The sequence below is a fragment of the Antechinus flavipes genome, chromosome 3 (genome assembly GCF_016432865.1).
Source record: "Antechinus flavipes isolate AdamAnt ecotype Samford, QLD, Australia chromosome 3, AdamAnt_v2, whole genome shotgun sequence".
NCBI lineage: Eukaryota > Metazoa > Chordata > Mammalia > Dasyuromorphia > Dasyuridae > Antechinus > Antechinus flavipes.
In genome coordinates this window covers 288,008,367-288,080,455 of record NC_067400.1, presented here as the reverse complement: position 1 = coordinate 288,080,455, position 72,089 = coordinate 288,008,367, and the positions used below count along the sequence as shown (strand labels likewise).

Below are 72,089 nucleotides of genomic sequence, written 5' to 3'. Positions count from 1 at the left end.
CCAAGAAGACAATTCCCTGGTTCTAGTGTTTCCACCTCTGACACTGGTCTGCCTAGCCATCAAGTCCCAAGCACAGTATTAAGGCTAAAATATCTTCTATGGACAGATATGCTTTGGATGCCATAGCTGTGCCATCACTGGATCCCAAACACCCAGTCAAAGTAAAATCCATTCCAGGGCCCAAAAGAATTGACCAATAAATGGAAAACTGGATCAAAACCATCTCTGTACCTCTCACAGGCACTGACCATATAGTGGAGGATCCCTGGTTACAAGGGCAAGTGCTTAGGGCTGAATATTAGGAAAACAATCCACTGTGGCTCAACCACCCAGCTAACCTCAAAATAGGTCCATAGCACTGCTTGGAAACTGTACTGCCTAGATCTTAATTACTAGCCCACACTTTATTAGATATAAATCACAAGATTGAACTTCCAGCAGCTTCATTAACCTAGGTTACTAAAAACATTAGGTTTGAACAATGAAGTGAAATTCCTTTGTGAATGTGACCATTATTCTACGACTTTATTGGGTACCCATTATTAAGCACTGGATGCTCTATAGAGTCTTCTGGGCTTCCTTTTCTCTAGTTCTCAAACTTAAGGACTCCAAATTTGAGGACTTAATTCTGATAGATCTAGACCATTAGATAACAAGACTATTCAGGGGATCTGGAATTCAGGCCACATATGTCCTTTACTAATAGGATATGGTTTCACCAGGCCTCCATCCCTAGGCCAAACTTCCATTGACCATAATTCTACTTGATCCTGATCAGTGCCTTGCTATATATATATATTTACACTACTTAGTTCTGCATTAGGCCCTAATGTCTAGACAACAATACTTCTCCATTCCCCATTCCCCATTTTCCATAATTCAGACCACTGGGCAAGAATCTAAGGGTGGAAAAAATCCATAGAACATACCTTCAAGTAGTCTGGGTGATGAGGCAATGGTTCCGTCAAATTAATATAACAGAACCATATCTCTACTAGATGCAAAGGTGGAGGCTCCTATGAGCTCTGTCCACCAAACTGAGTCTGCACTTATCTCTGACCACTGAAATGATTCTCAATCTTGATTCCAACACAGACCCCATACTAGGCAGAACAGAATAGTTCTTTGGTGTTTAAAAGACTTTGAATCATGCACCACTGGGTAATAACTATTTTTAATGATATACTTTTATTACCAATGAAAAAATAAAAAAAGCTTTATTTATAAATCCCAGGCAGAGGAGGATTTGTCATTCTTATCAATCTAGTCAATAAATGCCAGTTAGTTTTATGATCTGTTTATTTTATGCCTCCTCAGTCTGAAATGACTGTCTTATGTTTAGAGACGAAAATATCCTTCTGAAGTGCAATTATTGACTATATCTTCCATCTCTACATAAGGAGGATAATATTTGTTTAACTGTCCCACCCAAAAGAGATTGCATTTTTAATCTTTTCATTTGAGTTCTTTCTCAGTCCCCTGAAGGCACAGACTGGTCATGTTTACTTCTTGATGGCAAAGATTTTATTCAAGCCCGGAAGTTTTTTAAAAATAAGAACCTCAAAGGAAAACAGACTTTTGAGAGAACAGTGCAGTAACAATAGGCATTTTACAAAACTAGCTAGTACAGAAAGGAAATCATTGAAAGGAAGAAGCATAATTAGAACAAGAATACCATTAAAAATACCAAAAAAAAAAATAATAAAAAAAAAGAGACCAATAAAGATTGATTAAATCTGACAAAGGATGAAAAATGAAAAAGATCCATTATCACAAATAAGCATTTCAAAAGCAAATGAAACAGAAGCCAAAACTGTAAAGAACAAGAACCCCTCCTCTCTACTGAAATAACAAAGTATCCCTAAAAGCCTCCAGAAATGATAAAAAGATCAATACTATTATTAAGCAAAAAAGTCAAAAGATAAGTTAAAAGTTTTGTAAAGAAAGTAAAGACTTTCAGACTTTCAAATGATAGGCAAAGATACTTTGTATCAAAATGGTACCTTTTGGTAAAAAAAATAGGATAACAAAATTAAGATGCAAAAATGCCAAGATAGAAATTAATTGTACAAAATTAAAACATAATTGTAAGATTTTTGTATATTGCTAAGGTAGAATTCTATACATGATTCTAGTATTCAAAGAGATAATCTGATTTTTATATGTTTTCTAGAAAAAAAGTTATGGGGAAAAAACCTTGAATACCATACTAGAATATAAAACCACAGAATGTCAAGAAAAATTCCCAAATTCATTGACCAAGAAACATCATTGTTAAATTTTGGAAATACTACAACAAACAAATTTTAGGTAGCTGGGGGGAAAAATCATATTCCGTGGAAAATCAGTCAGGTGATAGGGAAAGACAGAGACATGATAGACATGAGAATAAAACTTTCATTCTTTAAAAGGTCAATCCAAATGACTTCCCCCACCCCCATACAATCATGAAGGATCATAATAAGCAAGAAACTGTAAATAATAGTTTAGATTACTGAAGCTGGATTTGGAGTGAGAAAGATCTGGGCTTCAAGCTCTATTTCAATACTTAATAGTTGTGTGATCTTGGACAAGTCACTTAATCTATCTCTTTAGTTTTTTCCTTATTTATAAAATGGAGATTTTATAATCTGTACCTCAGATTGGAAAGCCCATTGGGAAGCCTGTATAAAGAAACTTAAAGTGGTGATATAAATGTCAATTTTTGCTGTTAACGTTCTGTACCACAACTTTTTGCATATCATAAATCTATCTGGTATTTTGGTAAATCCTGTAAGCCCTTACTCAGAATGTTTATAAATATATAAAATGCATAGAATTACAAAGGAAACCAATTATATTGAAGTACATTGATCAAATTCTATAAAAAGGAAAAACAAATTCATAAATGATCACTCTAAAGATGCCAGAAAAAAAAAGGCATTTTAGAATAGGAAAATGAGTAATTAAATGAGTTGGGATGCATGTAGCACATTATGGCAGATTACTACAAATTAATTTCAGGTAAATTAAAAGAATGGATGAGTAGAGCACAAAGTAAATTCATTTGGTACTATATTATTTGTAGAATTGTGAAGGGGAATGAATGAATGAAGTATTTATAAAGTGCTTTCTTTGTATAAAATACTGAAAATATAGATATAAAAGCAATATCTTGCTCCCTGCTCTCAGGTAGGGATTTTCAATTTCAGGTCATGTGAAAAGGGCACATTGGTCCTTTTAGAGAAGAAGCAAGATAGATATTAAACCATTTAGTTCATTTATATTAATAGAATCATATCTATTTTTGATAGTGAACTTTTTGATAAGTCAAGAACTTTTATAGTAAGAACTTTCTTTTCTGGGTCTTCAGTAGCTATGGCCACCAATAAAATTAGAATTGGAATACAGATGCAATTGCCAAACTGTGTTTCCACATGGCTTATTCCCCTGAATAATGAGATCAGTGTTGGAAGAAGGGAATTTGTTTGGGGTCACTGAGAAGGAGAACAAAGAAAAGAATGGAAGGAGCAGAAAGAGGAAAATGGAGAGGAGAAGATAGAAGAGAAGAACTGAGGAAAGGAGAAAAGAGCAAAGAATGAGAGAACATGAAAATACAATGACGAAAGTAAAATTGGGTAGATTAGCACAGTGTAAGGGTATAGGAGGTTTGTGATTAGGAAGAGATTAGAATCAGGTTAATGAAAGAAAAACAAATAGCAAGAGAATAAGTGTTGATTTAAAGAAGGGAAGAACAACAAAAGAGTTGAATTGAAGAAAATAATTGTCTTCATATATATAATAGTCATAACAAAGCAAATAGATTAAAAATTTCAATTAAAAGGATAATTTATTATTTATAATGAAACATATAAAGTTCAGACACAGAGTTGAAATGAGGCAATATTAAAATGTATTGCATTTTTGTGACAAAAAAAAAAAAAAACTAAAGGTGTTACAACTTTGGCCTCCTTAGATAAAATTCTCAATAAAAATTGAGAATTTTATGAGGGAAACTACATCATCCTTGAAGATATCATGAACAATGAAAAAATAACTATGTATATAAATACATATATACACAAACACATATGTAGTGATTTGCATGGTTTCTTTGTTATTAAAGTCAAATAGTAAAAAGCCATTTATAGAAATAGAAGATTTTTACTATTTTTCTCTTAGAGCTAGATAAGTCTAAAAAAAGCATGTATATGAAGGAAAATATAGTAAAAACAGAATGCTAAGAAAATTATATTTGAATGACCTGTGCCAATTTAAGAATTAGAATATTAAAAAGCCTGTTCATATTTCTCAGTATTCCATGGTACCTTGCAAAAATTTGTCTTATTAGAATGTATGCCTGACTTCTTGAGGGTAGGGATCATTCCATTCCATGTATTTGAATTGTCAGTGTTTGTTGATTGATGTGTTAAGGCATAAAGAAATCAATACAAAAGAAAAAATATATAAACATTTTTTCAGATTATAAACTAATTAATAAATAATAAAATGATAATTTATAAAATAAATGTAAACAAAAGTTACAGACTTAAAGATTTAATGATATTTTTGAATGATAAATGGATCAAATAATCATGGAAATTAAAAACATTAGTTCAAGAAAATAATGAGACATAAAATTTTAGACTTGTTAGTAATTTATCTCTGAAAAGATATATTAAAAATATACAGATTCAATACAATAAATATACAATTGGAAATCTTAGAAAACAAACTAATTAGAAATACTAAAACATAAAAATGAAGAAATCTGAAAATTAGAAGAGAAACAGAGAAAAATGAAGATGGAAAGCCTATGGATCTGATAAAGCAAAGAAAGAACTGGCTTTTTGAAAAGCCTAACAAAACTGACAATCCTTAGCTAATCAAAAGAAAGAAAGAAAAATCATATTATTTAAAAAATAATGTTATTTTAAAACAGTAAATAAAAATTAAATCAGAATTTTAATACAGAATTACATACTAGAAAAACTGGTAATTCTAAGAAAAACATGAAATACTAAAAAAAAAAAAAATTAAGAGTTCCTAAACTTCTCAGTCTCAGAAAAATTGAATAAGTCACATATGAGTTGCTGAGAGGGTAGAGTGCACCCACAGGGATGGCCTACCATTTACAGATATATTTATAAGTGAATTCTATTGAACATTTAAAGAACAAATTATTTCTTATAAAGATTATCCTCAAAAATAGATAATGTAATCAACAGATTTCTGTTCCAACTGAATGGGAACTGGAGTCTGGGATGCACCTGACTAGAATTTTGGACTTTAACATTTATGTTACCATTTTGATTAAACATTTAGATAAAGCATTGAGTATAAATAAAATAATAGTAGAGATAATTTAGTGTGAGAAGCACTGCTCTAAAAGAGTGTGTTCAGAATAATAGTTAAGTGAATGTGAGCTATGAGCTGAATGATTTGATAAGTAGATATACAGACATATTCCTAGACAATCGTGGAACTCTACATCAGACATGCAGAGACAGAACTAAGGATCATAGGATCATAGAATCATATATTTTAAAACTGAATTGTAGAGTACTAATGAGAGGTAATGGCAACCATGAGATGCTGATGGAGAGAATGTGTCTAATGCTGGCAGATCTGAGTCCCAGGATTTCGGGAAAGTATTTGAGCACAAACATGAAGAAGGGGAAATGTCAGTTACTTATACCTAGCACTGACTGGAAGAGGGACCTTTAATCCTTACTATCTATAGGCTCCATCATTATATCTGCTTTGGACCAACAAACTGCTTACATCTGGGATGAACAAGTCTTCTCAATCTCATTCTTACTAGTGAAAAGTAAACATTTTTTTATTCTTTCAAGCAGTTTTTGTATGCAAAGGTAGGCCAAAGCATGAAGGAAGACTCTTTTTAGGGTTACCTTTTCTCCATTAAAAATGACCTATATACACAAAAGTTTCCTTCCCTATTTTCTGACCAAATATTAATCAAAAGCATAGTTTTCTTATATTCCAGGGGTTCTTAATTAGGGGTCTATGAATGACAGAGGATTCTTGAACTTGCATGGGAAAAAAAGGCAATCTCACTGAAATTTAGTATTCCTTTCAATTGTTTAAAAACATTGTACTGAAAAGATTTCTATAAGCTTACTGGAATAAAAGGGGTCCATGATGAAAACAAAGATCTTTTGAAAAGATGAAAGTCCAAGGTTAAGAATTTTGCTTTTAGGCTGATATGATAGACTCTTACCTCACCTTCTCCCACCTTCCTTCAGGGGTATCATTTTAGCCTAATTTGGAACTATAGATTAACCTTTTGATTCACAAAATAACAGGATCAGACCCTTACTTGGAACTGTCCAATTTTAGTTGATGGAGCAGAAACTATTAAAAAGATTATTGATTACAGCTGGTACTTTTAAGCAAAAAAAAAAAAGAGTTATGGGTAGCATAATGTCATCTGCTATTTCATTGTAATGGAATGGAACAAGATCTCCTTAATTCTTAATAAACCAGCAGTTAGGAAAGGAGCTCCACAAATTGACAAACAAAAAAGGACCTACTGCTTATCTCAGTATGATGCTATTTTCCTGTCCACAAATCTGTAGTATACTTTTGATGACCTGGCATCTAGTAGCATTCTCTAATTTTAGACTAATTCCATCTTACCTATTCAGTGCCTCATTCCATTCTCTTCTATGTCTTGTAGATAGGTTTCTGTATATAATGAGATCTGTGATACCAGTACTGAGAGGACAGCAAATACTACCATGTGAAGGTCTTAGCAAGTAAAATGGTTTGTCTTTAATGGTTTATTGATAACCCTTACAGATTTAAGGAGTCCAATATACTTTATTTCCTCTACAACAACCCTCCCAACTGGTGTTAATATGAAACTACATCATAAGGTAGAGAGTTTTGCAAGGTTTTTCTATGTCCAACAGATTCTATCAATTTGGAAAGACTTCAAATATTGATCCAACATAGTGTTTTATGACAAAACTAGCTCAATTGTTTTTAGATAGCCTCCTTTTCTGATCATGGCAACCAGATGACTAATTTTTAAAAATCATAAAAGAAATTAATGGCATCAAGGCTTCCCAGATTTGTTATCTATGGTATTTGGGGAAATACTCACTGATGAAATCCTTGAATTATTGAAATATTGATTGAAATACTGATTTTTCTTTGAGGCTGTGCTTTAGGTTGTTCCTTCCTGAATAAAGAGATTTTTGAATATCATGGATGTCCTTTTATAAAGAGGAAGGATTCACTAAATTACCATAAAAAGCATGTGGCAAAGGCAGAAATGATACTTTTCTTTCTATGAAGAACCATTCAGTCTGGGTACAATCTGACCAGAAACTAGAATAAAGGATGAATGAGAGGGAGAACATTAGAGTTTTTCCACCCTCTCTATACCTGAGAAGAGTAAATAAAATCAGATATAAATTTGAAAGACATAGAAGGTATCAATTAATTCTAACAGAAAAGATGGTAATTTATTTTTTTCTTTGCTTGCACTGAAATTTCTTCAGGAGAGAACTGAAATGTGTCCTGTAACTCCTTTGTTCTTCTTCTCTGGTGGTCTTGCTCTTCATAGGTGTTAACTCCCAGGATGACTCTTTATTTGTAGATTTTTTCTATCTACCTTGACTGTTGGTCTTTGGCAAGTATGAAGTCAAGCCAGGTGAGTTTTGGAAGCACAGGGTCTCTAAGCATGGTTGAAGGGCTGGTGTAGGATTTGAAGTTTTAGACTTGGTAGAATTAAGAGTATTCAAGGCTGGAACTAGAACATTCCTTTAAGTGGAACACTTTAAGGAATATTTTCACCTCCGTCTTCTCCAAACCAGAGATGTTGGTTTGGCCACCATTTGTGCCTGGAATGAGTTTTTCATTCTCTGAACATGGCAGCAACCATTTAGAATCCATAAGGCACAGACTAATTAGATGGGATACTGATGTATATTGATGATGCATATTGATCAGGCTGATACATGGCACTGGAAAATCTCTTCATCCTGTACAGGAGAACTTAATTATAAATGTCACTTTTTAATTTCTCCTTGGGGTTGGAATTGATGATGCCATCAACAATTTGTATAGGGAGAGTCCACTCACGGATGATACATGGTTTGATGTCATTTAAACACCAGGGAGCATCTTTATTCTGAACAGTCTGGATCTGGTGTTGGAACCCAGATTGAGTCTCATCTCAGTGGGCAGAGCTTAGTGTGGCCTTTGTCTGGTGGTATTGACCTATTGGAACCTCAGTCTGTTGTCTTGGGCCTAGGAGAGGTATGGTCCTGTAGTATTGGTTTGTTGGATGTGTTGCCTTATCATTCAGATCTCTTGGGAGTGTGTTCTGCTATTCTTTTCCAAATAACAATTTTGCCTGATGGGATAGGCTAGATGGAGTTGTATATTAGATATTGGGAATTGGTGGTCTTCAGCTCATAATGAAAGCACTATGCTCCAGAGATTGGAACCAGGTAGAGTTGCAGCCAGTGGAGGTATGGCCAAGGGATAAGATCTTGGTGTTCTTATCATGGATTTTGGTGAATAAAGGTTAGAGGTACAGCTTGAATTTCAGAGCCCTGTATATACCTTTGCTCCTAGCTATGGGCTCCTTAGCTTGAAAATGCGTGTGATATAGTGAAGATGTAACCTAGAAGCCAATGCCATAGTCAGGGAGTATCTGTGCTTGGTGATGACCAAGTGGAGTCAAAGTTGGGTATTCAGAGCTAAAGACAATCTCCACCATGTTTTTTGGACCAGATGCTTTTTTGACCCACATTTCAGCTGGCCAGATATTCTGGTCTCAGTGCAGTTGTGGTATGGGCTGATGGTCAGCACCCTGTATGACCTCAGAGTAGAGATGGGGGCTTAGGGTAAGTTTTGCTTGTTGATTGGGGCCTACAGGATATTTGGCCCCCCGGGCCTGACTAGGTATAGATTTATCCTGTCCCTCAGATCCTTGAGCTGATAAGGCCTGTCTCATCAAAATGTCTCTGCATGATCACTAGTCAACTGGAATGGGGGCCTGATGATTTAGGCTCCCTGCTTGGTATCGAGTGTACTTGAGGGCTGGTGGTTCAAATGTATCATTGGTCTTGTCATTTGAGGCTACAAGAGGCTTATCTATAGGATCTTTGCATAGAAAGAATGGCCATGATCAAGTGATTCATGAGTGGTACAAAATCAATTGTTCTTGTCTATGATTCAGACATGATGCAGACAGTGTAGTTCTTCCTCCCCTGAGGTTTGGGACCTTCTAATGAAATAGCTTCCTGATGTGGGACCATGGACCACATGCAGTTTTGATCTTAGTGTTTTCACTGGGATCTGATTCAGGTGACTAAGAACTGATGGCCAGGATATCCTAATTGGGAAGGTTTTTCCCTGACACACATCTCCTTCAGTTTCAGTTGTGGTCCTCTACTTGTCCAGTTCTGATTTTTTTCATAGCTGTGCCTTGGACCAAGAGTCAGACACCTGTGATTTTGCAATTGCAGCTTGATTTCAGAGATTTGTGCATCATAGCTAGGAAGATGAAGTCCTGTCTCAGGGCCTGGACCTTGACAGAACTTTTTTCTGCTAAGTGGGCCTTATTGACTCAATAGTAGCATTGGTCTTGTCCAAGGAACTTGTCCAAGAGGTTCATGAATGGTGCAAGATCAGATGTTTTTGCCTATGATCCAGAGTCTGTAGACACATGTTTGGGACCTTCTAATGAAATAGCTTCCTGTTGTAGGATCATGGAAAGCATACAGTTTTGATCTTAGATTTTTCACTAGGATCTGATTCCAGGTAACTGTTAAGAACTGATGTCCAAGGTATGGTGGTGGGAAGGTCATTCCCTCACACATTTCTTTCATTTTGGGGTTGTGGTCCTGTACTTGTCCAGTTCTGATTTTTTTTTCATAGCTGTGGCCTTGGACTAAGAGTCATACACTTGTGGTTTTGCAATTGCAGCTTTTTTTCAGAGATTTGTGCATCATAGCTGGGAAGGTGAAGTCCCATCTCAGAACCGGGACCTTGCCAGAATTTTTTTCTGCCAAGTGAGCTTTATTGACTCAAGTTGTAGCATTGGTCTTGTCCAAGGAGCTTTTGAAGGTGTTGCTCTGGTGACCTGCAGATTGTTGAGCCTGAGTGCTGAGGTTCAATATGAACCATATCCATATGTTGTTTTTCATGGGAGGATTTTTTTTTTTTTGTATCCTTGTCATTCACAAAGAACATAGCCCATAATTTCTATTTTGTACACTCTTGGTTTGGGTAATGTTTTTTTGCTTGGATGCTTTCAGTAGATGGCGAGCACCCTCAGGGACAAAGTGGAATTGGTTGTAATAAGGTACTGATACCCTGATCTAGGGATTTCTAAGGTGATCTTAAGATGATTCTAAGCTATTCCTCTAGATCACCTTTATATGCAGGGACTGTCTACCTATACCTAGTTGATTAAGGCCAATATATATGTATATGAAATTTTCAAAATCATTTCTCCTTAACTATGTTCCAGATCTTGCCCTAGCCAGACGTTTGGGGCTTTCTAATGATATAACTGTCTAGTAGGGCAACATGGAAGGCATATAGACTGGATCTTGCCACTCTTATTGTGCCTTGATGGATAAACTGTTATGGACCAGTGGAAGGGATTTTATTACTGAAGAAATTTTGCTCTGAAGCATAAATCAAGATATCTCTTAGGCTTTTGGATCTTGACCTTGTCCTGGTTTAGTTCTGAACTTTTCTTGGCTGTGACTCTGAACCGTGTCAGACACATGTGGTGGAGTAGTTGAGGTTCTGTTCCAGTGGTTTGTGCAACAGGACCAGGGTAATGAATTCTTGGCCCAGATCCTGGGTCTTGCTAGTACTATGTCTCCTGACTGGGGCTGATTGGCACAATGTAGCCTTGGCCTAAGCCAACTTATAAATACATTTTTGGAAGTATTGATCTGGTGGTCTTTATATCATGGAACCTCAGCACTGAGGAGTGAGATGAGTCTGAGCCAACTGCTTATTTTTCATGTGTCAAATCAACTCTGTTTTGGATACCTGGAACTAGATGTCCTATCGGAATCTCAAACTTAACATGTCCAAAATAGAACACATTATTTTTCTCCTCAAACTCCACATTCTTTCAAACTTCTCCATTACTTTTAATGGCACTTAGTCATCCAGAATGGCAAACTTCATGTCACTCTCAGGCATCTTGCATATCTCAGATAGTAGTTCTTGCATATCTAATATATTAATACTGTTTGCTTTCAGACTGTCTTCCATCTATTTGCTATATTTTGTATGTGCCTAGTTATTTACATGTTATTTCCTTCATTAGAATGTGAGATTCTTGAGGTCAGGAATCTGTTTTTGTATTTCTTTGTATCTCCAAGCACTGTGTTTGATATAGAGTAAAACAGTTAATAAATGCTGATTGACTGCTTTTAGACTTCCTGAGGAGTATATTCAGGTATTAACTTATAGTATCTTCATAGTAACCATGTGATTTAGCTTCTGTCGTCAAGTATTCTGTAGCCATCTTCATTCTCAGTGGTTGAAGTGACATCTTTCCAGGGTGAGGAAAAGATTTAGGATTAGGTTTTAATGATGTGAACATCATGCTTTATCCCCAAGAACAATTGATAAACACTTTGGATCACCTGCCACTCAGCAGAAAAGTTATTGTCTAGAGGTTCAGTGTGAGGCATGTATTTCTAGACATGGTCAATATATTGATTTGTTTGGCTTGTCTATTCTTATTCATTATAAAGAAGGGTTTCTATTAATGGGGATTAGGGAGATAGAATGAATTAAAGGGAAGTAATAAATGGAAAAAATGAACAGAACCTAAAAATACACAAGACAAAGCAAAAAGAAATTTAGAATGGAACATAGAAACCAATTAAACAAATTTTTTTAAACTAACATGTTAGATTAAATATACATTTCATTTAAGATAGACTATATATAATGTAACTTAACCATTTCACATACCATGCTCTTTTTTGCTTTTTTTGAAAGTTTCTATTTGTTGATGGTTAATTTTACAGTTAAAAATAAAGCAAAGCCTAGTATAAGAATACTTTTGTTTTAGTTTTCATAAGATCATAGTTTTAGAGCTAGAGACCATCTTGTCCAACCCTTTTATTTTACAGATAAGGAACTGAGGCATAGAGAACTTAAGCTTGTGGTCACACAGCTTGTATCTGGGATGGGTTTTGAACTGAGGTCTTGTTGAATCTCAATTCTGATGCCTTATCCACAGTAGTAGTCAGAGTGAAAGCTCTTTGTGGATTTAAAATTGTCCATTGTTCATTCAGAACATTAGTTTCCCTCTGACCAAATAAATTCTACTCATTCTTTTGACTGCTTGTGCCGTGTATCTAATTGGAACGGTACAAAAGCCAATGATCAATATGAAACACTAAAGATCAGTTTTGTCTTAGTCCTGAAGTGCCTCCCTAAAAAAATAGGAAGGAGTGGGGCAGTAATTATTAAGAAGCAAACAAAAGCTTCCATATTTATATAGCTCTCTAGTTTTCAAAGTTTCAAATATAAAATATTTTATGATCTTGGCCAGATTAGTGGGGCTGATGACTTTTGACTGCTCTCCCCAGTATAATGGGGTAAATTTTCTCTGATGGTTCCTTTCTTGGGCACCAGGCTAAAGTACTTATAAATTGTAGTCTGGGAAAAGGGAGAACCACACTATTCCCTAGACTTCAGCATGAGCAGCTTCAGTTTGTTACTATGTAGAGATGGTCTTGAAGTCCATAAGATACATAATTACCGATTCAGCCTCACTCCCTATTCATTGTCTCCAGTTAAGAGAAGCATGAGCCCTCAGACACGGCTCTGCCAATCTTGACACAGTCTTAATCTATAATTATAAAACTGGAGAGGACTTAAAGAATCTGATCCAATCCTCCGGTTTTACAGATAAGCACCTGAGGCTCAGAGAAGTGAAGCAATTTGTAATGACACAAAGCCGCATTTGAGCCCTGATTTTTTTTTTTATTATAGCTTTTTTATTTACAAGATATATGCATGGGTAATTTTTCAGCATTGACCCTTGCAAAACCTTCTGTTCCACCTTTTCCCCTCATTCTCCCCATCCCTTCCCCCAGATTGACCAATGCATGTTAAATATGTTAAAGTATAAGTTAAATACAACATATGTATACATGTCCAAACTGTTATTTTGCTGTACAAAAAGAATTGGACTTTGAAATAGTGTACAATTAGCCTGTGAAGGAAATAAAAAATGCAGGTGGGCAAAAATATAAGGATTGGGAATTCTATGTAATGGTTCTCAGTCATCTCCCAGAGTTCTTTCACTGGGTGTAGCTGGTTCAGTTCATTACTGCTCTATTGGAATTGGTTTGGTTCATCTCATTTTTGAAGAGGGCCACATCCATCAGAATTGATCATCATACAGTATCATTGTTGAAGTATATAATGATCTCCTGGTCCTGCTCATTTCACTCAGCATCAGTTCATGTAAGTCTCTCCAGGCCTCTCTGAAATCATCCTGCTGGTCATTTCTTACAGAACAATAATATTCCATAATATTCATATACCACAATTTATTCAGCCATTCTCCAATTGATGGGCATCCATTCAGTTTCCAGTTTCTGGCCACTACAAAGAGAGCCCCGATTTCTTGATTCCCAATTCCATGTTCTATCACTCTCTATACAAGCCCCTCTCCATAAGTATTGGATAGAATCATATTCCTTAGGCCATTTCTGCTCTCTCTCTGCCAGTTACACTCTAGTTTTCACAAACCTTGTTAATTCACAGGAGAAGGTGCCAGCTTGTATTTATATTCCTAATCTTGTTTATTGTGTCTGACCACCAGATGATGATTTTCATTTGTCCTTTCTATATTTTGGCCTTGAAGTAGTATACTTATACTCTTTCATTCATGTTGGGCTGCACTACGTTTCTTTCTTCTGTTACATAATCCACACTTATATATATACATAATTATACATAATAGATTTGTTGGGAATGGAACCTTGAGTCAGCTGCTTTGTATGTTTGGAAAGAAGACAGGGCCCAAGTAACGTGGTAGCACTTACCATTGATGCTTTCTTCCAAAAATGCAACTGTATTTTCTAATTTTTATTATTAGTCGTTCTTTGATTTTTTTATTTTTTATTTTGAGTCTGTTTACTAAATATGAACTTATAACACACTCTCCCCTCACTCTCTCCCCAACCCCAAGAAGTAACATGATTTGTATGGCAAGTCCCTTTACAAAGTTACTGATGTACATAATGGCTTCTGATAACTGTAGTTTCTATTGTATAAAAAATAAAATTAATGCAATATTTATATACCCTTATATTTCATTTCCATTCCTGTGTGTCATTTAAAGACCTTAACAGCGTTGCTCCAACCACCTTTCTAGTCATATTACACATTACTTTCTTTCTCTAATCTGTGCTCCATCCAAATTGGTTTAACTGCTGCAACCCTTAATCAATTTTTCCTATTATTCTACTATCCCCATGCCTTTGCATAGACTGTCCCCATGGAGTCATCCCACCCTCCTCTTTCTTCTAATCTGCATAGACACCTTTCTTACCTTTGCTTCTAGAAGTCACTAGCTTCCTTTAAGGGTTAGCTCAAGTACTGCCTAGTACTTCAGGTACCTCAAGTATATAAAATCCATTCTGACCCCCTCAATTGTTACTTCTCCTCCTCAGTGATTTTATAATAACATTTATGCATATTTTGTATTTACTTCTATGAATATATTTTCCCCAATATACTGAATTAAGCTCCTTGAAGGCAAAAAAAAAAAAATTCCCTTTTTGTCCCTTTGACCCTAGAATTTTGTACAGGATCTCAGCGGTGTGCTTAGTGCTTTTTTGGAAGTGGATCGTTATTAATTTTTTTTTTTAAGTTCCATTTTAAAAAAGATTAACATCTAACATGGGATATCATGGACTCCCTTAGGAAAAGAATAAGCTAAGCAGTAGTTTTAGGAGGAAGGAATCTTGGAAAGGAGAGAACTGAAGTTATTTCTCTCAGAAGGAGAAAACTTAGATAAATCTCTTTCCAATGAAGTGCCATTTTACTCAAACTCAAAGGACTCCCATTAAAGGCATTGACAAAGGGAAAAATCATGCCCACAGGGAAGCTGTAAGAAAGGAACTGGAACTCTTCTCCCTTGGAAGTAAGGCCCATCCAAGAGGGAGCAATTATCTTTCCAAACAACTTATACGAATAGTCACCATTAAACTAGACAACTTCATCTCTCCCAATAATTAAGCCTGTTATCTTTGTATCAATCACTTTTCATTTCTGGAAACATTTTTTGTTGAAGGAAAAATCTTAATGGCACTAGGGTTAGAGGGACCTGCAGTCCCAGATGCTAATATAATACAAACAGAAGCTACTGCAGCAATCTTCAGGTGCAAATTGAGAGCTACCATTTGGCAGCTCAAATTCTGATTATCCAATTGTGAAGAGCAAAGTCTGATCTTTTCCTGTCAGATTTATAAATTGTAAGGTTGTTATATAGGTGAGATCAATTGCTTAACCAAAATTCACTTTTATTTTGGGAGCCTTTTGCTCTTGGGATATTTTCAAGGCTTCTACCCTACAGTTTTAATAAAAATAAAGATAACATTTTGCATAGTGCTTTTATTTAATTTTAATACTTCATTTTTCCAAATACATGCAAAAATCATTCCCAACATTCACCATTGCAAAAGATGAATTTACCAGATTTTTCTCCTTCTTCTCCTTCCTCCCTCTGTCCAAGTCAGCAAGCAATCTGATATAGGTTAAACATGTGCAATTCTTTTAAACCTATTTCCATATTTGTCTTGCTACACACACACACAAATCAGATCCAAAGAGGAAGTAACATGAAAAAAGAAAAAAACACAACAAAAAAGATGAAAATATTATGCTTTGATCTATGTTCATTCTTCATAGTCCTTTCTCTGGATGAGGATGGTATTTTCCATCCCAAGTTTATTGGAAATGTCTTGAATCACCACATTGTTGAGAAGAGCCAAGTCCATCACAGTTGATCATCACATAATTTTAATTTTGTGTACAACGTTCTCTTAATTCTGCTGACTTCACTTAATATTCATGTAGGTCTTTCCAGGCTTTTCTGAAATCAGCCTGCTCATTTTTTCTTATAGAACAGTAATATTCCATTACTTTCATATACCATAACTAATTCAGCCGTTTTCCAACTAAGGGGCATCCACTCAATTTCCAGGACCTTGCCACGACAGAGCTTGCATAGTGCTTTAAGGTTTACAAAGAATTCTGATTTGAGTCCCAGAATAATGTTATGAGGTAAGAATTATTATTTTCATTTTACAGATAAGAGACTGAGAGAGGTTAAATGGCTTGCTCGGGATTATACAGCAGGTAAGTATCTGAGGCAGGATGAAAACAAAGGTTTTTCTGACTCTAGGTATGGTGCTATATGTACACATACTGCCCCAGTGAGTGCCCTATTGAATATCTCTTGGCAAATTTGTCTCTGAAAACATGTATAGGGTCTGAAGGTACAAGGAAAGTAGTGATTGGTCTATCAGAGACTATGGAGACCAAGATATAGGTAGTAATCTCTTTGATCTGGGTTAAGGACTATCTAAAGGACCAAGAACCATGCTACTATTTTGTGAAATTATCTCTATATCCAATTAAGATGATATGACCTCAAACCTGCTCTGAGATTTGTGGAGCCAGGGTTGAGAGAGCAGAAGATGCCACCATTTTGTAATCATAGCAAGGAAGAAATTTTAATGGGAATGTATATTTTAGTTGTAATATCTTAGCTAAAATGAACCTCATAGCCAGAAGCTTTTAACTGTATTTCCTATCCTTGAGCAAAGTTGCTAGTAAAATAATTATAGCATAGCAATGAATGAGGGTTGTCAGAGGCTTTAAAGAAGATCTGACTGATAGAAGTTGGAAAGGCTTCAATATAACGTACCTTCTTAAGTACTTTGTACTAGAACTAATTTATTCGATGTCAGCTAAATGACAATTTTGGGTTTTGTCTTTATGGAAGGCAATAAAAACCATTAAGGTTGGTGACTCTTTGGTGGAAGAAATACACAGGGGAAATCATGGCTGTTTTTGAAATACCAAATGGAGACTGAAATACTAAATGTGAGACTACAAATGTGACTCCTTCTAAAGGAAGATGAGTGTCCTTGGGTCAAAATAAAAATAATCTATACAAGCAATATGGATGCCTTTTATTGAGTCTTATGGAGAAAGGAAGTAGAAAAAGAATTGATATAAAATATCTAGGTGGTAGAGAATGAAGCCTTTCTGCTTAAAGGAAATCACTGAATCTTAGTATAAGACAAGGAGTATATAGCGTGATGAATGAAGAATCAGTAAGACTTGAGTTTCAATCCAGCCTCAAACATTTTTCTTTGTGATTCTATCTGACCATTTAATCATTTTTAGCCTCAGTTTCCTTGTCTGTAAAATAGGGATAATAATATTGCCTATCTCACAGAGAAAGACCAAATGAATTAATGACTGTAAAACACTTCCCAAGCCTTGAAACATTATTCACTATTTTTAGAATCTGACTAGATTTCCTCAAGAATTAGAAAAGAATCAGTGAGTCCCTGCGATATCTATGGAACAAAACAAATGAGACTAAGTAAAACATAAGCTTCAGAGTGCATAAGGGGTCAGCTACCTTCTAAGTGAAAATATATTCCTTTCATTCTTTCCTTTGGTTCCTCTGGAATTTCTCTAGGAAAGTCTCTAGTCCTGAAAATGGCTATAGATGTTTTCTTCTTGATGTTTGCTGCTTGTGATGTCCAAGGTCAAACCAGGCAATCCTTGCAAGAAGAGGGGGTACAGAGTTTGAGTAAGAACATGATGTAGAGGAAATGAACTTAATAGAATGGATATGAATATGAGAAATGAAATGTCGTGCAAGAAATAGCAGGAATCAGGTATGATTGTATCACAGCATATATAAAGAGGAGTAAAAAAGTAAGCTGGATATATAAGAAGAGATCCTATTGGGATCTCTATGTCCCATAGAAAGATCCCACTCCTTGTAAACCACATGATCTTTGGTGAAAGAAACCTGGCCCTGGGGCACAGGTGACCCTTCACTCAATTTTTACAACACTGTCTCCATTTTATGAGACAGCTTTCACAGTTCACTCCCTTCCTCCCTTCCCTAGTTTGCCTCCTTCCTTTTTCTTCCTCTGTCCACATAGAATATCTTGCCCTTACCTCAAGATGTTATTAAAAACTTTGTTTTTCCTTTTGAATCTCTGAACCGTCCTAAGATATCTTGGAGTTTACTTGCAAGATTTCTTTCTTAAGGATACCTTAAACCAAAACCACCCTGACCCTCATAGATTGATCAACTATGGCCAAGCCAAGCCCCAAGCCAAGACCCACTGGGTCCCGATTGACTCAAAGTGAATGTCTGATTTGGCCAGAAATGCTGAGGGTCTTCCCTTCCCAGGTTCATTTATTTAGAATTTTTCTTTTTGACTAGGTGAAAGAGGCCATTTTTTGCTTCAGTTTCTGTCTAGCTTTAATCACTAAATGGATGTGGCCTCAGTTAAACTGAGACCTGTTGAAAACCTTAGTTTTAAAATGCCAAGGTCTTCCACTGCATCCAGAGTCATCTTCAATCATCCTGATTTATATTAACCACTGACTCCGGAGGGGAAAGTGAGGCAGGTGACCTTGCACAGCCCTGCCTCCCTCACTTAAATCCAATTTACTTAGCACCACCTCCCTGATTCACGGTCTTCCTTGAGAACCAAGGACAAGCAACAAAATATTACTTCATTTTCCTGGATTCCTATCCCAGAAGTGAATTCCTTCGGGGTGGGTGGGGCAACTTTAACTACAGGTTAATAAAGGGCAACTGGTGTTTGTGATGTCATGAAAGACTTAGTTCCCCTATCTTTAGTATCCCCTTAACATCCCCTATCCCCTTAGTTGGGATGTATAACCAAAAGCTTCAGTCCTGCTCTGTGTGTCTTCTCTGGAGAGACCTATTCTCAACTTGATTTTAATTTTAGCCACTTTATTTTTATTGCTAATTCAATTCCCTATTCTTCCTCTACTGGGGAATCTTGCTGCTAAAGAAACTACAAACTGGAATTAGATTAACACATGGTTCCTGTACTTGGAAGCATTTGAAATATCCTCTTTGCTAATTTTCTTGAAGTTCTTATTAGTAAGAGGCCCTGAGATAATAGCTCTGAGCAGAGGGAAAGGACATCAAAGTCAGGGTTATCTGAGGTTCCCAGGGACAAAATGACAGATTCCCTTCGTAAAAGGCTAAGCAGGGAGAAGTGTCTGTAGACTCAATAGTGAATAGGATTTACAATCTTGGACTAGACCAGATCTATTAGAGTAAATTTTTTTTTCTCGAGTTTTGCAATAATTTGTGATGTATGGATGTTAACTATTCTCTAAAATTTCGATAGAAATCTTCTATGAATCCAATAGGATCTGTTTTTATTTTCTTCAGAAGTTATTTTACACCTTGTTCTATATTTCCTTTTCTGTGAGTGGGTTAATTAAGATCTCTATCTGGTCTTTTAATAATTTTTGTATTTTATATTTTTGAAGGTAGTTTTCCATGTTAGTATTCTCAGTTTGCATATGAGTAACATGTTATTATTTTTCCTTTTTTGTTGTGATTTCAATTTGCTCATTTGCTATTTAATTTGTTTTCTGCTTTTTATTTTTTTAATCAGATTAACTAAACTTTTTTACTAGTCTTTTAAAAGAACTTTTACTTATCATTTCTATGTTTTTTTCTCATTTTATCTATTATCTGCTTTTTAAAATCTTTTATACTTATTGTAGTTTGCTTATTTATTGACTTACTGGTTTTTAAAATATCTATTCAGTTCATTTTTTTCTTTTTCCATTTTGTTAATACATTAAAGGTTAGAATATGATTCTTTTCTACCAAGGACTGCTTTAGCTGAATCTCATAAACCTTGGTATGGTAAATGGTTTCATCATTGTCATTTCCTGTTACATAATTATTTTTATTATTTGTTCTTTAACCTAGCTGTGATTTAAAATTTAAGTCTTAAAATATTTATTTTTTAAGTACTATCTCTGTGCCTTACAACATAGCCAATTTTTGCAAAAGTTCTATATGGTGCAGAGAAGTGTTGATTTCATTTGTTTTCCTGTGTAAAATATGCCATGTTTTTTAACTCTAGTTTCTCCAGAAATTTGCATAGTTCCAAATTTCCATTTTCTTTCTATTTTTGTCAAAAAAAATAGGATATTAAAGTCTCATCACTATTGTTATATCTTCTTTAGACTCACATACTATTTTCTTTGCGATTTTTTATATGCTAAGGCATTTAAAATGTATAAGTATATTCCTGATAATTGATTTGTTATATATGGTTCCTTTCAGCACAATATAGTTCCCATGCTTATCTCTTTTTTGTAATGTCCAGGCTAGCTTTCTGTAGGATCTCTGGATGGGCCTTGGTATTTAGGTGGAGAGGTGATGAAGGCAGGAGAGTCACCATGAGGTTGGTCAAAGATGGAGTTCTGAGTCTTCTCTGTGTCTGTGTCTGAGACTCTTCTGTATCTCTCACCCCTTAAATACTTCAGTACAATTACATCACTATAGCACACTGAGCATGTGCCAGCTGTTAGAGCTGTTACATCACCATATTACACTAAGTATGTGCTTAACTAGAGTAGAGAATCATTATCTCATCAATCACACTGAGAAGGTGCTTAACTGTAAGTATACCTCTTTAGAGTTCTGGCCCTCTATACTTTTTTATTTTTTTAAATATTTGTTTTTGTTTTTTTCTGATAACATCATGATAACTCCCACTTTTTTTGGGATTTATTCACTGCATGTTAATTTCTTCCCCTCAGTTTTATTTTGTGCAAGTCTTTGTTTTTTAAATGTGTTCATTGTAAAGCAACAGATTGTAGGGTTTTTTTTTCTCGTGCAATGTTACTTGTCTGTTTTGTTGGATTGTTAATACATTTACATTTAATGTTTTAAGAGTTAAGTTTATATTTTCCTCCATTTGTTTCTAAAATTGAGGGTTTTTTAAAAAAAAAATATGATTTTCCCTCCTTCTTGGAAACACATTATAAAGTTAATTTTTTTTTAAGATGGTGGTCTTCCCAATGGCTCTATTACCTTGATCCCTGATTCTTTCTTCTAATTTGTTAGCCCTCATTTTAGGGTTCTATTAATTCTCCTGTCTTTTGTCTGGTTATTATTATTATAATCTTTTTTTTCCTTCTCAGTCAAGTAGATCCCTCATTTTTTTCCCTTTCACTCTCTTGTTCATTAACTTTTAAAATTTCTTTGTGTGTGTGTGGATATGTGTGTGCTCATTTTGAACAAGGATTTCTTTCACTCTGCATCATCCTTTTTTTCCTTGCTATATATTCTAGATTTTCATTCTCTGATTTATGGTTCCTCTAATCTGGTTGCTTCTTTTCTCTGTATTCTTTGTACAAACAAAGCCAATTATTGTACATGTTTAAGAGAATACCTTCCTAAAGTAAAGCATTTTCCTACCACTGTTGCTCATCCTCTCCTGTTGACTTTTTAAAAAACGTTTTGCCTAGAAATCTCCTGCCCTGGGTCTATGTTCTTTTACTTCTGCAGGTGCTAGCTGTCCCCACGGGTTCCAACTGCACCCCCTCTATAGGACAAGTAGTCTTTTCAGGCACCAAACACCTAGGCCTCATCCAGTATAAAGTTTTTATTTCCCTTCATCTAAAGGAACATTCATTTATGACTCCATTCCCAAGTTCAAAACAAGGGGCTAATTCTTTCCTTCCCATCGTCATTCATTCATCCTCCTCTCTCTAACTTGCTCCTTTATATAGACTCTTCTTCTTCTGGGACCACAAAAGTCATCTTGTCTTCATTGGGAAATTTTGATTTGAGTCTGAGACATCACTCAATTCACCTCTATCCACCTTCATGTAACCTCCCACGTTTTAATGTAGGTTCACAAATGAAGCATTCACCTGTAGGCAAGAAGACACCAGGTTGGGTACAGTAATGTGCCCCATCTTTTCCCTGATACCTCCCCAAGATTTCTGCTTTCATCCCTGTCTCCTTATGTATATTTAGAAAGGCATTTCTTACAGATCTTTCTGTTGTTACTTTGTTGCTGTCTGCATTTATTCATTTTTGCATTTGTCATTTGGAGTGTTAGAGATGTATACAATCTCTTCAGCTCTGGTTTTCTTTTTAAAAAATAATTTTTTTTTCATTAAATATTTACCAATTACATGTAAAGGAATTTTTAATAATCATTTACAAAATTTTAAGTTCCAGATTCTCTCCTTTAACATCCTTTCTCCCAGGGACCTGTATGTGCCAAAATGTTTGTGGCAGCCCTATTTGTAGTGGCTAGAAACTGGAAATTGAATGGATGCCCATCAATTGGAGAATGGCTGGGTAAATTGTGGTATATGAATGTTATGGAATATTATTGTTCTGTAAGAAATGACCAGCAGGATGAATACAGAGAGGACTGGAGAGACTTGCATGAACTGATGCTAAGTGAAATGAGCAGAACCAGGAGATCACTTTACACTTCGACAACGATATTGTATGAGGATGTATTCTGATGGAAGTGGATTTCTTTGACAAAGACTCAGTTTCAATTGATAAATGATGGACAGAAGCAGCTACACCCAAAGAACACTGGGAAACGAATGTGAACTATTTGCATTTTTGTTTTTCTTTCTGAGTTGTTTTTCCTTTCTGAATCCAATTCTCCCTGTGCAACAAGAGAACTGCTTGGTTCTGCAAACATATTGTATCTAGGATATACTGCAACATATCTAACATATGTTGCCATCTAGGGGAGGGGGTGGAGGGAGGGAGGGGAAAAATCGGAACAGAAGCGAGTGCAAGGGATAATGTTGTAAAAAAATTACCCTGGCATGGATTCTGTCAATATAAAGTTATTATAAAATAAAAGAAAATATTAAAAAATGTATAAAATTAAAAAAAAAAACATTCTTTCTCCCTTCTTGAAGGCAAACATTTTGATTTCAATTATATATGTGAGGTCATGCTTAACATATTTTCATATTAACTATGTGGCAAAAGAAAATACAAACAAAATAAAAGTAAGAATAAAGAGTATTTTTCAGTCTGCATTCAGAATTCTTCCTTTCTTTCTTTAGAGGTAAATAACCTTTTTCATGATGGGTTCTTTGGAATTGTCTTGGATCATTGCCTTTAATCATAATAAGTTTTTCAGTTTATTATTCTTACTATGCTGCTGTTACAATATTCTCCTGATTCTGCTTACTTCAGTTTTCACCAATTCATATAAGTCTTCCGATATTTCTGAAATCATAACCTCCTTCATTTCTCATATCACATCAGTACTTTATCATAATCATATGTCACAACTCATTCAGCCATTCCCTTGTTGAGACATTCCCTCAGTTTCCAATTCTTTGCCACCATCAAAAGAGCTATTATAAATATTTTTGTACAATTATATAATTTTCTCTTTTTTTGATATTTTTGCAATACATCTCTTATTTTTTTTCATTTGTTTTAAAAACTTGAATTTCAGATTCTCTTCCTTCCTCCTCACCTTCACCCCTATTGAGAAGGCACATGTGAAGTTGTATAAAATATTTCCATAAAAGTCATGTTGTGAAAGAAAACCTAGATTCCCCCTCCCTCCCAAAAAAACTCTCAAGAAAAAAAAAGTAACCAAAAATATGCTTCAATCTGTATTCAGACATGATCAGTTCTTTCTTTGGTATGAATAGCTTTTTTCATCATAAGTCCTTCCAAGTAGTTGTGGATCATTGTATTGCTGAGAATAACAAAGTCATTCACAGGCTGATTATCCTATAATATTGCCCTCATTTTGTACACAGAACATTTTACTTTGTTATAATTCATAGAGGACTTTCCAAGTTTCTCTGAGAGCATCCTGCTCATTCAAATGGGTGAATTCTTAACCCAAAAGCCTGCAACTTTGATTACTATGGTCATTTACCAGTCATGGTGCATTGTGTACCTAATGTATTACACTGATATTTTTATTTCTTCAATATCTTTTTTTGTATCTTGTTATAAATAGCTATTTTAGTACAATATTAAAAATAGTGATGAAAATGGACATGTTTGCTTCATTCCTAATCTTACTGGGAAGACTTCAAGTTTATCCCCATTACAGATAGCTCTTGGTTTTAGATAGCTATTATTATTTTAAGGAAGAGTACATTTATTTACATGTTTTTGGTATTTTTAATAGGAATGAAGAGTTTACTTTCTCAAAGGCCTTTTTTCTACATCTTTTGAAATAATCATATGATTTCTATTGGTTTTGTTCCTTATAATGTCAATTGTGCATGCTGATAGTTTTCTTAATATTGAACCACCTGTGCATATATGTATAAATCCCACCTGGTTATATTTAACCAGGGAAGACAATTCTTGTGATATATTCCTACAATCTCTAGTATTCTATTTAAAATTTTTGTATCAATATTTATTAGGGAAATGGGTCTATAGCTTTCTCTGTTTTAGCAAAGCTTGGGTATCAGCACTATATTTGTGTAATACAAGTAATTTGGTAGGACTCCTTTACCTATTTTTTCAATTAGTTTATATGATATTGAAATCTATTCTTCCTTAAGTATTTAGTAGAATTCATTTGTGAGTCCATCCAGTCCTGGGGATTTTTCCTTATGAAGTTCAATAATAACTTCCTCAATATTTTTTCCTAAGATAAAACTATTTAAGTATTCTATTTCTTCTATTAATCCAGGAAATTTGCATATTTTAAAATATTCACCCATTTCACTTAGATTGTCATATAGGCATACAATTTGGCAAAATAGTTCCTAATAGTTGATTACTTTAATTTTATCTTCATTTATATATTTATGTATTTCACTTTTGAAATTTTTTTAAAATTCAAAATAATTAGTAGTTTGTCTGTTTTATTAAGTTCTTCAAAAAACCACCTCCTAGTTTTAGTAATTAGTTCAGTGTTGTTTTTTTTTTTTTAACATTGTTTTCTTAATTTCGCCTTTCATTTTCAAGATTTCAATTTTGGTGTTAATTTTTGGGGTAGGGAGTTTTAACCTGTTTTTTAGGGTTTTTTAGTTGCATGCTTTTCATGTGAGATATTTTACCCCATTCTACATCTGCTTTTCCCTTTCTTCTACTGCATTCTTCTTTCTTAACACTTTATTTTTTTAGATAACATCTCATCCTATTCAACAAACTCACAACTCACATCTGTGCTCTTAAAAGTTACATTTATTTTTTTCCCATGTAAAAATATTAACAGTTTGACATAATAGAATCACTTATGATTTCTCTTTTCTGTTTACCTTTTTTTTTTTTTTTTTGGCTTTTTTTTGAGTCTTGTATTTGAAAATCAAATTTTCTATTCAGCATTGATCTTTTTATTAGGAATTGAAAGTTCTTAATTTTATTCAACATCCATTTTTTCCCTTGAAAGGATTATACTAAGTTACGTTGATTAGGTGATTCTTGGTTGTGATCCTAGCTCCTTTGCTCTGTGGAATATCCTCTTCCAATTTCTCGATTCCTTTAATGTAAAAGTTGCTGAATCTTGTGTTATACTGACTGTTGCTCCACCATATTTGAATTGTTTCTTTTTGTCTGCTTACAATGTTCTCTTCTTCACCAGGGAGTTCTGGAATTTGATTATAATATTCCTAGGAGTTTTCATTTTGGGATCTCTTCAGGTAAATTATTTCAATTTTTATTTTACTTACTAGTTTCTAAAATGTTAAGGCAGTTTTCCATAATAATTCTGGAAAAGGGGGGTATTTTTGGGGGGGAGGGGCATTCAGATAGTCCAATAATTCTTAATTTTTACTTAATCTATTTCTCAAGTCAGTTTTTTCCCAGTGAAATATTTCACATTTTTAAAAAATTTATTTCCTTCTTTTGATTTTGTTTTGTTATTTCTTGATGTCTCATGGAGATATTAACTTCCATTTGCCTAATTCTTATTTTTAAAAGAACAATTTTCTTCATTGAGATTTTATACTCCTTCCTTTTCCATGTGACCAATTCTACTTTTTAAGGAATTCTTTTCTTCACAGAATTTTTGTCTTTTTATTTTTGGCCAATTCTACTTTTTTAGGAATTCTCGTCAGTGTATTTTTGTGCCTCTTTTTTTTTTTTAACCATTTAGTCTATTCTATTTTTAAAGGTGTTATTTTCTTCAGTATTTTGTGTGTGTTTGTATGTGTGTATGTGCAAGTTTATGTACCTCCTTTACCAATCTGTTGATTTTTTCAAGACTTTATTGTAACATTGTCATTTCTTTTCCTAATTTTTCCATTACCTCTTATTATTATTAGATTTTAAAATTTTCTTTTGAGCTCTTCCAGGTTCTGAGCCCAATTCGTATTTTTCTTTGAGGACTTCCATGTTTCTTCTGATTTGTTTTGATCTTCCCTGTCACCATAGTAACTTTATAGGCTCAGGTTCCTTTTTTATCATTTGCTCATTTTTCCAGACTATTTCTTGACTTTAAACTTTATGTTAAAATTGAGCTCTGCTCCAAAAGTAGAGAGACACTATCTTAAGCTTTACATTTACTTGTACACCTATTTTCATAACTTATTCTGGATGTTCATAAGTTTTCAGTTCTTCCAGGGTGAGATGATCTAAGGAGATGTATATTTACTTCTCTTTTGGTCCATGCTCTGGTCTTTGAGCAACCACAAGTACTCTTTTCCTCCTTGGAACTATGAACAGAGTCTCTGCACCCCTGGTCATAAGTGTTGGTGCTTCTCTTAATTCTGGAGCTGTGACTTGGAAATGTTTCTGGGAAGAGTCCTTCACCCACTGTGAGCAAAGGGACACCTGTAATTTCTTTCTGGCCACTTGTTCAGCTCCCTTATCATCCGTGTGCTATGAGCTTGGAAAGATGCAACTGCCAGTTCAGTTGCTCCCCAGGCCTCTGCTGAATTGCTCCTCAGGTATTGCCTGTGTTGCACTGAGTTCTACCCTCAACCTGATGTGACAGACCTTTTCTACCAACCTCTTAAGATTATCTTGGGCTGGAAAATTATTTGTCTTTTTGTGGGTTCTGTCACCTAAGAATTTATTTTGAAGAATCATTTCAAAGTTTTTTGAAGGAGAATCTTGGAGAGGTCAGGAGAGTGTCTAGGGGATTTTTCCTTGCCACCTAGGCCTAATTTTTTTTGACTCTTTAAAAAAAATGTCTCTTGAGATTCTTGATCTTTTGTTCCTTCAGATATATCTACTCTTTCCCCACCCCATTCCCAGATTCTATAAAGTATTCTTTTGGTAGTTTGATTGTTGTAACACTGAATAAATTGTTTTTTATAGTATCTTTTTAAAATTATTTTGTCATGATATGAGGATTTAATGTTTCTGCATTTAGATCTATTTCTATAGAGTTTTATAGTTACCATCATATAGAATTCTTTGCATGTTAAGGTATATTGGCTTTCAAATATTTTATATATTCTGTGATCATTTGAGTGGGATTTTTCTTTTTTTCTTCTAATTCTGTGTTTTGTTGGCAATATACAGAAATGATTTCTGTGAATTTATCTTATATCCTGAAATGTTTCTAAACTGATTTACATACTCTTTAATATATCATTGTAGTCTATTAATATTTTATTTAATTTTCATTAGGGATATTTCTTTCTTCCTGGTTTTGATATTTCATTCCTTAGGAGTTTAGGTGGTTTGTTCCACTTTTACATACTATTTATATTGAAAAGATTTGAAAAGTTGATATTGAAAAGATTTCAAAAGTTTATATACTATTGAAGTTAGTTGTTCTTTGACATATTTGTCAGATTTCACCTTTAAATCCAAACATTTATGGAGTGTTTTATGGCAGATATAATATGTAAATGATTGGATTTGGATTCAGTAAGACCTTGTGTTGAAATCCTATCTCAGATACTTATCAGTTACTTTGGCCCCCAGTAAGTCAGTTAACCTCTTTCTGCTTCAGTTTTGACATTTGTAAAATGAAGATATCACTAACCCTCACAGAGGATCAAAAGAGATAACATATTTAAAGTGTTTAGCTGAAAGTGCTATATATAATTGCTGGGTATTCATCATTATTATTACTGTTAAATAATAAAAACAGCTTGTTCAAATTTTTATGATGTTATTTAAGCAATCTATTTCTTCTGTTAATCTGAGTATTTTATTGTCTTTATGAGTATTTTTAAAATTTCATCTACTTTATCAGTTTTAAAAATTGCTCTAGCTCTGCTTTTTTAACACATGTAAGGCTCTGAATCCTATCATTGATGTGGCCCTGTCTCCTAAAGAAGATTAGAATTTGAACTTTGAGGTAGTAACTATGTATTGGACCTACAAGTTTCATGTTGGTAATATAGGTTTAAACAGGTAGTGATGGTGGTGGTGTGGTATATAGCATAACAGTATTAATTGATGACTCAATTCATAAATCTCATTAAATTTTGAACATTTCTCTTCAACTTAGAGATTAGTTAAAATGGGCCCTTAATAGGTGATAAGAAAGTTGTGCAAGTTTGGAGGTAACAAAAAGGAAGATTTAGGATAAAGAGAGAGTTATTGTGTATATAATAGCATCCTAAAACCTTTTTAGGAAGATAACTGCAAACAAAAATTTTTTAGGTTCTTACCATCTTCTAGATGCAATATTAGTAGAATCAACTTGCAGAAAAATATTTATACTTTAAGAAAAATTTTCAGAGTCTGTTCAGTTTTTCTTTTTTTGTGTTACTCATCTTGAGTTTTCCCTGAATCCAAGTTGTACATTCCTCACTTGCCTTTTCCCTCTGGCAGTGCTGGCCATTGTAAATAAAATAGACCTGATGAGGGTTTTGTGGAAGAATGTAGCCTAGAAAGCAACAAGCATAAAATTTTCCTGATAAAACTGTTACATGTATTTAATGATGAGACCACTTGGTTCATTACTGTTCTAGTTAAAATTTTGAACTAAATTAGAAACAAAATAGGACTCCCTTTAAAGATTTACATACTATTTCCCATCTCCTCTCCACTTCTCTCTTTTCTCCCCATCCATAGAAACCATGGTTCCTATGGTTTCTCCATATAAACCATAGAGACAGTCCAGCTTGGATGGCAACATATAGATGAAAGTGTTGATGGTCTCAAAGGTGATGTTTCATGTTTGTAATTTTGGCATTTAGCTTCAGAGGAGCTTCTAGAAGCAGCACAGGATACTGGAGAAAGGGACTACATGAAAGTTATAGAAAGTAAGGTTCAAGATCTCTCTGCCACAGATTGTGGATAATATTATATTCACTGAGATGTGTCAGTCGAAATACCTCTCTTGCTCTTGTCCTTAACTCCTACATAACTGTCTTTCTGGATCCTCCCTAATCATCATATCTGGTGCCTAGGATGAACTAATGTGGCAGAGAGGACCATTTTTTATTTTTTATATTTTTTTCTCTAGTCAGCCAGGAGACACAATTATCTCAAAACAATGATATTTAATGAAAATGAAAAAGAAAATAGAACAGAGGTATGCTTTTCCACAAACGTACACACTTATTCCTGTCTATATTTCCCTATATGTACAGACATATATTTATGTGTCTATGTGTATGCATATATGTATATATATATATATATATATATATATATATATATATATATGTACAGTCCTGGTACAGTACTTGAGCATACATAACTAGCTTTGCTTTCATTCTCTGGATACAATCCCTTTAAAAGAGAGTGACTTTTTTTTTTTTTAATTTTTTTATTTAATAATTACATTATATTGACACTCGTTTCTGTTCCGATTTTTTCCCCCTCCCTCCCTCCACCCCCTCCCCTAGATGGCAAGCAGTCCTTTATATGTTGGATATGTTGCAGTATATCCTAGATACAATATATGTTTGCAGAACCGAACAGTTCTCTTGTTGCGTAGGGAGAATTGGATTCAGAAGGTATAAATAATCCGGGAAGAAAAACAAAAATGCAGATAGTTTACATTCGTTTCCCAGTGTTCTTTCTTTGGGTGTAGCTGCTTTTGTCCGTCATTTATCAATTGAAACTCAGGTCTCTTTGTCAAAGAAATCCACTTCCATCAAAATATGTCCTCATACAATATCGTTGTCGAAGTGTATAATGATCTCCTGGTTCTGCTCATTTCACTTAGCATCAGTTCATGTAAGTCTCGCCAGTCCTCTCTGTATTCATCCTGCTGGTCATTTCTTACAGAACAATAATATTCCATAACATTCATATACCACAATTTACCCATACAGAACAATAATATTCCATAACATTCATATACCACAATTTACCCAGCCATTCTCCAATTGATGGGCATCCATTCATTTTCCAGTTTTTAGCCACTACAAACAGGGCTGCTACAAACATTTTGGCACATACAGGTCCCTTTCCCTTCTTTAGTATTTCTTTGGGATATAAGCCCAATACAAACACTGCTGGATCAAAGGGTATGCACAATTTGATAATTTTTTGGGCATAATTCCAGATTGCTCTCCAGAATGGTTGGATTCGTTCACAACTCCACCAACAATGCATTAGTGTCCCAGTTTTCCCGCATCCCCTCCAACATTCATCATTATTTTTTCCTGTCATCTTAGCCAATCTGACAGGTGTGTAGTGGTATCTCAGAGTTGTCTTAATTTGCATTTCTCTGATCAATAATGATTTGGAACAGAGAGTGACTTTTTGAATAATTTTTTTTTTATATATAAATTTTTTGTCACTTGGTGTTCTGCTCATTTCACTCAGCATCAATTCATGGAAGTCTCTCCAGGCCTCTCTGAAATCATCCTGCTGGTCATTTCTTACAGAACAATATTCCATAGCATGCATAAACCACAATTTATTCAGCCATTCACAACTATATATAAAATCCTTCTAGGTTACTTACACAACACTCACACAACAGTCCTTGAGATTGGTGCCGTAATAAAAATAGTTATTTTTTAAGTTTTGTAGAGTTGAGGAAATTGAGATTGAAAGAAATTAAATAATCCATTGCAGCCTGGAAGTATCTGGCCTAGATGCAAACTCATGTATTGTCTTCCTGACTCTTGAATTCAATGCTTTTATCCACTAGGCCACATAAGCACTAAACCTTGTATCTCACTTTTCTCATTTATAAAATGAGGGGGTTATTGTACTCCATGACCTCCAAGGTCTTTTTAGTTCTAAATTGATGATACCCCTAGAATTTAAAATAAATCAATTTTATTTTGAGCAGAGTATTTAGTAGGTGAGGGATTATTTTTGGAGAAAGGTAAATATTATACAAAACTGAAGCAAATATCAGGGAACTCAAACTAAAAAAGATAGGGAGTAATGGTGCTCATTTCTTCAGATTCATAAATGTAGGAAATTTATTCATATTATAATGATAGGCAGAATTTAGATAGTGCCTACTATGTATTAGGCACTGTGTTGAGTGCTTATAAATACCATGTCATTTGATCTTAACAACCCTGAGGAATAGGTACTATTTTTATTCCAATTTTATAGGTCAGGAAACTGACCTATATATATCTGTCTGCTAGAGCTTGTGATAATAATCAGCAAAGCAAGGCCAGGAGCCTACAAACAAGATTTTCTTGAAGGCCTCTACCTAGTTCTATAATTTGATCCAAGAGTAATCCTTTGAATTCTCTTCTCCTAAAATCCCTGGGAAAATATAAAGCAGGTGCTTGTTTTCATGGTTCTTCCTTTGGAGAAGGTTTCTCATCATGTTGGATTTCTTAGTCTGGGGAATTCAATATTAGTTTTTAAACTGCAGATGGTTGATGAAATACCATGGGTCAACTCTAAACCTCCTAAGTTTCTTGGTTCCAGAAGCCCATAAATTAGGATGGATGTAATATGTCCTGCCACCTATGTGGTTGTTGCCTTCCTCTGGTTCTTGTGTGATGGATTTTAGACATGAATGAAAATGGGTTTATTTAATCTTTTACCCATGTCATAAAGAGGTGGCTAAGTGGCAGAGTGGATGGAGTGCTGGGCTCTGGGCTCAGGAAAACTTATCTCCTTGAGTTCAAGTCTGGTCTCAAGACACTAGCTGTATGTCTGGGCAAGTTATTTAATCTAAGTTTCTTCAACTGTAAAATGAGCTTTTTTGCCAATAAAGCTCCAAATGGAGTCATAAGGAATTGAACTTGTGTGAACAACTATGTAAGAAAAAAAAGAAGACAGAGTGAATTGGGCTATTGGATGGCTGAGGGGAGGGGAAGAAAGGGGAATTATCCAAATCCATATGGCCTCCAGATCTATTTTTAACAGAAAGTCAAATCTGATTATTCATTCCTTTATTTAAAACATAGTAATTTTGTTATTGGCATAGTCAAAACATTATACTCTCGTTGTGGAAAGAAAAGTCATTAAGACATAATTTCTGTCTTCACAGAATTTATTATCTAGTATGTACTCTTCAAAAGAGCTGCCTCCTTTCCTAGTTACTTTCTAAGTGTTATATGGTGGAGAAAGTGCTGAGTTCAGATAATACAATAGATACTAGCTCTGTGGTCCTGAGCAAGCCATTTTCCTTTTTCAAAACTCAATTGCTTTATCTATAAAATGAAAGTAACAATTGCACTTACCTAATTTGAAAACATATGCAAAACAGTACTTTGAAAAGTGCTATCTAAATTCTAGCTATTATTATATTGAGGATATGCTAAAACTTCTTGTGATTTTCAACTTGAACCTTCTTCTTAAATTTGAACACTTCTTCAACACATAAAGATGGGCTTCATCTAAAAATATTACCTGTCACGTTTCCAGGTTGTTGACTTCTTCTAAGGACTTGGGCCCTGAAGAGACCTTGAAGCTTCTGATCACCTGATTTAATCAGCAGACTTTTACCCATCCACAGATGATCTGTTTGAATGTATTTCCCAGTGATTAGTATATTCCCACTCCTCTTACTGTCTCCATCTCTGTGCTATAGAACTCTGCTGCCAAAAAATCCATATCTGCCACTACTTCAGGTATGCTCCTTCATTCCTATCTACTTCAACCATATGTCATCTATATCCTATTTTAGGTCTATCTGTCCCTTCCATTGTGTCTTCTAGAACCTCTCACTTCCAAATTAACACTTTTCTTTTGACATTGAAGCTTTTTTGTTAATCCTTTCATCTTCTGGCACTTAATGAGATCTCATTGCCTCAAGATAATACTAACCTAGCCATATATTTAGTACTGATTGTACCTTCTCTCATACCCCTTGGAATATTCCTGATTCCCTATTGCTGCTTTAAGATTCTCCTTATCCCACTATTTACTCAGCAATCTTTTGCCTATTCAAATTTATTATCCAAATCTAGGTCTTGGTGGCTATTATCTGTCATCCTTCAGAGACATTAATTTCTCTTCTTAATGAGTCAGACTCTCCCTTTTCATATTATATATACCCTAGAGTTCTTCAAGAAATATATTAGATATTTCAAATACTCAACTCTTCAGTTTTTAATCTACCCATCTGACATGATTTATTTCTCTACTACAATGGTTATACTTCTAATTCAAGAATTCCAAAATTCCTTTTTATATTATCATAATTTTATGCCTTATGCTATTTCTCATAGCTACTGTGACCTCCAAACCTTACATTCTTCATAATTTTCCCAGACCCATGCTGAAGCTATATATTCCTCCTTTTCCAATCTCAACCAATTCAACATTTCTCTAGTCTATTTTCCCCTCAAATCCCCATTATGTTCTCTTGTCTTGTTGTTACACCACACACTGCACCAAACCACAACTCCCAATAACTCCCATCATCCACCTTCTCAGTCCTCCTCATGGATCTGGAGGAAATCACAATACAATGTTGACTTGGGATCACAATAAATTTATCTAATCTCAACTAAGCCTTAACAAGACAATCCTTCTATTTCTCTCATTTTCTATTGCACTTACCACAGCAACTCTTCCAGAACTGTTTTCTTCAGACCTACTACAGCATCTCACCCACTCAGTTGTCTCTTCAAACTTCCTTGAAAAATTTTTGGTAATTTCCTTTTCTATTCTTCCCCCCCAGTGATAGTATCCCCCACCAGGTCCACTTCTCTAGTTTCTGATGAAAAGATGGCCCTTCCAACCAAAGCCAAGCATTGTGTGCATGCTCAATCCCATTCACTGTGCACTTCCCACCCTTATCATCTTCCATCTTTCCCTCTCAGATATGACCAGAATCTCCCCTATACAATTCAAGAACCCTTTTTGGATCCCTCTTAGCTCCCCACTAACTTCTGTGACACAGCTTCCTGTCCCTCCCCTTCTAAATTAAACTGTTTTGAAAAGTCATCTATCTCCTGCTCATCTTTTTTCTCCTCTTAATCTCTTTTAAATCCTCACTAATCTAGCTTCTGACGCCATCATTCAAATGAAACCACTCTTTCCAGTTGTCATTGATCTCTTAATTGCCAAATCTAATGAACTTTTTCCCTACTCTCATATTTTTAGTCCTCTGAAATGTGACTCTGTTAATCAGTTTCTTATCCTATATACTTTCTCTGGGTATTTGTTGTTGTTCTTTCCTGTTCTTGCTTGGATGACTACTCATTTTTATTTGGATTTTTATCTGGGATCTTCCTCCTCACTGTATATCCCTCAAGGCTCTCTTCTGGACCATCTTCTCTCTTTTGTCTGTACTCTCTCATTTGAGGACCTCAATTTCCTTGTGTTTAACTATCATCTCTATGTAGACAATTTCAGATCTGTAGATCCACTCTGAGTCTTTCTTCTAAATTTTACTAGTGTATCATCAACCGCCAACTCAGCATGTAGAAAAGGTGATCCATCTTTTCCCCAAATCCCAGCCTTCTTCCAAACTCTTTCCCATCACTTTTTTAAAAAAAAAATTATAACTTTTTATTGATAGAACATATACATGGGTAATTTTTTACAACATTATCTCTTGCACTCACTTCTGTTCCAACTTTTCTCTTCCCTCCCTCCAACCCCCTTCCCTAGATGGCAGGCGACAGTCTTATACATGTAAATATGTTATAGTATATCTTAGATACAATGTATGTGTGCAGAACCGAACAGTTCTCTTGTTGCACAAGAAAGATTGTATTCAGAAGGTAAAAATAACCTGGGAAGAAAAACAAAATTGCAAACAGTTCACATTCGTTTCCCAGTGTTCCTTCTCTGGGTGTAGCTGATTCTGTCCATCTTTGATCAATTGGAATGGAGTTAGATCTTCTCATTGACGAAGATAGTCACTTCCATCAAAATATATCCTCATACAGTATTGTTGTTGAAGTAAAAATGATCTCTTGGTCCTGCTCATTTCATTCAGCATCAATTCGTGTAAGTCTCTCCAGGCCTCTCTGAAATCATCCTGCTGGTCATTTCTTACAGAACAATAATAATATTCCATAACATTCATATACCACAGTTTATCCAACCATTCTCCAATTGATGGGCATCCATTCATTTTCCAGTTTCCGGCCACTACAAAAAGGGCTGCCACAAACATTTTGTCATATACAGGTCCCTTTCCCTTCTTTAGTATCTCTTTGGGTATAAGTCCAGTAGTAGCACTGCTGGATCAAAGGGTGCATGCACAGTTTGATAACTTTTGGGGTATAATTCCAGATTGCTCTCCAGAATGGTTGGATTTGTTCACAACTGCACCAATATTGCATCATTATCCCAGATTTCCCGCATCCCCTCCAACATTCATTATTATTTTTTCCTGTTGTCTTAGCCAATCTGACAGATGTGTAGTGGTATCTCAGAATTGTCTTAATTTGCATTTCTCTGATTAATAATGACTTGGAGCATCTTTTCATATAGCTAGAAATAGTTTCACTTTCATCATCTGAAAATTGTCTATTCATATCCTTTGACCATTTATCAATTGGAGAATGGCTTTATCAGAACTTTTAACTATAAAAATGTTTTCCCAGTTTATTGCTTGCCTTCTAATCTTGTCTGCATTACTTTTGTTTGTATAAAAGCTTTTTAATTTGATATAATCAAAATTTTCTATTTTGTGATCAATAATGATCTCTAGTTCTTCTTTGGTCATAAATTCTTTCCTCTTCCACAGGTCTGAGAGGTAAACTATTCTATGCTCTTCCAATTTATTTATTTGTTTAAAAAAATTTTAATAGCTTTTTATTTACAAGTTATATGCATGGGTAATTTTACAGCATTGACAATTGCCAAACCTTTTGTTCCAATTTTTTCCCTCCTTCCCCCCATCTCTTCCTCTGGATGACAAGATGACCAATACATGTTAAATATATTAAAGTATAAATTAAATACAAAATAAGTATACATGACCAAACTGTTATTTTGCTGTACAAAAAGAATCAACTCTGAAATATTGTACAATTAGCCTGTAAAGGAAATCCAAAATGCAGGCAGGCAAAAATATAGGGATTGGGAATTCTATGTAACGGTTCTTAGTCATCTCCCAGAGTTCTTTTGCTGGGTGTAGCTGGTTCAGTTCATTACTGCTCCATTGGAACTGATTTGGTTCATCTCATTGCTGAAGATGGCCAGGTCCATCAGAATTGATCATCATATAGTATTGTTGTTGAAGTAAATAATGATCTCTTGGTCCTGCTCATTTCATTCAGCATCAGTTCATGTAAGTCTCTCCAGGCCTCTCTGAAATCATCTGCTGGTCATTTCTTACAGAACAATAATATTACATAATATCATATACCACAATTTACTCAACCATTCTCCAATTGATGGGCATCCTCTCAGTTTCCAGTTTCTAGCCACTACAAAGAGGGCTGCCACAAACATTCTTGCACATACAGGTCCCTTTCCCTTCTTTAAAATCTCTTTGGGGTATAAGCTCAGTAGTGATGCTGCTGGATCAAAGGGTATGCACAGTTTGATAACTTTTTGAGCATAGTTCCAAATCATTCTCCAGAATGGCTGGATGTATTCACAATTCCACTAACATATCAGTGTCCCAGTTTTCCCACATCCCCTCCAACATTCTGCATTATCTTTCCCTGTTATTCTAGCCAATCTAACAGGTGTGTAGTGGTATCTCAGAGTTGTTTAATTTGTATTTCTCTGATTAATAATGACTTGGAGCATCTTTTCATGTGGCTAGTAATAGTTTCAATTTCATCATTTGAAAATTGTCTGTTCATATCCTTTGACCATTTATCAATTGGAGATGGCTTGATTTCTTATAAATTAGTCATTATCTATTTGGGAAATGAGGCCTTTATCAGAATCTTTGATTGTAAAAATGTTTTCCCAGTTCATTGCTTCCCTTCTAGTCTTGTCTGCATTTATTTTGTTTGTACAAAAGCTTTTTAATTTGATGTAATCAACATTTTCTATTTTGTGATTAATAATGATCTCTAATTCTTCTTTGATCACAAATTCCTTCTTCTTCCACAGGTCTGAGAGGTAAACTATTCTATGCTCTTCCAATTTATTTATAATCTCATTCTTTATGCCTAAATCATGAGCCCATTTTGATCTTATCTTGGTGTACAGTGTTAAGTGTGCGTCAATGCCTAGTTTCTGCCATACTAATTTCCTATTTTCCCAGTACTTTCTGTCAAATAGTGAATTCTTATCCCAAAAGTTGGGACCTTTGGGTTTGTCAAACACTAGATTGCTATAGTTTTTGACTACTTTGTCCTGTGAACCTAACCTATTCTACTGATCAACTAATCTATTTCTTAGCCAATATCAAATGTTCCTATCCCTTCTAATGGCACCATAATCCTTCTTCATCTAAATTCAAAGCCTTGGTGACATCCTTCACTCCTCACTCTCACTCTAATCCTGCTGTGATGACTGCGTTGAGCACCCAAAGTATAATAGAATCAGCTGGAGTCAGAATAAGGAAAAATGCTTGATCTTTATTCTTTGTGGAGGCGAAGGGGAATGATAATAGGAAGTGAGAGCAATCGCGACACGAATCTGGCCAGCAGTGCCTCTGGCTCTCACACTCTACCCACCAAATCCTCTCCTATACAACACATCAAACTTGCACAGAGAGTGGGCCATTCTTTCTCCAAGCATATATTAATAGAGTATTGTCCAATTGCTAATTAGCCTCACATGTTTGGGACCCTAGTGCAATGAGAGCTTCAAGAGCTTCAGCCCATTACATCCTGCTTTTTCCTTCACAACACCTCTCACAGATACAACCTCGAATTTACCCTCCTAGAGCCACAACCCTACTTCAGGTCTAACTCATTTCTGTCCTGGAGCTCTCCCCAGGACAATCCATCCCCACTCATCTGCCAAAACTTTTCATTTTATAGCAAAGTTCTGATTGTGTAATGACCTTACTTGGCTAAACTCCAGTGACTGCTTGTTGACATTTAAAACTTCGTAAGCTGGTCCATTTCTCTCTTTTCATTCTTATGTATTGCTCCCCTCCAAGCTCTCCAAGATGTAGTCCAAAGATCTGTTATTCCTCATACCGCTCCATTTCTGTCTTTGTTGCTATGGCTCCTATATGTAGAATGATATCCTTCCCTCCACCTTCTAGAATTTCTGCCTTCCTTCAAAACTGTCTGCCAGAGGCTTTTCCCAGTCCTTTTGATTAATTTGCCAATAGATATGTAAGCATCTTGAAAGGTCATAAAGATTAGAAACCTGGTGAAGATTTTTTTGTTTTGTAAAGTTACAAGTCAAGGTTTTTTGTGGGCCTGCAGAGCAGCAGCACAGCAGGCAAGGCTGACCTCCTCCTACTAAATAACCACAGAGATGATTGAAACATGTCTAATTGTAGGTAAACTTGAACTGACTGACTCACAGGATAGTAGATTTTGAGCTGTAAGGGAACTTTTGAGATCATATAGTTGAACCCCTAGGGGTTGACAGATAAAGAATCAGAGATCCAAAGAAAGGGAGTAATTTGCCCAAATAATTTGCATAGGCAGTAATTAATTGAACTGGGAATCAAACCCAGTTGTTTTGTTTTTTTTTACCCCCAAATCTGGCACCCTTACCACTAGGATGTCTGAAATGTAAAAATAAGCTCATGTGTCTTTTATATGGAAGAAAATATTTCTGAATTCAAGTCTGGTTCATTGAGGAAGTTCATATGGGGTCCTGTGATGATTTAGTCCTCTCAGGAAAAAGGAATAATACTTCTCTAAATAGGTCATTTATTTTTTCAGTTACTCTGTTTCTGTTGGAGACTCTTACTTAGTCTCTCTCTTAACTAGTAAAATTTATGGTTAGTTGGTTGGTTGTCATCCTTTGTTCTCAAAGAAAACTGAAATGACATCACTATATTAAAGTTAATGTGTCCACCTGTGGCCAAGAAGATCAATATAAGTTCTGAATATTCTACCACAGGTTGGATACAAATAGTCCCTAGGAACATTTGGGGTAGATTCTCTTAACTTTGCACATCTTGCATTTCTCTAGGGCTAATTCAATTCTGCTTTGCTCATAGAGCACAGTACCTTCTCAGAGGTCATATAATCGATTCTAAAGTTCTTAGGAGAGATCTTGACAATGTCCTTGCATCACTTTTTCTGATTACCTCGTGAGTTTTTGCTCTGTGGGATTTCTTCATAAAAGAGTCTTTTTGGCAAGCATTCATTTGGCATTTGAACAATGTGCTCAGGCCAACAGAGTCATGTTCTCTGCAGTAGAGTTTGAAGGCTTGCCAATTTAAATTGAGAAGGACCTCTTGTGTCTGGACCTCCTCCTAGTCCTCCTGGACCTCTTCAGAATCTTCCTAAGACAATTCAAATGGAAGCGATTGTTTCCTGGCAAGGCACTGGTAGGCTGTCCAGGTTCACAGGCACCCAACCCTGAAGTCAGCACAAAGGTGCTTTAGTTTGGTGGTCAGGCTAACACTTCTCTTCCACACTTTTCTTCAGAGCCTCCCAAACACTGAGCTAGCTCTCCAGTGCATGTGTCGGCCTCATTATCAATGTTTACATCCCTGGAAAGTATAGTGTCAAGGTAAGTAACTGCTGTAACTGATATTTCTACCTATGGATAATGTAGTGCTGATGGAGTAACTGTTTTCTTGGCGTTAGACCAAAATTAGCACAAGTAGCAGAGAATTGATCCATAATTTATTGCATCTCAGCTTTGGAGGCTGCATTGAGTCCACAATCATCTGTAAACAAAAAGTCATGCACCAAATATTCTCTCTACACTAGTTTTGTCTTGTAGCTTTTTTCAAGTTGAAAAATTGATCATCAGGGCAGTTGCTGACTTTTGATTCTGTGTTCATCCTCATTGAAGATGTTTGACGACATGGCTGAAAACATGCTAAAAAGCGTGGGAGCAAGCACACACTTGTTTCACTCCACTGGTGACTGGGAAAGCTTGAGAGCATTGTGCATTGTCCAGAGCCCAGGCGAGCACACCATAACAAAACTGATGTACAATATTGATGAACTTCTCTGGGCAACCAAATTTTGACATTATTTTCCATAAGCCTGACAGTATCAAAGAGCTTGATCAGATTTAGAACTATGTATCCAGACCTCTGTTCTGCTCTTGGCATTTCTCCTGGAGTTGTCAGGCAGCAAACACCATGTCTACTGTTCTGGTTCCTTCTGAAGCCACACTGGATATCAGTAGATGACCTTTTTCCAGGTGTAGAATCAGTCTATTAAGAAAGACTGGAGAGATTCTTGCCAGCAATGACTAACAGAGAGACCTCCCTGTGATTTGCACAGGACAGTCTGTTCCCTTTATCTTTATAGAAATGGACAAAGGAGGCATTTTTGAACTTCTGGGGCATAACCTCCTCTTGCTAAATCATCTAAAAATTTTAGTCAACTTTTGTATAAGCAATGGCCCCCTACTTTGTAAACCTCAGATGGAATAGATTCAACACCCAGTGCTTTGCAAAGTAGTTTAATGACATTCAAAATCTCTTTAATTGGAGTTTCAGCTAGAGAGTAATTGAATTCAATTTGAGGTAACTGGTCAATAGTTTTAGCATTGATGGTCTGTTGAGAACACTATGGAGGTTTTCAGACTATCTAAGATCATCTCCTTATCACTAATCAATGTAACTCCAACACTGAGTTAAGATGCACCATAGCTCTTTGGCCCACAAATATAGTCTTCAATAAATCATAAATGTACATTGGATTATTACTATCAACATAAAACTGAATTTCATCTGCCTTCTTCCTGAACCCTTGAATCCTGCATCTCTCTTAAAATTTGATCATACTTTTACTTTTTTGGGGACTGAAGATATGCTCCCTTTTTAGAGATGGATAAATTATCCTGCTAGTTATACCCCATGGAGTTTTTATTTTTCATTTAGCAGTTTTTGAATTTTCCCATCAATTTCATCAAACTAACCTTGATGTTTGCATGTGTTCTGAGATGAACAAATGCAGTACTGTACAGAAAATCTCTGAAAGCTTTCCATTCCTTTTTTATTACACTATCACCAACTGTGTGTTGACTTAATTTACCCTCAGGCCAGGATTGGGTAGGCAGACAACTTTTTGGGCACTTTTTCTAGCGATTTCTCCCACCTGGAAGGACAATCCTTAAAAGGCTGCTCATGCATTCAGGGGGTTATGTCTTTTGATTTGTCACTAAATTGGATTTAAGTGAGTCAGAATTGAATACATGAAGTCTTTGAATTCACTTTTCCAGAGTCAGCACTTCTAATGAAAAGACAGAGTCAAAATGACCGGTGATAACTAGAGATGCAATGGATGACGACCTTGGTGTCTTGGATGTCTAACCAAGCTCTTAAGTGCTCCACAGCACTTGCGTTATTAACCTGCCTTCGTGGCTGTTGGAACAGATTGTTCTCATTCACCCATTCTACCAGGGGAAGTCTTCACAGACTTGGGGTAGACACCCCCTCCCCTTGCGGGGTAGACGCCCCCTCGCCTTGCCTCCCCCCCCCCTCCCCGCCTAACTCACAGTAGGTTTGAGACCTATTGGTTACTACCCTCAAAATGGTTTACCAGAGTGTGGCTACTGGGCAGGCTATAGCTTCTTGGAACCACAGCTGAGTTAGGTGGATCAGGTGGATACAAAAAGTGAAAAGCAGCCTTTTAAAGAGCTTGACAGCCCTCATACTAGAGGTACTGGTCTTTCCTGAATAAAGCTATATATATGTATATATATAGCAAGTTGACTCTCGTAAATATTAGGGATGATTTTGCAAAATCAAATGGATAGAATTAGTTTTGAAAAATTTGTTAAGATAAACTAAAAATATGTATTCTTAAAAAGGAATATATAGATGTAGATATAGAAAGATAGATATATAGGTATATATAACACCTGCTCTGTGCTAGACACTGTGATGAGCATCTTACAAATCTTTCATTTGATAAAATACCTCTGCAAAGTAGGTTGCTGTTATCCCCATTTTATAATTGAAGAAAATGAGGTAAATAGAGCTCAAATGAGTTGTCTGACAACACACAGCTAGATTTGAAACTGGATTGGCACTTTGTGATTTCCAGCCCAGTGCTTTTAAAACCACTACATCGACATGATTACCTTGAGACTAAAAATGTACCATCTAAATCAGTTTGATATTTTTAATTTCTCTTGTAAAGCTTTTATCTTAAGTTTTATTTTTCTACTAAAATGCTACAGTTAGATTAACACTATTCTTTTTTCATATAGTCTTTATGTAAAAGATTTTTGTCATTATTGTAGAGTACATTATAAATAAAAGTGAAGCTTAATACAGGAACAGTGGCCCCTGATTTTCCCAGTTGTGAGAAAGGTCCAAACTGTAGGGATATCACAGAATATGTTAAGATTCATATTGACAACAAAGTAAATTTAAAAGAAAAGATTGCAAACTGAGACTAAACTGTGGTGTAGACAATATTATTATTTAATTTTTACTTATGGTACAATTTTATCTATGAAGTTTTTGTTAACATGTTATTTTTGTAACATGTTATTTTTCTCATAAAACCCTTTAGGAGGTGAATGGAGAGAAAAAACCAGCCCTTTCCAAAAGGTGAGCTCTGTGGTTTTCAAATGAAGGCCCATTACATCTTTCCTTACTCTTTCCACTACTCTCCTTATGACCATAAGACTCAGTTTACTTTTTTTTTGTGGTATTTATCTATCTGATTCTATATGTTACAGTAGTTTTTAAAATCAGCATAGTCTGTTGGGAAAGATCACTGTTCTGGAAGTCAGAAGATATGAATTCTAATCCTAGTTGTGCACCATAACCTTTGGCAAGTTGATTCTCATAATTATTACTTGCCTTAATTTCACATCTTTCCTCCACAATTATCTGTGACCCACGTTGTTTTAATTTCCCTTTGTCTATTTCTTCATCCATTAAACTGGCATGATAATACCTGCCATGGCTACTTCCTGAGCTTTTCATAAAAGTACTTTCTGACAATTATTTTTAAAAAGTACTTGCACAAATTTAAGATATTAATTTTTCAAATCTCATATTTTTTCATGTATTAGACAACTTCCATTTCCATATTTGTTATATGTATAGCACAGTTCTTTATTTTCACTAACATTGTCTTTTCATCCAACAGTTATGACCCAAAACTCTTCAAAAGACTGTCATCCCAAGGTCCAATCAAGGTTACCATATTCATCATCATTAAAAGAAGATCACTGGTCCAGAGCTAATCAAATACCCCACTTTTATCAGCCTAGACCCAAAGTATTACAACTTCCAAAGCCAAAGTTCACACTTGTAGAACCCTGGAAAGACAAGGAAAAAAGCCAGGAACTATCCTACAATCAGAAAATGGCTGACCTGTTACCCTATCTTGATAGTTGGAATATGGCTAAACCACCCATACTCCAGAAATGCCATTATATGGCCACAGTTTTGCCTTCGATATATCAGGAGTACAGTATTAAGAGAATTTTTTTAAGTTTGCCAACCCCAGAATAAAATGTGAAATCTCAACTCAGATCTGACCATAAGATTCTCTAGTTCACTAACCCCTGGGCAGAAAATCCTTTGGATTCTGATCGGATTCCTAAGGTTCCATATTATCTGTCATACATCAACCAGCAAGCCATGACTCACACTAATTGACATTGCTTTGAGGTCCTACTTCTACAACAGAACTCCATTAACATGCCCATATCTCTAGGCTGAGGCTTTGCTGAGTCTTAATTCCAAGAATACACCTTAATGGTATTATATATTATTATTATTTATTAATATTATATAATTATAATATATATATAAATGTGTTATATATTATAAATGTTATAATATATAAAATATATGTATAAAATTATATATATATATATATATATAATATATATATATATATATATATATATATATATATATATATATATTGTCATAGAGCTATAGTAACATCATTGTCATGTCTTGACCAGTGCTCTACATCTGTGACAAATTCAGACCTGAGTCCCTGGATCAGGGCTTCAGGTTTGAAGTCATCATGTTCTCATCTCTACTCCAGAACCAGGGCTGACACCAGTCTCTGTGCAAAGGTCACAATTGTGCCTCTACCAATAGTTTGCAACCCTATATACACAATACCTTCATGAAGAATAGTCATGGTTATTCCATTATCTGGTGTTCAATTCTTGGTCAAGATAAAAACTATATCATCCCATGGTTTTCAGCTCTGGACCGAAGCCACAGATCAATCATGCAGCATGCTGTTATTTTGGTCAGACTTCTCCATGTCTTTACCCCTAAGCTCCATTGGAATCAAATACTAAATTAAGCACATATGTGGACCATTACCCTCCTAGTATACCTCCAATGATACTAAAACTAAGGACCTATTTGGACTGTTACTTCCATAGTATACCTCTCCCACCCACTGGAATGAGACACCTTATTATACAAGATGGTTATAATGAATATTGCTTCATTTTTTTTTTGAGTTTGAGGTTTGGAAGTGATATTCTTCCTTTACCCCTATTTCTTTTTATCATTTGCCTTGATATTCTAGATTTTTTTTGAAGTAAATTTTGTTTTTAATATTGATAAAGCAATTAAAAGTGTAAATTAATATTTTTGTCTTAGTTTTATTTTATTAGCATAAGTACTCTTTCTGATATTGAAGGTATTTTTTATTTCTTTTAGGATTACTCTTTAATTGAAGCTCTAAGACCTTTGTGACCTTTCAAGAGCCAGATAATTTATACATTATTATTTCGAGTAGGATTTGTCTTTTTAATATTGGTTTTTCTACTTTTTTGTTATTATATGGAAATAGATACTGGTTTCTGAGGATTTATTTTGTAGCCTACAATATTGCTATTGTCTCATCGTGTTTCTGATGATTTTTTTTTTTTGAGATTTTTCCATGACATCAACAAGTAACAGAGATGGTTTAAATCTCTTTACCTCTCTTTATTCCTTTCTTTTGTCTCGTCTTATTGTTATGGCTAACATTTCCAAAATCGGAACAGTAAGGAGACTGAGAATCCTTACAACACACTCCTATTTATTTAAAAAGGTTCTAGTGTTTTTCCATTGCATATATTACTTTCCTTGGTTTTAGAAAAATGCCTTTTATAAAAGGTCCCCCAATCATTGTGAGTGGAGTTGTGAACTGATTCAAACATTCTGGAGAGCATTGGAACCATGTCCAAATGGGTATAAAATTGCACATCTTCTAATCCAGCCATACTATTGTTAGGTCTATATCTCAAAGACATCCAAAAAAAGGAAAAGGACCTATTTGTATAAAAACTATTTTAACAATTCTTTTTGTGGTGGCTAAGAATTAGAAATCAAGGGGATGCCCATAAATTGGGGAATAACTAAACAAGCTGTGATATATAATTGTAACAGAGTGTTATTATGCTATAAGAAATAAGCAGAATGATTTCAGAAAAACTTGAAAAAACTTAAGTGATGAGTAGTAAAGTGAAAAGAACTAGTAGAATGTTGTATATAGTAATAGCAATATTGCTTGAAGAACCACAAATGACTTAGATATACTCAGCAATATAATAATCCAAAATAGTCCCAAAGGATTAATAAATGAAGCATATTATCTGCCTCCAGGGAAAGAATTGATATTTAAATACAGATTGAAGCATGCTATTTTTCACTTTCTGTTTCTTTTATTTTAGTCTTCTTATACAAAATGATTAATATGGAATTTTTTATATAATTGTACATGTATAACCAATATCTAATTGCTTATCTCAGGGAGGGTGATGGAAATATAATTTGGAATTCAAAACTTTAAATAAAAATATTTAAGAATTTTTAAAAGATCCTTTTAATTAGTCTTTGAGGCTTACCTTATATTTCTCTTGGATCTTGCATATCAAATTTTCTATTAAGTTCAGGTCTTACAACAAAACAACAAAACAAAGTGTGCTTGGTTTTTATTTGTGCATCTCTTTATTGCAGTTCACAAATAATGCGCTTTTTACAAATTGAAGGTTCGTGACAACCCTGCATCAAGAAAAAAACTATTTGTGCCATATTTTCAACAGTATGTGTTCACATTGTCATTTATGCCACACTTTGGTAATTCTTGCAATATTTCAAACCTTTTAATTATTATATCTGTTATGATTTTTGATCAGTAGACTTTGATGTTATTATTGTAATAGTTTTAGAGTGCCACAAAGTACACCTGTATAAGATGGTGAACTTAATTGACAAATGTGTTCTGATTACTTCATTGAACTGCTGTTCCCATCTCTCTTCTTCTCCACAGGCCTCCTTATTTCTTGAGAAGCAAAAACATTGGGTTTAGACCATGTAAAAATCTTACAATGGCCTCTAAGTGTTCATGTGAAAGGAAGAGTCAATTAATAGGGCACATTTACTTTCGTCTTATTTTTAAAACTTACATAGCCACCCCAATCTTCAGTATTTACTACCTGTTTAAGTCAGTGTTAGATTAATGGGATTAAAGGGATTTCCATTCTACAGGAATAGTCTTAAAGGGGGTGAGTACAAGTACAAGTTTATTACTGCTCAGAACCTTGATTTCAATAAGACATAAGGGAAAAGGAAAATAAAAGCATAAAGGTAATACACAATCAACAAACTCAGTGGTTTTCATAATATACATACTATAACAAACAACATAAAACATACATCATCACCACTTCGAGGAAGCACCAACATCTAAATTCCTTGGCTGGGAGTATCCATGGTCACAGATATTCAGAGACTTGAATGGAAGGTTAGGCAAGCTATACAGTACTTCTTAGCTGAATTCTAAGTCCCTTTTCAGTGAGGGGTTTTTATAGGCTGAGAACAAAGAAGGTACTACGCTTAGTATTTTCATTTGTACATCACTCTTGAGATGTAGCAGCCTCCCAGGTACAGGATACTCTATCATAAGAACCCCACCAAGGACAATATTTGTTCATTCTTTTAGGAGAACCATGTTTACTCAAAGAACTGACCAGGTTTCCGAGGTAAACATAGACTGCAATAAAGGATCCTCATTAATTAAAGCACAAGAAAGGATGGCCTTCCTTTCTTTATGCTTCCTGGCATTCCATTAATAACTGCAAGCATATTCTCATGTTCTCAGCAAAAAACAAAACAAAACAAAACAAAAGACATGGTTGAGACTCACTTAAAATTCTTACTCTCTAGGATTCTTTACAATCAGTCATCAACACTGAGGCAAGACACTCACTAGCAAAAAGATTATAACTTGCTGAATGAAGGTTCAGATGATGGTTACCAATTTTTAGCAATAAAGTATTAAGGTATGTACATTTTTAAGACATAATACTATTGCATATTTAATAAACTACAGCACAGTATAAGTAACTTTTAGATGCACTGGATAATAAAAAAATTCATATGGCTCACTTTACTATGATATTTATTTACTTTTTTGCAATGGTCCGGTACTGACCTCATCCATGTGCAGCACCACAGTTAGACCTATAGTTATCCCTTCCACACTATCCACTCCTCCTTATCTGGAAAATCGGTATTAGATTTGATCTCCTATCATAAAAGTCTGAATTTTTTCTTTTTCTTTGATTGGTTATTTATCTAGTAAAATTGTGACCTCGCACCTTTCCAAGGTATACTCATATTTGTCCTCTCTTTTTTTCTCTCAGTTATTATTAGATTCTCCCTTTATTTCCTCCCCTTCTTTGTTCTTTTCTGTATTGAAAATTTTTTGTTCCTCTTTTTTCCAAAAATTATTTATCTCATTCTCTTCATTATTTATATTCTTTTCCTATCTACTTCAGACCCTCATTCTCCAATTAACATCTAATCATATGGTCTCTCTTTTCTCTGTATTTTCTGTACATGTCTCTGTTCTATTATATCATATAATCAAAACTTCCAAGCTAATCATTCTAAACTTTTCCTTCTAAATAATTCCTGCCATAGCCTAATAGAGCTTTCTTCCTGGATTTCCCTTTTTCGTTGTGCCTCACTCTCAGAAAAATGTTAATTATTATATATGTCAGAGAAAACATTGATTTGTGGTAGAAGATCCTATCCCTTTGCCCTACTGATCCATATTTCTTCTTGACTGTCTTTCCTTTATTTCCCTCCCAAATCTTCTCCCTATGTTCATGCCCTCCCACTCCTCCAGATGCAAGAAGCCCTAACATGTTCCAACTCTCTTCCAAGGAAAAGTAAGACTATTTTTTAAAGACTTTTTCAAGTATCAAATCCCCAGGCATTCAGTGCAAAGTCTTCATCTGCCTTTGCTCCCAGGATCATTCATCAGTGCATACCCTTCTGCCCTACAAAGTCTCCTCCTCTCCTACTTTACAGTCTTTCTCCCCTCTTCCTCAATCCCTTGTAGGCTCTGAGATCAGAGGTCACTTCTGATTCATTACTAGACCCTGATTTGACCTTGGCAAATATACATTCCCTTCCATCCTTCTACTCCACTTTTCTCCATATTATTTAAAGAAAAATTCTGTGTTCAGGAATTCACTTAAAGAGACAAAATTCAGTAAAATAATTAAAGGGAGTTTATTTTTTAAATGTCAAAACATAATTTGTTGATAAATGAACAGCCCCAGGTATTAGAATTGAAGCAGCTTTTAAATACAACTTTTCATAAGTTAAAAATAAATCTGATCGGTACACATTCAAAAAAGGGGATGGGCCATGTGGTATAGCTCCTCACCCATTGTAACATCATAGGGAAATGTTACAGGAAAGAGCCATGGGATGAAAACTCAAGATGTAGTGGCTCTCAGAAAGGGGTTAGGATCAAAGTGATTGCCTCAGTCTGGCTGATGCTCCTCCAAACAAACTGATGAATCTTACTGGACTGATATGAAGGGGCCAAAAAACTAAGGACTGAGTCACTACACATTTTAATAATTCCCTCTGTGGTGGTAATCATCCATGTGCAGCACCACAATTAGACCTACAGTTATCAATTCCACACTATCCAGTCCCTGTTAATCTGGAAAATCTGTGTTAGATTTTTTGGATCTCCTATCATAGAAGTCTGTTTTTTTTTCTTTTTCTTTTATTGGTTATTTACCTAGTAAAATTGTGATTATTTGGTTATAGACTATATGTAGGTCAATATTAAGTAAAAATACTTTATGAAAAAAACTTTAAAATAAAAATGTAAAAGCTTAAATGAAACAAATTTGAGAATAATGCTTGAACATACTACATATATAACAAAAGACATTTAGAAAAATAACCATTAAAGCTCCTTACTGGTGGTATAGGGCAGTTTCTTTAGCACTGAACATGTGTTCTGGTTCGCTTCAATCAAGTTCTTCAATATTTTAGGAAACTCCCAATCTGTCTCTTCTTGATTGGCAAAAGCTGCCTCTCATGTTACTTTGATACTGCATAAGCTAAACCATTTTTTAAAATTTCAAACCAGCCTTTGCTGTCCTGAAAATCTGTAGTAGTAGACCCTTCATTTTCATATTTCTTTAGATCATTTAAGTGATTTAGCCTTTTTTTTTTGTATGATGTCTACTGGAAAATAACAATTCTTTTTTTTGAATAACAATTCTGCACTCAAAGTTGCACTTTCTGGACAAGATGATGTACATCTTATAGTTTGTGTGAATGCTTTGCAACTGTTGGTGTAGCTGTAGCAATGATTTCACTGTTTTTTTCCTCTTTTTTTCATAATATGCCTTATAGTTGACCCATTAATGCCAATCCTTGATATAAGGGAACTGCAATGGGAAAATAACTGTAATGTACAAGGGATAACTATATCCTCTATAACCTTCTGCAAAGCTTCTTTAACTGTGGATCGCAACCCACATGGGATTGTGTAACAATGTGAAGATCATGAAATTATGATTCATTATCAGTAAATTTTGATTTATGTACCTATTTTATATACCTATATATTTGTGTTGCATAAAAATTTGTCTGGTGAAAAGGGATCATAAATAGGAAAAAATTTTAAGAAGTTCTGCTCTATATGTAACATCCCAATCTCTGTGGGATCTGACTTGGATATTGCTTCTTTGCATCAAAGAAGGTACTATAAACATAAACAGGACAACATTCCTAGGAAAATGCACACCAGCAAATCCATAGAGATTTCTGCATCCTGAAACATATCTATAATGCATAGACTTTGACAATTCAATATAGGGTTCTGCCCATGTTCAAGTGGTAGGGTGCCTACATCTAGCACCTTTTCATCATTGTATCCTTTCACAGGGAGTTAAGACTGTTGATAAGAAAGGCAGCTATACAAAAGGTATATTAACACAACACTATGAGCAAAACATGACTGTCAAATTCCCTTATCCATAGATCTTTCAGGAATATGTTTTCATGCTTCCTTAATTTACTTATGTCCTAACCATGTATTCATTTATATCTAAACTATTTATCCATTTTGACCTTATCTTGATATAATGAGATGTTGGCCCATGTCAAAACACTCAAATTGCTTTCAAGTTTTCCCAACAATTTTTGTCAAATGATGAGTTCTCATCCCAAAAGCTTGGATCTTTGGTTTTACAAGCACTTTATCACTATGGTAATTCACTACCATGTCTTGAATATCCAATCTATCCCGCTGATCCACTATTTTATTTCTTAGCCAATATGATTGTTTTTATGATTATTACTTTGCAATGTAGTTTTGAGATCTGGAACTGCTACACTGCCTATATTCAACTTTTTAAAAAATTGATTCTTTGATATCCTTGACTTTTTAGACTTCCAGATAAATTTTGCTACAATTTTTTCCTAGCTCTATAAAATAATTATTTGGTAGTTTCATTGGTATGGCATTGAATGAGTAAAATAAGTTAGGTAGAATTGTCATTTTTTTCTTTATTGGCTCAGTTTACTCATGAGAAATTAATATTTCTCTTAGATCTGTATTTGTGTGAAAAAGTGTTTTGTAACTGTCTTCAAATAATCCTTGTGTTTGTTTTGACTGGTAGATTCCAAAATATTTTATATTTTCTGCAGCTCTTTTAAATGGAAATTTCTCTTTCAATCTTTTGCTGCTGGATTTTATGGGTAGTATATAGAAATGTTGAAAATTTATGTGGATTTACTTTATGTACTGAACTTTCCTTAAGTTAATTGTTTCAACTCCTGTATGATCTTTGTGACATATTGCTATAATCTCCTTGATATTTAAATTTAATAGAACACTTTCTCTACCTATTTTTTTCAAATATTTAATATAGAATATTGTTTCTTAAATATCTGGTAAAAATTCACTTGTAAATCTTTTTTTCTAGGGATTTTGTTGACTTATCTCTATACACAAACTTTTTCACATAGACATACCAGAAAAAGGTGCCGAGAGTCTAAAACAATATATATTCATTCAGAAGCACTTCAAGCACACATACACACACACAGACACACACAGACTTTCTTGAATCTGATAATTTACTGTTGTATATTTTGAATCCTCCGTGATGTTTTGCTGGGCAAATGACAATGTTCCCTTTTGTTTTGTTTCATTTTGTTTTGCACTCCTTTTCTGTTTTTTTTTTTTTTTAATTTAAAAATTAAAAAAAAAAATCCCCAAAGATGTGAAGCTCATCTGTATCATGTATAGGGTTTACCCAAGTTGGTCATGTAACTTGGGCCAAGCACTAATATGGATAACCAGCATAAACTGAGGGCTAAACAAAGAACAAAGTCTTGGTGACTTAACAAGGTTAAAATTCTATAATGCTATCTTCTTTCAGGCTATCAAAATCATTAACTTAGATGGTATGGTTCTCATGTTGGAAAACTGATTAGATTCTGGCTTAATAAAGCCATTAGTGAAAAGAATCATTTAGTTTGATATAAAAAGCAATGAAAGATGCTTCAGAGTTCAGTTTTAATTTCAAGATAAAAGTTGAACAAGGAACACAGTTCCTTTATTCTTGAAGAGGACCCTGATATCAGGGAAGAAATGCCATGATATGCAAGCAAGACTTAGGTGAGGGAGGCTGTGCAAGGTCACCTGCCTCACTTTTCCCTCCAGACCCATTTGGGTCCAGTGACTAGTTATAAATCAAAATGTCTAGAGATGGCCCTGGATAAAATGGGACACACATACACACACACATATATACATACATACATACATACATATAATTTATATTTACATAGAAGAAATTCTATTCATGAGTGCACCTCTTTTCTTTACTTCCTTGTAAATTGTTCTTTTGTTCTCTTCTGTGCATCTTTTTTACTTTATTCTTTTTTTCCCCCTTTCATTCCCCTCCCCCCAAAGCAGGCTATAGTTAAGACTAATGAACATTTCTGAGCTTTGGTTTCTTCATGCATAAAACATGGAATGACTAGGTGACCTCAAAGGATACCTCCAGTTTTAAATCTACAATTTTTTCATCTGTGTTTTGGTGAGGGAAAGGTTCTTTTTTTTCCATTGTTTCACTTGTATCTTCATCAGAAATGGCTAGTTGATACAGGCTCCAGATTGACAGCAGGGGCTCCATGTGGAATTAAGTAAAGCAGCCTAGTCCTTTTTCCAGCTCAATCAATTCTTCTCAGTTTCCTAGCTAGCAGTTCTATCTGATGGTAACCAAGAAGCCTAATCTTTTCTTGAAAAACAAAAAAGGCCTTGGAAATTATGTCAGGAACATCAGACAGCAATAGGATATTTTCCTTCTCTGTGTTCAATATAATCTTTTCACAGATCAGTGATCATTTAGCATTCCCACTCAGCGTTTTCAGCAACTTTTGACACAGTTCTTGGCCTTTTGGAAAACTGAGCTCATGGCAGCTATTTGGCTTCCAACTTACCTTGGTTAAATGTCAGTTCCAGAGTTTGGTCATCTCCAGGACTAGGTTATATATGTGCTTTATTTTTCTTTAAGCTGGCAGCATGTATGTGGAACTGTGGCTGGAACTGAGCTCAGGTGGTCCCCTGGGGTGGGTGTTTCTCAAAGATTATAAGACAATCTCTGGGAACAGGGAAGGTTCCCCAGGAGCTCCATAGTTCTGAGCTTGTTCTGTGGCTGCTGGGACAGAGAAGGAAGTTCTGGGTTCAGAAAGTGAACACTGTAAAAGGATCTCTGATATGGTCAAGCTGAAATGATGGATGCTCAGTCTGCCTCTTGACTGGCTGATTCTAATTCCCAAGTCAGTCAGACCTCCTCTGGAGAGTAAGAGAGCTGAAGCAAATCAGTCATTAATCATTCCATTTTTCACATTCCCCACTCCTGGCCATCGGAAAGCCTGAGTTGTTCTCCACAGAATACAAACAGCGTTTAATTTATTCACTAAAGTGGTAGGGCACTTCTGGGCCAGAATTAGTCCTAGGCAGTCTCCAAGATAGAGCACCAGAAGGATAGAAATTATTTCAGTGGCCAAGAGGAGGAGATACTGAATGAGATCTCCCACCCTGGAGACAGAGAGCCAGTAAAGACATCATACTACTGGTTTCCAGCAGCCTACTCCCTCAGATGAACAGCACGTGTGGAGAAAGAATCTATGCTGTCCTGGATTTGTTGAGACTTGTTGACATAAAAGTGATATTCCTCATTAACAAAAGTGTACATGTGCCTTTTGGAGGCAAAGATATATATCTAAGACCCATCAATTATGTGAGATTTCTGGGCAGGGAGTTGATTTCACCCTTGGGGTCCCCTACTACCACAGCTATCTGATCATTCATGTTTTCCATCTGACAGGATAGATACCTGAAAACAGGGGTTGGAGCCCTGCCTACCAGGCAGAACTAGGAGTCCAAAGGGTGGGCAAAGCTATATACCATGAATTTAATGCCTCCCCTATAGTGAGCTAAGGTTCCCCAAGGTGAGTCCAGATGATCTAATTTTGCCTTTCTGCATCAAGGTCCCCAATGGCAGGTGGCAAAAAGTCCTAGAGAAGGCGAGACCCAGGAAGAATCTGAGAAAACCAGGCCCTGGATGCTATTGAAGGTCAAGGTGATTTGTTTTCTTTATCTTATCCTAAAATATGGGCTGCTAAGGAAGAAGTCAAATTCCTGCATAGATCAGCTTCTTCAGTAGAAAATGAGACCTTAATCAAAAATTCACCCTTATTTGAAGTGTGTAATAGGAAGCTTCTGGTGCAGATGTAACATTCAGTGCCTTAAAAGGAATTAATATTTCTTACTTTTCACTCTTCAGATATCAGCTCCTAATATTCTTTCCCCAAATTGATCCTCAAATTTCTTTTTCTACTCTAAATTTCCTTTAATAGGACTCTAGACTTGAATTTACATCTAGAAAGGGACAGTTTCCCTAAATTGTCCTACGCTCACATCCAAAATACCTATTGAACATATTCTTTTATCAAAATAAATCTGCTTCTTGACTTCTCTACTTTTTGTATCTCCTCACTCTGTCCCTTGATTTATACATGATATGATTAACCATTTTTGTTAATATAATTCACTAATTTATCTATCTTTTAGTTACCAATACCCTAGTATAGATATCATTTGTCATATAGATTTTTAAGTCTCTCCTAATAATAGTTCTTTCTTATACCAGGTTCTTCATATCTAATCTCGTCTACAAAAAATTACTAAGTCTTCAGAAGTCTTTAGTGATCATCTTAACGGTTTTGAAAATTTCTCCTCTAACACAAAGTGCTTCAATTCTTCCTTTACAAAATAATGTCAGAAATCTTCATTCTGGCATTAATTTCCCAGAGCATTTTGGTCTATATTTCTTCTTAAAAGTCTTTATCACATAACACAGGATAGTTATTTGCTGTCCCTATATGATCATCCCTCCTAGACTGATTCAGAAGATCTGGGGCTGGTGGACTTTAGCACCTGCTAATAATCCATTCTTATCATTTAAGAAAGTAGGAAATTAGGTTAGGGTGACTCATCCATAAGTATATAGGATAAAAGAGGAGAAAGAAATGTAGAACTCTGACTCCAAACCCCATATACTTGTTGCCTATAAACTGAAAGATTAACTTTGTCAGCTTTGTATTCTACAGATGGTTTACTCGTACTAAGTATCTTTTGATGTGTATCTGTAAAGAAGGATAAACATTTTGCTATATAAAAACTTGTGACACTAGGCAGAAGGGAACCTGAGGAATCTCTATCAGTAATTTATTTGTGCCTTTATGTCATTATGAATTCCAGAGAATTCCTTATGTAGGCATTTTATATTATGAAACCCATTGAATTTATACCAATTGGGTGTGTTTTTTCTTCTGATAACATGGAAGAAAAAATTTCACTGAAAAAATAGTTCCTCAGGTGCACAAAAGTTTTTTTTTTTTTTTTTTTTTATCTAAAGGTGGATGGTTTAATTAGTGGATTTATAAAGCAACAAACAGAAAGGAAGCTCTAAATCAATGAAAAAATATACATTTTAAGTGTGTAACACTTGGAGAAAACCAAAATAGCAACCACCTAATTTTGAAGATTTGGAGCAGTGGTCCTCAAAGTGTAGTCCAAAGAATTGTTGGGGTCTCTGAAACCCTTTCAGAAGGTCTACAAATTCAAAATCATTTTTTATTTCTAATATAGTAAATATCTATAAATATAACCCATGTGAACAAAAACTCTTTGAACAGATCCTCGATAGTTTTTTAACAACATGAAGATACTGAGAACAAAAGTTTGAGAACCACTGATTTGGAGAGAAAAAACATTTGGAAATTCCTGATTTAGTTCCCAATTAAGTTCCTGATTTAGGTAATATGGCCTTGACTCAGTGGTAATTAGATGTCATACTAAGCAGGTGGGCTTGAGTGTTGCTATTTGGGTCAGTTCTGAAATTGCATGTACTTCCTAGATTTAGAAAGGACTGAGTTGAGTAAGATCAGAACTATGAGAAGTGTTAGATAGACTTCACAATTCAAAATGTTAATTCATTTCAAAAAAGATTGTAAGATACTGAGTCCAGAACAAAAGTAAACTCCTTTACTATATAACCTAAAGTACTTTGTTTCTTGCCAAGGACATTAATCCTTATTTCTCTCCTTTCTCATCTTTCCATCTTTAAAATTTGGAATTAGTGATCTTTCATCAAGTCAACTTGAAATTGTGAAGCAAAGACTGAATATCTGACCCTCTCTTTTTGACTCAGTGAGCCTAGGGATGTAATAATAGAGAATGAGAGTTCTCTGATCGTTTGCCTCCAAAGGGAATATATATGTTTTCCCAGACTTCAACAGTCATAGAACCCAGTTATCAACTGCCACATTCTTTAGTGGTTAGCTGTTGACATCAGTAGACTATATTTCCTTTACCCTGAACTTTTGAGAGGGTTAGACATGACATCTCTATCCCAAGAATACATAATTCAAGAATATTCCCCCAGGCAGTGTGAGATTTTGAGAAGCCTGAGCAGCAGCTTAGCAAAAAAAGAAAAAAAAGAGGGGGAAAGGTATTAGAAAATTAGGGTCTCGATAACAATCTTTAACCATTAATATATATGAGTCATCATGCTGAAACTTCAATAAAGAACAGGGATTGGTCCAGGGCTACAATTTCCATGTCAAGATGCCAATTGGAGAGAAGCATATGTGCTACATTATTTTATCTATATTTTTTATAATATCTATATTTAACTAAGAGGGACATCATATGTGGACCATTGTATCAAGTTAAATTTTGTAAGATACTGCATTCTTACTACTTTTCATGGGGATTGCTTCACTATTATGATGGTATGATCACGACAGATTATAATGGATTGAATGTATTGTCCAAATTTTATTATAATCTAATTGTAGGGCCAGGTTTTCAGCTTAGAGATTGTCTAAGTTTATTGCTATGCCTAGGTCATCTTCTAATCATAACCATGAGGCTAAAAATATGAAGCTAGGACAATATGATCAATATTTCAAAGACAGGAAATTGATTCCAGAATAGAGATAATGAACTATTAAAAAGGTGGGGGGAAAGGATGAATACAAAGAATAGATTAAAAAAGGATGAGGTAGAGAGAATGAGAGAAAAGAAGTCATAGAAAAGATGACACCAGAATTCTAAACCATGAACTTTTCACATATGTATATATGATTGCATTTTATATTTGTTTATATGTATATTGTATCACTCTTTCATCAGAAGTTCCTAAATTCTTTAGAGCAGGATATATTAAATTTTGTCTACATTTTCTTTTTTGTATGTAGGCTAAAACAAATTTTAAAAAGATTCATTGTTCTGGGGGAAAGTTACAGACTCCCAGTAATCATTGTTTTATGAATTTGAGTTTATTCTTCTTAAACTATAATCATTGAACTATATATACTTATATACAATGTTTGTATGAGTAAATGTCATTTAAACTTACATAAAAAGAGGTATATATAAATACATAGAAAGTAATTTAGAGGAGAGTTATCACCCACAAAATGATTGTATCACCCACAAAATGATTGTAGGTAGAAGAGAGAACTCGCTCTCTCTGAAAACCAAAGAGAGCTTAGCTTTAACTTAGAGCAATCCTTCTTGCTTGTTGCATAACGAAATTGCTGAGGATGCAATTGACAGATAATAGCTGTTCCTTATTATTATTGAATGGGATCAGAGAAACTCCCTTTAAAAAGACTGGCATTTGCTTGACTAAGAGCAAATGTAACCCCAGCTAACGAGAGCAGTTTGATTTATTACTCTGTGGTTATAGGTCCTAGAAATAATCAACTACTTCTGCCTATATCTAGTCATGGACCTTCAATCAAACTTGACAGGAATCTTTGAGATGAATAGTCCAACATGTTATAACACACTCTACTTCATCTACTTTGATTTTCCTGAAATGTCCATAAAACAATATAATGAAGCTCCTGAACTGTAGTCATTTACAGACTGATCAATCCTTCATGAAACTTCCTCAATCCTTGGATATGGCTACAAAGTCTTCTTACCTGCCATCAGAGTCTTCAATTGTGTAAAGATTGAGTCTCATTTTTCTTAGTAGATCACCCTAACTTTACTCCATTTCTATCACATTTTACCTAGAAAACAAAACACATTTCTAATCTTCTCCATTTCCCTCTCTCCATTTTCTTAGGGTTCTTTTATGAAGTATAACTTAGAATTAAAGTCACACTTTTTTTTTTTTTTAGCATGAAAGCCACTTCTAGGTATTTTTCATGAGTATTCCACTCTCCTTAAATGATTTTTTTTGACAATTGATATTGCCAGAAACAGTCAAAATACATTTATTGCCCAAGTGCTGAGATTTGAGAATCCTCATCAAATCTTCTTGCTCCCAACTATCTTCTCCAACCAACTACCATGAAACTTAAAATTCTACTATTATGGATTAGATTAATCCCTTACCTTGCCTTTCTATCCAAAATCTTGTGGTTTTTGTGATTGTAGGTTTTGAAGAAAGATTTGTAGGATATAGGCTACTCTTTGTTATCATTTCATGGAGATGGGAGTGTGGATTTGCTTATGGAATGAGAGTCATGTTATCTTTTTATGTTATTCTTGGGTGGGTTCAATTAGTAGAATAGCTTAGAAAGGATTCCTGAAGAGGAAATTTTGGATCTTTTCCCACAGTGGATCCTAATGAGAGATTTCAGCTTTGTGTTTTAGGAATGTGCTATGAATACAATAGTTAACTCAAATTTGGTTTCCCAGGAGATAGTACTAGCAGAGAATAGAGGCAGAATGAACTAATGTCATATTCCTGACATTATATGAGTGAAAGAATAAAGAAGGAGACAAGTTAGACTTTCAAGGTCACATTGTGATGAGAAATTTTTGGTGTTAATGAGTGACAAGGGAAAAAGCAAAAGGATTCTGATGATTATATACCATGAACAACAAACATACACATACACACAAATCTGAGGGAGTTTAACACACAAATAATTTCTATATTTACCCAGATCTGCCATCATTAATACCCTGGAAATAATTTTAAAAATTTGTATTACTATGTTAGAATCCTTACAAAGTGTTAACTCAATGGAATTAATAGAAACAATGCTTATGTTTACACCTTTGAGAGTTCACACATTAGTTCACACCTTTGGGAGATTTCAGGATTCAGTATGAGATTCACAAGTTTACACCTCCCACAATCCCACTCTCTCAAAGGACGAGTCAACCTTTGGGTTCACATCTTTAAGAGATCATATATAAGAAGCTCTTAGAGCTTCAGTCAAGAGTCAGTTGAGATTGAGAAGCCAGGAGTCGGAGTTGAGCTTAGAGGCAGAAGCTGGAAGAGCTAAAAGATAAGCTGTAAGAACTCTTGGGACCAAGGAAGGAGATAGGCCTCTAAGAAAAGTAACCGGACTATTTTGGAAGAGACAATAAAGAAATTGAACTTTTAACTCCTGACTGCATTTGAGAAAAGAAGAACACTACATTACTATATACCTATGCTTCTAGATGGCACACTGAATAGAGTACCAGGTCTGGAGTCAAGAAGACTCATATTTCTGAGTTTAAGTCTGACCTTTACTAATTATGTGACCCTGGGCAAGTCACTTAACCCTATTTACCTCAGTTTCTTCATCTGTAAAATGAACTGGGAAAGGAAATAACAAACCACTTTAGTCTTTTTGTCAAGAAAACCCAAATGGGATCATGAAAAGCTGCCCATCTACAAATATGAATATAATTTTAATCAACTCACCACAATAGTAAATCTTTATCCATCTTGTAGGATATTTTTTTCTCATTGTCCTTTTTATGATAGAAAACATTTCAATGTAAATCCAATTTTTGACATTTTGGATATTTCTAACAGGAACCTTTTCTTTTATCACGTCATGAAGGCCTTCACAGAGGAATCCAGTTGAATAGGTTATAAGAGGTTCTTACAGGAGACATTTTGGCTCTTTTTCCACAATGGGTCCTGATAAGATATTTGGATTCTGCATGTTTGGGATGTAATATGGATCCAATAGAGTTAGCTCAAAATTGGTTTTCTAGGAGATACTACTAGCAGAAGACAGAAGCAGAATGAGCTGATCCTGACAGAACCTGAATGAAAAAATAAGGGACAAAGTAGACTTTAAGGCCACATTGTAGTGAGAAAAGAAATTTTATGAAGAATGGTTTTATTGAATGAAGAGAAAAAGTTAAAGGGATTCTGGTAGTTAAATACTATGAGCTGTCTCTATAGCTATATCTATGTATATGTATATGTACACACATGTGTATATGTACATTTATGTATATATGTGTATGTATACATAATATACATATGGTCTATTTGCAACTGAATGCAGAACAAGATGCCACAATTAATGTTTTTGTACACAATGAAGGAAAAAAAATCACTAAATATACCCTTAAATTTGAGAACAGAAATTCTAGCTTTGCTAACTTGCTATTTTTATTACAGACAAGAAGTTTCTTCACCTCTCAGGTTTTATATTACTCACCTGAAAAATAATTGTTGGTAGTTCCAGGTCAGGAAGAAGTCAGTGACAACTGATATGATGGTTCAGAGATGATGGCAAGAAGTTGGGTTACATTTAGGAAACTTACACATTCTTCCACTGTTTCAACTGTTTGCCCGATGGTTAAAAAGTGGTTGCTGGTGCCTGGAAAAATTCAGCACAGTCTTTTAAATAAACCTTTCTGCACCATAGAAAATTGCAAGTTTCTCAAGACTTTAACAGGAATCAGCAAAATTGTTAGGTCTTTGAATAAATGAATAATTGAATGAATGAAAAAGCATTAATGAAAGCATTTTCCATTTGAAATTCATTGTTATAAAACCAGTGTGGATACAAATTTTAAAGAGAGACAGTTCCTATCCTCAGAGAGCTTTTTTAAAAATGAGATTCTGAATTGTACAGAGCAACAAACTGTGACTGTTGGGCAGTATAAATTTAGTTTGATCCATAGGTGGTGTATAAGTTTACAAAGTGATATGGGCAGTTTAACATTGCTGCAAATGCACTTAAAGGTGGATGCTTGTTTCAGGACACATTTATAAATTTGAGGCAATTTAATATGAAAATAATTTCTATATTTGCCCAGGGCTACCATTGTGGCCTATAAATAGTCTGGAAATATTTTCTTCATTTATATTAAACTTGAATATCCAGGTTTCTACATTTATATCTGTATGAATCCAAAAGCTGAAGTTCATGTGAAGGTAGAACAAGTTAATTAGAAAAAAAAAATCCTCAAATCAGATTTACCTTGGCAATTTTTCATTTTGCCCATTTTTTGGTTGCTCATTAAAGGACTTGGACATTTAGAAGTCACCAAATTGTGCCACTTTGATAGTTCTCTGCTTTGAAACTCATACAAACTGCCACAAACAAGACTGTGGTTTATAGTAGATAAAAAGCAGTATATTGTGTTAAGGAGAACTGGCTTTGGAGTCAAGAAGAGGCAGGTATAAACTACTCCTCTCACATATATAGGTCTGGTGATCTCGGACACTTATCTTCTTTGTGCTCTAGGCATCTCTCTAAGGATAAAAAGTGCAGAGAAGATACTGACCTGTTTTGGTAGAAGGAATTTTTTTTCAGCTAGCAATTCCTTATACTAATGAAATCACAGGTCTCTTCCCTATCCCTCCCTATATGATTTCTAAGGAAAGAGATAGATATATGTTAACTTTGCCGTCAATGTTATCATTCAGATTATTGTTAGCAAAATAGTATATCAGAAAAATTCTAGACTTCTTATTTAGTCTTTTCTATTCTTGATGCTATTAAAAAACAGTTTGGTTTCATTTACATTTTTAAAAAATGAGAATGAACGAGATGCTCCTTCAGCCTCAGTTTTTAGTCCTGATATCTAGAATGGTAGAATGTGACCAGACACAGGATCACATTATGTAGAAAATAGGGGGAGAGTCTGTTTAGAGAAACAATGTGTAGGAAGTAGGCCTGATGCAGTAGACATTAAGGAAAATGCATTGAAAACATTGATCATCTTTATGGATAAGATGAATAAGGAAGCTCAAATGTTATGGATCCCTGGGCCTTCTCTATATAGCAGTAGATATTAGGAACTACTTGGCATAAGGAAATAGTGTTAGGCAATGATGTCGGTGTAGGGAATTATACTGACCCCAAGAGCACAAGGCATATATAGCCTATTGGTTAAAAAAAGGAGAAGAGGGCCTTAAGGGAATATCTTCTTCATTTGCCTTTCACGTGTCTGAAATATTTACCATTTTTCCAAGATCCTAAAAGACATTGCACTTAAAATTTGTAAAGTGCTTAGCACAATGCCTAGCATATAGTAAGTGCTTAAAAATGTGTATTCCCTTTTCCTTTGTATATTCCCTTTTCCTTCCCCTCTTCCCTAAACAAACTGTAATGCTAATTTGATATATTCTTTCCTCCCAAGATCATTTCTTCTCTCCTACATCTTTAGAATATAGCTCTGGTTGATACCAGTGCTGAAGACACTCAAGGGAAGTATGTATGTACAAATGATGTCAAACATTTATCTGTTTGTCAATGATGTGTTCATTACTTAGGTGAAATCACATATGTACTCTAAAAACTTTAGGAACTTTCATTCTGATATGCAGTTAAAAGCTATTATCTTTTCCAAAAGAATGTGAGATCCTTGAGAAGATGAGACTCTTGTTTTTTTTAATTGTATCCTTAGCACTTTGCACAGTGTTTTGTACTAACTTTTAATAAATGTTCTTTCTTCACTCAATTGTTCTTTCCATTTATGAAAATAATTTGGATAAGAAATGGTTCCACGCAAGTATTTTCTCATTTTTGGTCATAATATCAAGTCAAAGGTTTATGTTAACTGTCTTTTGGTCAGGATTGAGTTCTGATCTTTTGAGAAGTTTAGGAATTCCTTAAAGCTTCGTATTATTTTTTATATTGTTCCTAAGCAGATGAATCATTTACATAGAATGATTTCTTTTGAAACACTAAACCTGAAGATGGTATGTGGGATACTTTCAACCAGAGCAGAATCTAGTTTTTGACTGCTGGTATTGAGAAATGTATATGGACTACTGAAATTAATATGCAGTTAGGTCTCCAAGAAATTTATTTATTGTCAAAATGTATTCCAGGCACTCTTGTTTTGGAACGGTTTGTTTTTGTTGAGTGAGTCTCAGCAAACTCAGTTAATAAAAGATCAAAAATCTTTGCCCCAGAAATTTTGAGGGCTCAAATGTTTAACATGCATACTGAAAAGTATACTTGAAAAAGTCAAATAAGACTATAAATTTAGAACTAGAAGGAATGTTAGAGGCCATGGAATCCAACTTAATTTTTTAGATAAGGAAAATGAGTCATGGAGAATGATTTGTCCAGGGTCACACAACTATTACATTTCTGGGGAGATATTTGAACCCAGGTCTTTTTGACTCTCTAAGTTCATTACTGATGCCACAGAATAGGAACAGAAGATTTGATTCCAAGCAGATAGGAAGTTCTAATTTGCTTCTCCAATATTGGGTGATAGAAGGTAGAACAAGTCCTATCAAATACCATTTCTCATTTCTCATTTCTTTCTCAATTTTGTTCCTCATTTTAGTAGCCTTTCAGCCTACCTCTGCAAACAGAAACATTTCTCCCATTAAGAGAGGATTATACCAATGTTATCTTTCCTCCAGCAAATTGCCTGGGAAGGACTTTCAGGAAGGCCTCTGTGGTGGAGTACCAAGCAGAAGCGACCCTTGAGTCTGTGTAGTGGACTGAATGGCCCTGATGCTCTATAAGATTCTAACCCCTAACCAATTATTATTCTTTCTACTCTCCTCAGTTTGTCTTAATGACTTTTTGTATACCCTTCTTAATTGTTAAAGCTTGTTTAGGGCAAGTGGTTACAATGTATTCCAGACACCAAAAAGTTCTAGTAACTGTTCTGTTTTATGCAGTCAGATTGGTGATTTTCTATTGAGGCAAAGGTAGAGTAGGGGAAGATATAGGAGGTAGTAAAGGATAAAGTTTTACATTGAATAAAGATAGAATGATGGTGAAATAGGTGGGTGAGGAATGTGAAATAGTTGGGTGAGGAATAAGCACTTTTTAGCACTGATTAATTTACACTATTTCAAATTCCGGAGATCCAAAGATAATCTACCATTGTATGTGATTCCTCCCTCCTAATTAGCAAGGATCCTAAATCTCTAAGGAAAAGCATTTATAGTTTCTCTGATCTATCTGTAACTTGATTACAAATGTTACCTGAGGAAGGCCAGAAACTTGGACTGAAACTAAAAATTCAGATGTTTTGCACTTAGTTCCAAATAACAATCCACTCTTCAAAGGGTCCAGAAGTAGCAACAAATCTAGTGTTTGTTATAACTACAAGGCAGGATTGTTTGTATTGAGTGTGAACACCATTTCTAAATCTCACAATCACTCCCCCCCCATCTCTTGTGGCTCACACAAATCTGACTACAGGTGAATCATAGTCAACTGGTACTTTCTTGGGTCCAGCTCACATGCTCCTATCTGGGACCAATTACCATTAACTCAGCCGTGCTATTGATATGTGAGAAAGCAACTGATTTTCTCTAAGTCTTTCAGGCAGGCATGTTATTTTTCAGAACTTAATAATTTTATTCTGATTTCTATGTTTCTACTGAGGATTCAGGCCCTAAGCTCCCATTCCTGAAAAAGCTTATAATAAACAAAGAAGACCACAGCTAGAATTCAGTGGACTTCAGGTACAAGATCTTATGAGCATATAAATTGTTTTTTTCTTGGTCTTCTCCAAACTCTTACTAATCATTGACTTTTTGCTCTGTGGTGGCAGCTGTGAATTGACAAAAGTATATTGGAGCCAGGATGAGATGTACAAAGGGATCCTCAATAGGACTGATTGATATTCTCTTGGGGTCAAGAATTGGAGAAAGAAATGTTCTGAAGGGTCTTTGCTCAGCAGTGAAATGAATGTTCCTCGAGTTATCCAGGGTAATTCTTGTATTTTAGTGCTGTGGAATCACAGAGCAATTTCCTCTTGTTTTACTGTAAACCTAAATTAGGGGAGCTTTTGAATTTACCCCTGCAAAGGAGGGAGAGAAGGATGCAGGAAGCTTCTGTATTGGAATAACTTAGTGTAAAGGACTCAGTAATCTAGACAAGTGATGCTTAGTCCCTCACGCCCCAATTTAATTGCTTCAGTTTATCTAGAATAGTATCTAAATTCTCAAGTTAAAAACAAAACAAAGAAAAAATTCTCACTACTTTTTAGAGACAAAAATGTTTTATGTTTTCAGGACCTAAATGGTTAACACACTAAGATGAAATAAACCCTAATAAATACCAGCTTAAAAGGTGACTTTAGCAATTTTGTTTTTATTTGTATTTCATAAAATGGTTATGGATGATTTTATGGATGATTTTCTTCACACAGTCAATAATTCTTAGAAGACTACAAACCAGAAAGTATGAGATTGAGTTCTGTCAGAACTTAACTCTTTTCCCACATTATGAACATGGCTGTTTTTTTTGGTCTGTTAGAAATTAAATTTGGAAATTTACTAGTTGAAGTTTCCTAGTCTGAGTTCCTTGAGACTCCAGGGATAATTGTGCCTTCCATCTTTGAGAGGAGGTCAGGAATTAGATAAAATGAGCAACCAAGTTGAAAGAAAAAGAAATTTATTATCAAACTAAGGAAGATTGCTAGGTCTGGTAGCAACTTTAATCTCTTAGGGATAGATTTTTAAAAATAGCTTTTTAGGTATTCTTAGAGGGTCCAGCTAATCAGTGCCAATTCTTTGGAAGAAAAGAAATGGGGGAAGTTGTCACATCTTGAGGTCACAGGAATTGCTAAAAATATGGTTGATTCTTGTAGGAAATTCAGTTTTCTGTGTTTAATCTTATCAGAATACCCTTTTCTAAGGAGGTAGAAACTTTCTTCAAGATATGACCAATCTGGCTGATCTGGGTATTAACATGAGAGAAGTCCAGACCCCAAACCTCTACCCTAGGCTTCTAAATTACTTTATTTGGGTCATTTTCCCCTCTCAAAAGTACAGAAGTGGTTATCTCCTTCACAAGATACATTTAATTTTTAACATTTTCAATTGAATTAAAGAGGGAAGCTTTTAAAGTACTTCCCTATTTCCAATTTACTAAGAGATTGTGACACAATTCTCCATCATCTCAAAGTGAAAATCTTGTCTTTGAACTGAGAATACAAACATAAAGAAATCATTTTGGGGGGGCATCAATGTTGGAATCTGAGCAAAACCCTGTTGGATCAATTGCAAAATTAATGTTAGAATTTGGTTTAGAAAACTTGCTATTAGAAGATAAATTTTTTTGGATATGATCCATGTGGCTGTTTTGTTAGATTTGTTATAATGGTTTTATTTTTAATTTGATTCAATGGAGTTGGTTGAAAAGAAGTAGGGTGGGTAAAAAATAAGGAAGCCATGCATGGGAATAGCCACAGAAACATGGCTGAGATTGGGATTGAGACTGGTCCAACTTTGACCAAAGCAGGATTGGAGAGCCACACAATCTACTAATGTTGCCTTCTCCCTCACTTGGCCATAGTCACTTCATAAACACATAATCTCCTTCCCTCCCTCAATGCAATAATATATCATTCATTGAGGAGGGGGAGAGGCTTATTTGGGTTTAAGTTCAGATTCTCTCTTTCTTTTGGTCAGAATGTCATTTTCCTCCAGTTCTTTCTTGCTCAGACTTGCTTTCTCGGCAGATACTTCCAAAAGCTCATATTACAACTTTTACTCTCTCTAGATAGTCAAGCTCATTGGGAGGGAAAAAGAAAACAAATTGTAAAGATAAATAATTTTTAAAAGAAAATTTGTGATTTGGTGAAGGTGAAGGAAAGCTTTCTTCTAGGAAAGTAACACATGATCTATTTTCTTTCTTTGTTGAATGGAGTTAATAATGGTTATTCATGCCAAAGGGTTTCTATATGAATCTGATGGAGCAATAGATTAAAAAATCATCATGAAAATGGTGTATTATAGGAATTTTCTCAACCTGTGTTCCTTGAGAGCCTTGGAAGAATTTCATCTACCATTAGATCTACAAGGCTGGAAGATCAAATAAAGTGAGTAGCCCAATTGAAAGGAAAAGAAATTTAATAGGATAATAAGGAAGATTGTTTGGGCTGGTAGCAGCTTCAGCTTTTTAGAATATAAATTGGGTTTTTATAGGTTGGGTGATGGTTTGGAGTTAACAATCAATCATTGGTATTTTACAGCAGAAAAGAAAGGGGATGAGGGAGTGTGAAGTCCTCTTCATAGGAGTTGATAAAGATCCAGTTTGATTTTGTTGAAAACGCATTTCTCTGTGATTAATAATTTCTTAGTAAAAGCTTTCTTCAAGATAGAATCAGTCTGGTATGCTATTGTGGCCTTGAATAAAATGTAGCCTGAGGGTTTCTATTAATACAACTCCATACACTCTGTTTCTTTGATCATACAGGTTTTCTTATCTGAGAAGTTTCACCCAAAATTAAAGTACTGCTGATCCTTTTTCTCCTCCACAGGCATTTTGATAAGTGTAAAGTATTGCTTTTGTTTCAAACCTGCTCCTTATTGTTAAAAGCAGCTGTGGATTTGCTTTTCTCTTATTTTTAGGATATGCAATATATTTTTTTGCTCTCATGTGGTCTCTTCAGCAACAACCTTGTTCAAAATCCTTCTAAAAGACCTTTGTCACCAGGCCAAGTCAGTGCTGATATCATGTCCACTGAATGAGATAGCCCCTTTTCCTTAACACATAAGTTTGTCTTCTCATTGTCCTCCAACATTGGGCTTGCACTGTGTGATAACCCCTAGGCAATAACTATCACCTTGTTGTATGGACCTTGGGATTTGCATATGGAACTCCCAGGGAGGCACTTCCCTGTACCAATGCTGATTGGCAGCTCTTTTGCAATTTATACTTGGAAGTTCTTTGGGCCACTGAGAGATTATGACTTCAACACAGTAAATATGTATGAAAAGTAGTATTTGAATAAAATTATTTTTGACCTTGTTCAGGTTGAGTCTAATAGTAAAAAATGGACTATGACCAATTTGAGTAAGATAAATATGACTGAAACATCACTATAAAATAATCACCGGGTTGATATCTCAGACTTACTCTTACCTGCATTCTATATTTTAGAGATGAAGTTGCTCTATGTATGGCATATATGGAGTATAGTCCCAGACCTGAAAATGAGTCTTTGATATACCCTGACTCCCAGATTAGGATCATAGATAGATTAATAAGACCCAGTCACCAGGATAAAGTTGACTTTTCACTGAATGTCAGCTATTAGCCAGAGGACATGCTTGATTCTAGTGTAATTGAAGAGCTTACCATGAGGGAAAGATCAATGTTATCTCATTTTAGCTTTGACTTTGACACATTAATTCAGATTAGTTATTTTAAAAATCCATGATTCTGAATTGATCAAAATCAGCATGACATAATTGAGAGTAAATGTAACCCAGTGCCAGAGGTAGAAACACTAGAATCAAGCATATACAACAAACCCCCCAAACAACGCTGAGGTCAAAACTGAATACCTTTCATATCACCAAATGGATTGTACTATCACCAGTTCCCGAATGCTAGGTGAAGGCAGAGATCACAGGGATCATGGGCTAAAAGAATTGATCAGTAAATAGAAATCTGAACCCAAATCATTTCTTTACCATTCACAGTCACTGATCATATAGTCTCCAATTATATTTATGGGTCTTCAATTATAATGCCAAAGACAACTTAGGGTTACTGAATTTTAACGGCATTTATAGCAATCATTAAGCTCAGTTTGTACCAGTTCTAAATAACCAGGCCACAACTCCATTGGACTAATCCAAAGGATAGAGATTTAAAGTTATATGGATTCACTAGCCCTAGTCAGTATTAATACCTAAAAGGCATGTGCCTAGGACTGAATATTGAGATATTCAGATATTAAGATAAAAGCCTTCTATAGCCTCTGAAACCCACGCCATTAAAAAAGTCAGGTCTAAGCAGAGGAAGAAAGTTCACCATTCTATTAGGCACCCATCATCACTTGCTGAGTGCCATGTAGAGAGACACTGTCTTGTAGACCTCATCTTCACTAGTTCTCAGACAGTAAGCTAAAAGACTCGAAATTAAAGACCATAACTCCCCTGGACCAGAACCATATGAAAAAGGCAATCTAAGATTTTGGGACTGAAATCAAACCTATGCTTTTTCTTTATTAATAGGTCATGGTTGTATGAGGTCCCAAGCCTGGGCCAAACTCTAATTGACCATAACCCTACTTGGCCCTGATCAAGGCTCAGCTCTGAATACTACTGAGACCTATATTAGACCCTATTGGATAGGCCATGACTTATCCCTGATCTAGATCACTGGGCAAACATGTAAGTGTACAAAGAACCTTAGAGCATACTTCCTGCTAATTTGGATGATGAGGTGAGAGCTCCAAACTATTCAATAGAATTATGTGTCTATTTGCTCCAAGCACTAGACTAAGCCTCTGATAAGTTATGACCACCATTATTCTGCACTGATCTCTGAGCACTAAAATGAGGCTCAATTTAGTTCTAACACCAGCCCCAAATAGTGAAGAATAGAGAAATTCTGTGGTGTTTAAAAGAGATCAAATCATTCCCCACTGAGGAGGGGACAATTCTTGTTAATGGCATAATCAATTCTGTCATCAATGAAAAAATTATTTGCAAGTAGATCTTCAGGCAATAGAGGGAATGTTCTCACTCATTAGCCTGGTCAATAGATTTCATCTAGGTATATGGTCTGTGTCTTCTGGTTCCTCATATGACTGCCTTAATTTCGATATGGAAATATCTTTCTCAAGCATATTTATTGTTCATATCTTCATCTACATAGCCTTTATACATCTAGACAGAGGGCTAAAATCTGTATAGTTGTCCACTCATGAGAGGTTTTGTTTTTAGACTTTTTAGCTAACATTTCTATCATTGTAGGGCACTTAGTGGGTGGTGATTTCCAATGTTTGATGGCCACAGATCTTACTTACCTAACCCTAGAGGTCTAGAAATAATAGATAATGGGAAAACGGGAGTTTGGGGAAGAACAAAGAAATTATGGGCACCTTACAAATCTAGATAGTTTAGAAGAGAAAGGACTGATGGAAAGAAACATAATTACAGCAAAACTAAAGAAAAATCAGTAGACAGTCTGATAAAGATTGATTAAATCTGACAAGAAATAATGGACAAAAATCCATTAAAAAGATCCATTGAAATGAATAAATACTTAAAAAGAAATGAAACATAGAAACAGAAAAAAAAATTGACAAGATCCAACACCCATTCCTATTAAAAACACTAGAGAGTATAGGAATAAATGGAGTTTTCCTTTAAAATGCTCAGTAGCATATATTTAAAACTATCAGCAAGAATCATACATACTGAGGATAAACTAGAAACATTCCCAAAAAGATCAAGGGTTTTGAAACAAGGTTGCCCACTATCACTATCACTATTCAATATTGTATTAGAAATATTAGCTTTAGCAATAAGAGAAGAAAAAATAAATTAAGGGAATTAGAATAGGTAATGAGGAAATCTCAGCAGAAGATATGATGGTATACTTAGAGAATCCTAGAGAATCAACTAAAAAACTACTAGAAATAATTCATAACTTGAGCAAAGTTACAGGATAAAAAATCCACAGAAATCATCAGCATTTCTATGTTACCAACAAATGGTCCAGCAGCAAGAGATGCAAAGAGAAATTCATTTAAAATAACTGTTGATAGTATAAAATATTTAGGAGTCTATCTGCCAAGGGAAAGTCAGGAACTATATGAATACAATTACAAAATAGTTTCCACACAAAGTAAGATCTAATCAACTGGAAGAATATCAAATGCTCATTGGTAGATTAAGGTAATATAATAAAAGTGACAATTCTACCTAAATTAATCTACTTATTCAGTGCCATACCAATCAAACACCCAAGAAATTATTTTACAGAGCTAGAAGAAATAATAAAATTCATGTAGAAGAACAAAAGGTCAAGAAAGTCAAGAAATTCAAGAATTTGCACTTGGAAAAAGTGCAAATGAAAGTGGCCTAGCTGTACTAGAAGTAAAATTATATTATAAAGGAGTACCAAGCCATTTAGTACTGACTAAGAATAGAATAGTCACTCAGTGGAATAGATGAGGTTCACAAGACACAAAAGTCAATGAACTATAGTAATCAAATGTTTGATAAATCCAGAGATCCCAGCTTCTGAGATTAAGAACTCACTATTTGACAAAAATTGCTGGAAAATTGGAAATTAGTATGGCAGAAACTAGGTACTGATAACTAACAACCTATACTACAATGAGGTCAAAATGGGTTCATGATTTAGACATAAAGAGTTATACTGTAAAGGATAGTCTACCTCTCAGATCTGTGGAGAAGGAAGGAATTTGTGGCCAAGAACTATGGTACATTATAGAATGCAAAATGGATAATTTTGATTAAACTAAAAAGTTTTTGTACAAACAAAACAATGCAGATATTGGAAGGGAAGCAAAAACTAGGGGAAAACTTTATATAAAAAGTTTCTGATGAAAGATCTCATTTCTAAAATATATGGAGAATTGACTCAAATTTATAAGAATACAAGCCATTCTCCAACTGATAAATGGTCAAAGGATATGCATGGACAATTTTCAGATGAAGAAATTAAAACCATTTCTAGTCACATGAAAAAATAATCTAAACTATTGATCAAAGAAATACAAATTAAGACACCTCTGAGGTATCATTATATACCTCTCAGATTGGCTAAGATGACAGGAAAACATAATGATAAATGTTGGAGGGGATATGAAAAATTTGGGACACTAATACATTGTTGTTGGAGTTGTAA

The 72,089-nt window shown here is 34.9% G+C and overlaps 1 long non-coding RNA gene across 4 annotated transcripts; it reads left to right on the top strand.

Annotated features, from left to right (window-relative positions):
- The first annotated feature begins 20,384 nt into the window (after window positions 1-20,384).
- Window positions 20,385-43,892, top strand: LOC127557921 (uncharacterized). 4 transcript variants are annotated; one of them, XR_007952664.1, is made up of 4 exons: window positions 20,385-20,519; window positions 39,862-39,946; window positions 42,919-42,956; window positions 43,504-43,892. It is a non-coding gene; the product is annotated as an uncharacterized LOC127557921 (long non-coding RNA). The 4 variants fall into 4 exon arrangements; XR_007952661.1 differs by lacking the exon at window positions 20,385-20,519 and adding an exon at window positions 20,623-20,736; XR_007952662.1 differs by lacking the exon at window positions 20,385-20,519 and adding an exon at window positions 25,674-25,731.
- Window positions 43,893-72,089: the final 28,197 nt, after the last annotated feature.